The sequence below is a fragment of the Cervus elaphus genome, chromosome 3 (assembly GCF_910594005.1).
Source record: "Cervus elaphus chromosome 3, mCerEla1.1, whole genome shotgun sequence".
NCBI classification, from domain to species: Eukaryota; Metazoa; Chordata; class Mammalia; order Artiodactyla; family Cervidae; genus Cervus; species Cervus elaphus.
Window position 1 is genome coordinate 53,124,331 of NC_057817.1, and position 72,089 is coordinate 53,196,419.

The 72,089-nt window shown below is 41.6% G+C and overlaps 1 pseudogene; it reads left to right on the forward strand.

The window, feature by feature from the left end:
* Nucleotides 1-8,080: 8,080 nt before the first annotated feature.
* LOC122678990 lies at nucleotides 8,081-58,383 on the forward strand (annotated as a pseudogene).
* Nucleotides 58,384-72,089: the final 13,706 nt, after the last annotated feature.

Below are 72,089 nucleotides of genomic sequence, written 5' to 3' on the forward strand. Positions count from 1 at the left end.
GTCCTTCACATCTTTGCATGAAATATTCCCATGTTATCTCTAATTTTCTTGAAAAGGTCTGTCTTTCCCATTCTATTGTTTTCCTCTATTTCTTTGCATTGATCACTGAGGAAGGCTTTCTTATCTCTCCTTGCTATTCTTTGGAACTCTGCATTCAAATGGGTATATCTTTCCTTTTCTCCTTTGCATTTCACTTCTTTTCTATTCACACCTATTTGTAAGGCCTCCTCAGACAACCATTTGGGCTTTCTGCATTTCTTTTCCTTGGGGATGGCCTTGATCCCTGACTCCTGTACAATGTCACAAACCTCCATCCATAGTTCTTCAGGCACTCTATGTATCATATCTAATCCCTTGAATCTATGTCATTTCCACTGTATAATGACAAGGGGTTTGATTTAGGTCATACCTGAATGGTTTAGTGGTTTTCCCTACTTTCTTCAATTTAAGTTTGAATTTGGCAATAAGGAGTTCATGACAGTCAGCTCCTGGTCTTATTTTTGCTGACTATATAGAGCTTCTCCATCTTTGGCTGCAAAGAATATAATCAATCTGATTTCGGTAATGACCATCTGGTGATGTCCATGTGTAGAGTCTTCTCTTCTGTTGTTGGAAGAGGGTGTTTGCTGTGACCAGTGCATTCTCTTGGCAAAACTCTATTAGCTTTTGCCCTTACTCCAGATTTTTCTTGACTTCCTACTTTTGCATTCCAGTCCCCTATAATGAAAAAGACATCGTTTGGGGGTGTTAATTCTAGAAGGTCTTGCAAGATTTCTTTTGCCTGTGGCAGCTCTGCCCAGCGAGAGTTGAGCGTGAAGGTGGTACAGCTGCTTGGCTTGCAGGGAGCCTGGTGGTACCCAGTGTGCAGGGACATGGGCTGCCTCTGCCACAGAGTCATGGCCCTATCAGAGTCTTTTTCTGAGCCTCTTGCAGCTGGCGATCAGCAGTCCTCTTTGGCCAGTCTTTCTCCATAGCTCTGCCCATTCAGGCACTTAGAGGGCTCCCTTGCCTGGGATCTTTCTCTGTTGTTTGGCATGTCAGGCACGTAGAGAGGCCCCCCTGGCTGGGGTCCTACTCTGTAGATTGGTGTTTCAGGCACTTAAAGGGGAGCCCTGGGTGGGGTCCCACTCTGTACTTCAGTAGGTCAGGCGTTTGATGGGCCAGCCTCTCTATTGTTCAGCTGCCAATGCTACCATGGGGTGGGGGAGAGGCTATGGCGATGGCTCCACCCCCTACGCATGTCTCAGCAGTATTGCCTTGCTTCATGGCTGCCCGGCTCTCCTCCACAGGCATTTCCCACCATGATCTCCTCCCTCACTTCCCCTCAATCCGCCTCTCCACTCTGAACAGCATCCCTCACCCTGGGATTGCTCCACAATCCCTCAACTCCAGCTCCCAGATGCTGCCCCTTCCAGGGGACCTGTGTCCCTGTCCGGGGTGCGTATGGCTGCGGCAAGGACTGTCTGATTCTCATTCCATTTAGGCTGCCACAGGTCAGCTGTTTCATTCTCAGCCTTAAATGTTTCTCCTCTGGCTCAGACAATTGCCTTGATGTGGGGATCAGACCCCTGCTTCAGTTCCACCACCCGCCGAGGGCAGGTCCATTCCTACTAACACTCCTGTTTTTTCCCCTTAGTTCCTACGTCCTACCGAGTTTGTGTGGTTCTATATATTCTTTTTCACTGGTCAGGCACTCCTGTCCGCTCTCAGCTGGTGTTCTGCAAGCACTTCTGTATCTGAAGGTGTGTTCCTCATGGATCCATGGAGAGAGATGTACTCCCTGTCCACCTACTCCTCTGCCATCTTGTTCTCCCCCACTTTTCTTTTATAAAGAGTAAGCCTTTTCTTTTCTCCTTCATTGTTCCCATCTCCTACTATTCCCCCACAAAATGAAATGTTATTATGACCAAGATTCAGCAAACAAAACTAACACAATTCAAATCCTTAAAACCTAAGAATACCTCTCAATAGACATTCAAATCCACTGCTGTGCCCAGCAGCTTTTGATTCCCAAAAAAAGATAAAAACCTGTGCCTTAATATCGAATTCTTCTCCACTCCCGTCAATCACACTGGATCCTTTTATCATTATTATAATGTTTATTTGCATAAATGGCTGAAAGCATTCTATGCTCTTGAGAGCTCGTCTGAATCACACCCACACAGATCATATTGGGTGAACTTGCAATTATTTCCTGCGAATGCTCCGTGAATGTGCCGAAACCAAACATGAACACTGCCAGCCCAAGTGCACTTTTCTTTTTCCCCAAGACTTTACAGCATCTAATTTCTGAAAACAGGGGGTGTAAATAGTAGTTTCTAACACAAAACTGTGGGTGCTCAATTTGCAGAGGCAAAGAGTTTCCAGTTCCTACATCCATGATTTTAATGTTTAAATGGGGCTTCCCTCATAGCTCATTTCATAAGGAATCCGCCTGCGATGCAGGAGACCCCAGTTCGATTCCTAGATTGGGAAGATCCACGGGAGAAGGGATAGGTTACCTACTCCAGTATTCTTGGGCTTCCCTTGTGGCTCAGCTGGTAAAGAATCTGCCTGCAATGCAGGAGACCTGGTTTCAACTCCTGGGTTGGGAAGATCTCCTGGAGAAGGGAAAGGTTACCCACTCCAGTGTTCTGGCCTGGAGAACTCCATGGACTGTATAGTCCCTGGGGTCACAAAGAGTCGGACACAACTTAGCAGCTTTCACTTTCACCGGTCCACCTTCAGTAAAACCGTAAATAGTATTTGATCAGCTGCCACATCTCTTTCATTCCCAACAAATGTTATGACAGAAAACGTCCACAGTTTAAGGACGACAGGGGCTCCCACTGTCTTCTAATGTGCACATAACTGGGAAGACATTTGTGAAACTCTTACGGCTACATGGTTCATATTCCCTGATCGCTACTTCATACACCAGGGAGCATGAAGGTGCGATGGGAGGGGAGAGTCAACACCACATCAGGAAGAAGGAGAATGTGACATGGAGGAAGGCCCTTCCACACAGGAAGAAAAAATGGAAAGCCTCCCACTTCCAGATCCCAGTGCAATACAAGGAGGAGCGATCAAACGCCTGTGACTTCCCTGTCCCCTCTGAAGTGGGATGGGAGGAGTAGTAGCCATGATAGAAACATCCAGACAAGCAGACACAGAGACGCATAAGAACTTTGGGTAGGATCTGTGACTTGGCATGCTTTCCTGAGCAGAGCTTGGGGAGGAGCCTCTGAGGCTACAGGGAGGGTTTCACCCTGAGTAGCATGGGCAAGAACTTCAGTCCTGGAGGTGGGGGAGCCCGGACAGAGGAGCCCTGGCAGTGCTCCTGGCTTCCGAGGTTTGAGCAAGGTGTGCCCCCAGCAAGGACCACTGTACAGCACAGGAAACTGTACTAAGCATCTTGGAACAACCGCTACTGAAAAAGAAACTGAAAAAGAATATGTGTGTGCAGGGGAGGGATTCCCAGATGACTCGGTAGTAAAGAATCTCCCTGCCAATGCAGGTTCAATACCTGGATCAGGAAGATCCCCTGGAGATGAAATGGCAACCCAATCCAGTATTCTTAAATGGAAAATTCCATGGACAGAGAGTCAGACACAAAGAGCAACTGAGTACACACATATACATGGAACTGAATCACTTTATTGTGCACCTGATGTTAACACAACACTGTAAATCAACTACACTCAAATAAAAAATATTTAAAGGCACCCAAGAGATCTGGGACCTCCCACCTGCTCTGGAACAGGGGTCCAGAGACCAGAAGGGATTTGTGAAGGACTGTAATTAAGATGAAACAGTTGCAGCAAAAAGAACTTCATGATCAAAGGCAAAAGCAAGAACTCAGTATTGGAGATCTGACATCCAAATGACCAGAGGGGCCCATCTCCAACAGTAGCACAGGGAACAGATGGAGCAGCCACAGCACAGAGAAGATCAGTGAGGGGCCAAAGACCACTGCATGGCTCTGAAATTCCCACCCCTCCCCTGCGGACAGGAGGTCACACGTACCTCGCCCTTTGATCTACCTCAGTATCATCTTAGAGTAGGAGGGGCAGGAGGGACGGGCCTCTAAAAGACTGAATAGTTACCCAAAGGGGACTTAGTCATCCAAGGGAGGCTATTTAAACCCAAAGGTACACAGATAGTTTATATCTTTGTGACTGTGTAGATCACAAAAAACTGCGGAAAATTCTTAGAGAGATGGGAATATGAGACCACCTTACCTGCCTCCTGAGAAACCTGTATGCAGGTCAAGAAGCAACAGCTAGAACCGGACATGGAACAACGAACTGGCTCCAAATTGGGAAAGGAGTACATCAAGGCTGTATATTGGCACCCTGATTATTTAATTTATATGCAGAGTACATCATGAGAGATGCCGGGCTGGATGAGGCACAAGCTGGAATCAAGATTGCCGGGAGAAATATCAATAAACTCAGATATGCAGATGACACCACCTTTATGGCAGAAAGCAAAGAAGAACTAAAGAGCCTCTTGATGAAAGTGAAAGAGGAGAGTGAAAAACTTGGCTTAAAACTCAACATTCATAAAACTAAGATCATGGCATCTGGTACCATCACTTCATGGCAAATAGATGGGGAAAAAATGGAAACAGTGACAGACTTTATTTTGGGGGGCTCCAAAATCACTGCAGATGGTGATCACAGTGAAATTAAAAGACACTTGCTCCTTGGAAAAAAAGCTATGGCTTATTAAAAAGCAGATATGTTACTTTGCCAACAAGGGTCTGTCTAGTCAAAGCTATGGTTTTTCCAGTAGTCATGTACAGATGTGAGAGTTGGACCATAAAGAAAGCTGAGCGTCGAAGAATTGATGCTTTTGAACTGTGGTGTTGGAGAAGACTCTTGAGAGTCCCTTGGACTGCAAGGAGATCAAACCAGTCCATCCTAAAGGAAATCAGTCCCAAATATTCATTGGAAGGACTGATGCTGAAGCTGAAGCTCCAATACTTTGGCCCCCTGATGTGAAGAACTGACTCATTGGAAAAGACCCTTATGCTGGAAGGATTGAAGAGGGGAGGAGAAGGGGTCAACAGAGGAAGAGATGGATGGCATCACTGACTCAATGGACATGAGTTTGAGCAAACTCTGGGAGATGGTGAAGAACAGGGAAACCTGGCATGCTACAGCCCATGGGCTTGCAAAGAGTTGGGTACGACTAAGTGACTAAACAACAGGAATAGCATAAACTGACAAGTTAAAGTTAATTTCCACACCTCCCACTACCTACCCCCACCCAGCTGAGTATGGTCTGGTAAGGAAGATCACATCAGATTTAGGAAACAAAGAAATCCCATTTGCTTTGCACATCTGTGTGAGTCATGTGAATTTAACATACTAGTTACTATCCACAGTCCTAAGCTCTCCCTTGCTACCATCCAATTTTAAAATACTCAATTTATTTCAAATGTTGTGTGTGTGTGTTTTCAGTCCCAATAAGATTTCCTTTTTCTTCTAGGTCTTATCTCATCAAGATGTACCTGAGAAAATATTGAAACTTGGTAAAAGATGCGCCCCAAAAATCCCATCACTGCCCTAACAAAACCAATGAGGGGACATCCCCAGACCGCTAGCCACTGGGATCCAAGGGCTACGCTGACTTAATGAAATCAGGAAGGAAGAAGTGTGTGTGTTCCTGTTGCCAGGCCAACGAGCTCTGCCATTCACCCACTGAAACATTCAAAACAAGACTGGGGGGTTCCAGGGGCATCTAAATGTAAGGGAGACCTTTAAATTTCCCCAAATGGAACACACATCCCCTCCAAATCTGCAAAGCCTTAAAGGTGGCTGCAAACTGACCCAGTGGTAGGAGATTACAGTGAACCACCCCTACACACACAGAGCAATCTTGTGTTAGCTTCCCACCACCCCTAACATGCCATCACCATGGTAACAAGGCTAACCTGTCCCCTCTCTCATCCCAGGGGTAGTCTCCTGCTTGAGACTCTATGTTACCCATTTGTAAGTTATTTTCCTCCATTCAGGTTCACCTTTGATGTTCCATCAACATCTTTAAATCCTTTTTGGAAAGAGAAAGTGAGTGAGTAAATTCATTTTATTCTTATAAACATGAATACCATTCCAAGATTAACCTGGGACAGGAGTAGAAAGGATGGAACATGTGCCTTTCTCAAGGCAAGCCAGAGGTGCAGGACAGGATTCCAGGGTCTGACTGCTGTTCCTTCTATTGCTGTCAACAAGGTCCCTTCCCGCTGACAATTTGCTTTGCTTTCATCTGTCCAGGGCCTACCATGGTTTGAGTTGTTTAGGCCTGAGACCCCATTCTGTGTAGTGACGTCAGAGACCTTTGCCTTCTTCAAGTTAGCCTTGTTTCTACACTTTTCCTACGCAACTCTTCTCTAGGCAGCTGCTTTCAGTTACAGAAGACACACCGTTATTCTCTGGTTTACTATTTTAAAGTGCTAGCCGAGAGGGTTGGGATGGGGGGATGGGAGGAAGGCTGAGGAGGGAGGTGATATATATATATATAGTTGTGACTAATTCGTGTTGTTGTACCACACATTGTAAAGCAATTATCCTCCAATTAAAAAATAAATAAAAGGCTTCCCTGTTGGCTCAGTGATGAATCTACCTGCCAATGCCAAGGGACACAGATTTGATCCCTGATCCAGGAAGATCCCACATGCCTCGGAGCAACTAAACCTGAGCACCACAACTAAAGAGCCTGTGCTCCAGAGCCGGGGAGCCCCAGCTACTGCACCCGTGTGCCGCGATGACTGAAGCCTGAGAGCCCTAGAGCGTGTGAGGCGCAACAAGAAGAGCCACCGCAGTGAGAAATCCAGGTACCGCAGCTAGGGAGGAGCCTCCGCTTGCCAGGACTAGAGAAAAGCCTGAGCAGCAATGAAGGCCCAGGACAGCAAAAAATAAATAATTAATATTATTATTAAAAAAAAAGAAAGAAAGAAAGAAAGAAAGAAAAAACAGCCCCAAAAAGTGCTAGTTCTTTCTTTTTTTTTTTTTTCATTTATTTTTATTAGTTGGAGGCTACTTTACAATATTATAGTGGTTTTTGTCATACATTGACATGAATCAGCCATGGATTTACATGTATTTCCCATCCCAATCCCCACTCCCACTTCCCTCTCTACCCGATCCCTCTGGGTCTTCCCAGTGCACCAGGCCGAGCACTTGTCTTTCTTATATTCTGCCTTGTAAAATGCCTGCCTTCTCTCACTTCTCAGGCAATAATTAGCATCTGGGGGAGCTGGGGATGGGACGTGGGGAAGGGGGCTCTGCCATTAAAAACAAAAGAAGGCATCCTCCTTCCGAATAATTTTCTTCCTCCTTGAGGTCCAGGTATCCCTGGATGATGAAAAGTCCAGTTGTTGCTGCTGCTAAGTCGCTTCAGTCGTGTCCGACTGTGCGACCCCATAGACGGCAGCCCACCAGGCTCCCCCGTCCCTGGGATTCTCCAGGCAAGAACACTGGAGTGGGTTACCATTTCCTTCTCCAGTGCATGAAAGGAAAAGTGAAAGTGAAGTCGCTCAGTCCTGTCCGACTCTTAGCGACCCCATGGACTGCAGCCTACCAGGCTCCTCGGTCCATGGGATTGTCCAGGCAAGAGGACTGGAGTGGGGAGCCATCGCCTTCTCCGGAAAAGTCCAGTGCATGTGGATTGTATTTCCCAGAGTTGCTCTTTCCATTTTCACTAGTAGAAACTTTTTTTAAAATGCTCTATCAATATTTAATGATAGCAATTATCTTTGGCAAAAGTTCCTTCAATTACATAAGAAAGAAGGACAACATTTGTACAGCCCTGGTGTAAAGATTCTCATTCCATTACACTCGGGGGGCGGGGCGGGGGGGGATGTGATAAATTATTAACTACCTAAAATTGTTGCCGTGAATAATAAGGTGGTCAGCGAGGGCTTCCATAAATACACAAAATCAATCCTATGAAGATGCCGCCACCTACAACCGTATACACAGCCCTCCCTGCTCACTCCTGAGGCAACCCCGGGGCTGTCTCCACCCTGACTACACCTCCTCTTCCTGAACTGGTGTCAGTGCTGAGAAATGAAATCTGAAATCCTGAGAGAGGCATGGAGTTTTCTGAAGGGGACGTCTGGCTGGGAGCAGGGCCCTCAGCCCACGATGTCACCACTGACGCTGAAACGGGGAACCCCAGTGCAGTCCTGACGGCGCTGTGCCTCATCGCTCGATGTGTCCCACTCTTTGGGACCCCGTGGACTGTAGCCCACCAGGCTCCTCTGTCCATGGGATTCTCCAGGCAAGGATACTGGAGCAGATTACCATGCCCTCCTCCAGGGGATCTTCCCAACTCAGGGATTGAACCCGGGTCTCCCGAATTGCAGACGAATTCTTTACTGTCTGAGCTGCAGGGGAAGCCTCACAGGCTCTGTGAACTCTGGCCACTGGCCCGAACTCTCCCAGACTCTTCCCAAGGCTGACTGTGTGACTTCCACCAACGCTGTTTTGAAAAAGGTAAGAGAAAAGAAACTTGAGTTTTCATGTGTAAAACAACTGAGCATTTACATCTTCCCAAATATTTCTAGAACTCTAAGCCAGTAATGAACTCTAATCAGTAATAAAAAAATTACTGATAAACAAAAATTAGAAGCCACTTTCTTAGCGCCACAGCTAAATAGTTCTCCCTTGTGGACCCCAAGGGCCCTGAGGCTTCTCACTGCAGTGAAAGTGAAGGTGTTAGTCGCCCAGTCCTGTCAACTCTCTGTCCTGCATGGACTGTGATGCTGTAGGCTGACTGTCCGTGGGATTCTCAGACAAGAGTACTGGAGTGGGTTGCCATTCCCTCCCCCAGGAAGCTTCCCGACCCAGGGATCAAACCCAGGTCTCCTGCGTTGCAGGCAGTTTCTTTACCATCTCAGCCACCAGGGAAGCCCACTCACGGCAGCGATTCCCACTATTTTGTCCCAGGTGGCACTTTCTGCCATGGCTACTTGAACTCCTTTTCAAGAAGAATGCAGCTCTCCTGGGAGAGGAGTAGAGAAGACCAAGAGACTGTCACATCCCATCCTTCATCACGTCTTCCTGAACATGGAAGAAAAGTTCTTCAGGAGGGAACCCTGAGGATTTCTCCCAGCTTCACCCTAAACCTGGAATCCATACCTCTTTGCACTGGGTTCATGGTGTATTTTCTACCCAAATATATCTCTGTTGTTACTGCAACTACCTTCTCTACCACCACAACTCATCCCCGTAACCATTAGTAAAAGAATATAGATCATCTCTATGAGAATCAGCTGATAAATCCAGTGGGCAAAAATTCACCTAGCTAGATGACTGAAGCTAGCTTCGACCAAGCACATCCAAGATTTCATCGACGGGAAAGGAAACAGGCCTTGGTCCAGATGCCCCACTGTCTGTTTGATGTCCATGAGAAGAGCATTCCTCATGGTCTTGAAGGATTCTTACTCAAAATGGCAGCAGGATAAAGAATACAAGGAAGCAAATATCACATGGGCTCCCAGGACTTGGTGTAGAATATAACGTGTCAGAAGGAGCAGAATCGCACACGCGGTGGTGTGGAGCAGAAACTGCAGAGCATCTCTGCCTGGCAGGAAAGGAGATGAATGCCAAAAGCAACTCAGCTCTGAAGCTGCCAACAAAGAAGGCTCTGTAAGTGAACCCCAGTTTACAAGAGAGAGCAGGAAGCAGTTTGTAGTCTGAATGGAAACTAGTCTGCACGACAATGAACACGTTCTCTGTATAATGTTGGTCCTAAAACTAATCATTACTTCACATGAAAATGAAGGAATTTGGTAATACTTACTCAACATCTCCCCCAACTTTACTTTTTTTCATTTTTCTGTGACTACTAACAAATAAATGGTTTTTAATTAAATATGGTATATTACTAAAGATTATCAAGTTATGGCTTAAATTTATAACTTAATTTGCTACCTTGAAAAAAATTAACAGCTGAATTGAGGTTTACACAATTCAAGGAAAGCAGGGAGGGAGGGAAAGAGAGAGGGGAGAGACGGGAAACAATCCACTTGTCTGAAAATTGCAGAATGGTAATCTATACAATGGAATATTTCTAGAACCATTAAAATCATTTTCACAAAAAAATAATCTATGTCATGGGGAAATGTTCATGATACAGCAAGTAAAAAATCAGGAAATAATACATTGTAAGACAATTTTTCTAAAACAAAATAAAAATAAAACAACTTAACCCTGGTAAAAATACCCCAAAATACTCACTTTTTCCCCTTGATGATATGATAGAAGAATTTTTATTTCCTTTATATTTTTCTGTGTGTGCATGCATGCTAAATCGCTTCAGTCATGTCCAGCTTTTTGCAACCCCATGGACTGTAGCCCTCTGTCCATGGGATTTCCCAGGCAAAACACTGGAGTGGGTTGCCATGCCTTCTCCAGGGGAGCTTCTTGACCCAGGGATCGAACCTGCAGCTCCTGCACCGCAGGCAGATTCCTTACTGCTGAGCCCCCAGGGAAGCCCGTATTTTTCTGTATTTTCTACAGTACATGCATGTAACTTTTACGTTCAAAAAAATAATCGTATTTTTAAAAGACTATCTCAATCATAAGACTTAAATCATAAGGATTTAAGCATGTAAAAAGATAAGGTAAAGGATCAGAGAGGTAGATATTGGCCGTGACCTTCCAAGTTCCATCCAGGGTATGACCCTGGAGATGACCCCAGCTGATATTAGGGGTAAGAGCAGCAGGCTGTCCCTGACTGATGCTATTTAGGATTCAGATTAGAACCACCTCTTCATCTGGGGGGGTTCATTGTTGCTGAAAAGTTCTCCTGAAATTCAGTTGTATCTGAATTAAGTGGGTAAAATTTCTAACCTGTGATTATTCCCTAATCTTGCCATGTCTTATGATTTTATGCAAGGATTAAGATAGGCTTTACAAGCCTAGAGATAAATCCATCCACCTATGGACACCTTATCTTTGACAAACGAGGCAAGAATATACAATGGAGAAAAGACAATCTCTTTAACAAGTGGTGCTGGGAAAACTGGTCAACCACTTGTAAAAGAATGAAACCAGAACACTTTCTAACACCATACACAAAAATAAACTCAAAATGGATTAAAGATCTAAACGTAAGACCAGAAACTATAAAACTCCTAGAGGAGAACGTAGGCAAAACACTCTCTGACATAAACCACAGCAGGATCCTCTATGACCCACCTCCCAGAATATTGGAAATAAAGGCAAAAATAAACAAATGGGACCTAATTAAACTTAAAAGTTTTGCACAACAAAGGAAACTATAAGCAAGGTGAAAAGACTGCCTTCAGAATGGGAGAAAATAATAGAAAATGAAGCAACGGACAAAGAATTAATCTCAAAAATATACAAGCAACTCCTGCAGCTCAATTCCAGAAAAATAAATGACCCAGTCAAAAAGTGGGCCAAAGAACTAAACAGACATTTCTCCAAAGGAGACATACAGATGGCTAACAAACACATGAAAAGGTGCTCAACATCACTCATTATCAGAGAAATGCAAATCAAAACCACAATGAGGTACCATTACACGCCAGTCAGGATGGCTGCCATCCAAAAGTCTACAAGCAATAAATGCTGGAGAGGGTGTGGAGAAAAGGGAACCCTCTTACACTGTTGGTGGGAATGCAAACTAGTACAGCCACTATGGAAAACAGTGTGGAGATTCCTTAAAAAACTGGAACTAGAACTGCCATATGACCCAGCAATACCACTTCTGGGCATACACACCGAGGAAACCAGATCTGAAAGAGACACATGCACCCCAGTGTTCATCGAAGCACTGTTTATAATAGCCAGGACATGGAAGCAACCTAGATGCCCATCAGCAGATGAATGGATAAGGAAGCTGTGGTACATATACACCATGGAATATTACTCAGCCATTAAAAAGAATTCATTTGAACCAGTCCTAATGAGATGGATGAACCTGGAGCCCATTATACAGAGTGACGTAAGCCAGAAAGATAAAGACCATAACAGTATACTAACACATACATATGGAATTTAGAAAGATGGTAATGATAACCCTATATGTGAGACAGCAAAAGGGACACAGATGTAAAGAACAGACTTTTGAACTCTGTGGGAGAGGCGAGGGTGGGATGATTTGAGAGAATAGCATTGAAACATGTATATTATCACATGTGAAACAGATCGCCAGTCCAGGTTCGATGCATGAGACAAGTGCTCGGGGCTGATGCACTGGGATGACCCAGAGGGATGGGATGGGGAGGGAGGTGGGAGGGGGGTTCAGGATGGGGGACACATGTACAACAATGTCTGATTCGAGTCAATGTATGGCAAAAACCACTACAATATTGTAAAGAAATTAGCCTCCAATTAAATAATATATAAATTTTTAAAAAAAGAAAAAACAAACCAAAAAAATAAGATAGGCTTTACAATTGTAGAAGCTTTGTCTTATAACAAGACAGTCAGACAGGAAGACAGTGCCTATCTCTTTATATTGCATGGAAGAAAAATCCAATGAAGATATCTGTCCCTCAGGATGAAGAACAGAGAAATTAATCAATCTTAAATTTTCTCAAAATTTTTCATCTTCGTTGACTGTTCAACTATCCAAGGCCCTTTGTTTGCTCTATTAGATCATAAATCTAATTTAATAGCCAGCAAAACCTAAGCAATTTTAGGTCCAAGTGGACTGTTTACCAGTTTTCCTTTAATTAAAGATGATTTTCTTCTTAAAGGAGACTCCTGCTTCTGATTTTACATTTTCTTTCTCAAAGAGGGAGCTGATATTGTTTCTACATACAGCTTACATCCTGGCAGCAGCAGTACCCAGCTTTACCAGACAGTAGCCTTCAAGCCACAGTGTTCAAGGTGCTGGAGGCTCCATTTTCATAGGGAATGGGATCTGGGTTAATATAGCATGTCACTGAGGCTGCGGAGGGCTAAGGATGTTTCTAGAGGACTTCTCAGAACTATGTGGCGTTAGTATCTCTGCATAGAACTTGTCCCCCCAGCCTACCCTTCAGAGCACCAACATTTCTCCAAAATCTGGCATTTGTCGCCCTCAAGGTTTAGATTCCTATTCAACATTTATCTGTGTTTTCCCAATATCTAATAAAACTCATTCCCTAAACAGAAGCATATTGAGCATCTCCACTCTGCTCAACAGACACTGTGATAAGTGTTGGTTTGAAGGCATTGAACAAGACAGACCCAGCTGCCATTCTCAGAAGAGTTCATTCAATAGGGAGAAATAGATTGGAAGAATACTTAAGCCCAATTTCAGTCAGTGTGAGATCAGTGAGGAAAATCAAGCACAGTAATGAAATAGCAAGCTACGGGGGCAAGAGCTTAGGTTGGATGAACAGGGAGGGCTCCACTGAGGAGGAGGAATTGAAGCTTAAATCTCATACAGAGAAGGAGCTGCCATTAAGAGATCAAGGGAGGTGAGCACCAAGAAGAGAACTCCAAATTCAAAAGGACTGAGGCAGAGCAAGCTTCATTCATGAGAGGAACAAGCAGGGAGCTGGTCTGGCTAGCGTCTGGGGAAAGGAGGGCCAGACAACGTCAGAGGGGTGGACTGAGGCCAAGTCGTGCACGATCTTGTAAGAAGGAAGCTCGCATTTTATTTTAAACATGGATGGGAAGATGCCAAAGCTGTACTATCACTGTCTGAAGAAGCTATCATCTCATCTATAAAACTTAGGAAGGACGATTCTGGTCTGTACCATTTTACTTCACGGCACCCCCAGCCCTGGGATTTCCTAACGGACACAGCTCCAGGGCATCTGAAGGTCTTAAAGATGCCCAAAGCCCCTCAGTAGCTTCATGAATTAGAGGCAAGCCAATCAGTCCTTCTGTATTCATTTTTCATCTAAAGTAGTTGTGCTTTCCCTTTATTTTTAGAAGATATCACAAACTTTAATTGTGGTTAGAGAGAGTATTGGAGAAGGCAATGGCACCCCACTCCAGTACTCTTGCCTGGAAAATCCCATGAACAGAGGAGCCTGGTAGGCTGCAGTCCATGGGGTCGCTACGAGTCAGACATGACTGAGCAACTTCACTTTCACTTTTCACTTTCATGCATTGGAGAAGGAAATGGCAACCCACTCCAGTGTTCTTGCCTGGAGAATCCCAGGGACGGGGGAGCCTGGTGGGCTGCCATCTATGGGGTCGCACAGGGTTGGACACGACTGAAGTGACTTAGCAACAGCAGAGAGAGTATAGCCAAGTTCCACATTCCCGACTGCCTCCACAAGTACCCCCAAGCTCAATCTCAACCCATTCCCACCTGTCCTTCTCTGAAACCCACCTCTCCACAGCATCCTGCATCCAAGGACCAACAAATTCACTTCTCTAGTTTCAAAAGCCAGGTATTTCGGAATTATCTAACACCTTGCACACCCTCACCTCCTATTTAATCCTCACCAAGTCTTTATAAACCTCAATTCCATCTGCTTCTCTCCAGCTCAGCCACCATCATACAGCAAGTATCTCTGAACTGGCCTTCTCACAGTCACTTTTGTTCTCCTGTAATACACCACAGCCTGAAAGGTCTTAAAGACGCTCAAAGAGCTCTGCAAGAGCTTCTCGATGTGCTTAGGACAACTACTGAGCCAGCCTACGAGGCTCCGTGTGGTCAGGCCACGTTACTCACTCTAGACTCATTTGTATATCCGTGCTCCAGCCACCCTGGCCCCAATCCATTCCTTAAATCATCTCGAGGTCTCTGCCCTTATTTTCACAACCCCTATCTTTGCTTCACTTGGTTAATGCCTACTGATTTTTAAGATCTCACCACAAACATCACTTCCTTAGGAAAGCTTTCTTGGGTTTCCCTATTTGATTTTCTCACAGCTTGTGTATTCATTTAGCACTTATGAAAACAGAGGAAACACTGCACAAAACTAATTCAATTGTTTTTATTTCGAGTCCTGATACATGCGCATTTTAGCAAACTTAGGTTACCTGATGAGTAAGGAAGGACTGAAAGGAGTAGGAACTCCAGGTTGTCTAGTCTTTCCTTTAAGTCATCATTCTCAGTGTAAGCAGCTGGCTAATGAAGGGAAGTAACACAAGTGAAAATGGGCAAGATAGACTTCTCTGGTGTCTGACATTTCTTAGAATGCTATTGCTAACTCCCATCACTCAAAGCAAGTTCTGGTTCAAATGCAAAGTGTGGCTTCCTGGGTGGGGTTGCCAGAGTTTGCAAATAAAAAATGCAAGACATTTAAATCTGGATCACAGATAAATAACAAATCATTTTTCAGTATAAGTACATCCCAGATATTGCACGGGACAGACTGTATCTTAGGGCTGTTGTTGCTCCCTGCTTCCTCAGTCCTAAGTATAACCTTTTTTTTTAATTGTGACAAAATACATGTAACATAAAATTTACCATACCAACCATTTCCATGACTCAGTTGCATTAACTACATTCACATTGTGCAACCATCACCACCTAACATCCACTGAATTATTTTTATCTTGCAAAACTGAAACTCTAAACCCCTTAAACACGAACTTCACTTTCCCCTCCCCAAAGTCCCTAGCAACCACCATTCTGCTCTGTGTCTCTATGGCTTTAGCTACTCTAAGTGCTTCAGATGATTTAATCATAGAGGTTTGGGTTTGTTGGGTTTTTTTACAGTATTTTATAGACAGGCTATTTCAGTTAGCATAACGTCTTCAAGGTTCCCCTGTGTTCACCAAGTGTATGTCAAGATTTCTTTCCTTTTTTTGTAAAAAAAAAAAATTTAATCTTTTTTCAGCTTTATTGATGTATAATTGACAGAGATTGTATATTTCAAAGGTGTACAATGTGATGGTTGCATGTACGTATACACTGAAATGATCACCAAATCAAGCTAACTGGCGTTCATTACCTCACAGAATTACCTAGCCTCCTCCCGCTCTGGCGACCACCTGTTTGTTCTCTGTATCTATGATTCTGTTTCTGTTTTGTTATGTTTGTTCCTCTATTTTTTAGACTCCACATATTAGTGAAATCATACCATATTTGTCCTTCTCTGTCTGACTTACTATCTGTCTCACTTAGGATACTACCTTCTAGGTGCATCCATGTTGCCGGCAAGATTTCATTCTTCTTTATGATTAATATTCTGTTACATATACCTACCGTGTCTTCTTTCTCCATCTGTCTATCAGTGGACACTTAGGTTGCTTCTATGTCTTGGTCATTGCACACAATGCTGCAATGAACCCAGGGGTGCACACATCTCTTTGAAACAGTGCTTTTCTTTTCTTTGAAAAAGAGCCTGGAGTGGAATTGCTTTATCACATGGTAGTTCTATTTTTAATTTTTTGAGGAAACTACATATTGCTTTCCATAGTGGCTACACCAGTTTACTTTCCCACCAGCAGTACGCAAGCAGTCCCTTTTCTCCACATCCTCATCAAGACTTGTTTATTGTTGTCTTTGGGTGATAGATTCTGAGAAGTGTGAGGTGATATCTCATTGTGATTTTGACTTGCATTTCCCTGATGATGAGCGATGCTGAGCATCTTTTCATGTGTCTTGTGGCCATTAGTAAGACATTGGGGAAATGTCTATTCAGGACCTCAGCGCATTTTTCAATCAGATTGTTTGTTTTTTGATGTTGAGTTGTATGAATTCTTGGCATATTTTGGATATTAACTCTTATCAGATATATTGTTTGCAAATACCTTCTCCCATTAGTAGGCTACTTTTTCATTTTGTTGATAGTTTTCTTCATTATGCAAAAGCTATTCACTGTGATATAGTCCCATTTTGTTTCCCTGAGGAAATAGATCCAAAAAATATTCCTAAGATAAGGTCAAAGAGCATACTGCTTACATTTTCTTCTTAGAGTTTTATGGTTTCAGGTCTTACCTTTAAGTCTAATCCATTTAGAGTTTATTTTTGTACCTGGTGTGAGAAAGTAGTACAGGTTGATTCTTTTGCATATAGCTGTCCAGTTTGGGGGTTTCCCTACTGTATAGCTTCACTGTATTTTACCTTTCCTTTATATCATTCATCAAAGTTTGTGAGTATATTTTAAATTGAATTATTACATTATTCAATCAAGCTTTCCTACAAGTCTATGAGCTCCATGAGGATAAGGGTGTTGTCTTAGTTAACCATCACCATGATCATCTAATGCTGAGCTGAGCACCTGAGAGGTATTCAACAAATATTTGTTGACTGAATGAATGGATTGTAACATCCAAGACTGCAATTGCATTCACATTCTATGCATAGCACAAGCTAGGTGCTATGGTGATGTGAAGGAACTAAATGTGACCCTACCCTAAAGAAGATCTGGAGATGAAAACTGACAGTAACAGAGAAGGTGTGAGAAGCACATGAATAACAGAAGCAGCCAGAGAAGGGAGAGATTAATTCTCTAAAGGAGATGGAGGCAAAGTTAGGAAATACGGTCTGAATCCCCAACTTTCATCTAAGCTTTCTTCAACCTCCTAACAGATTTTACATCCTACTCAATCCTTTAGCTTTCCAAAATGAAGATCTAATTCTTTAATCTATTAATTTGTATATTGGACCAAAGTATATAAAGGTGAAATGGAAATGAAATTATCACTTTCATTTTCAAACCTGATTAGTCTTTCTTCTCCATCCAAAGCTGCTTGGAATGCTATCAGAAGATCTCAACACCAAGATCTCTGCTCCAACCTTGCTGTGTGTGTTAGTCAGCTCAGGCTGCTGTAACAAAATACTATAGACCAGGTGGTTTAGACAACAGACATTTATTTTCCCACAGTTCTGGAGTCTAGAAGTTCAAGATCAGGTTGCCAGCATGGTCAGGCTCTGGTAAGAACTCTCCTCCTGGGCTGTCGATGGCCACTGTAGGGGAAATTCACTGCTTTTACCTCTATCCTCACATTCTCAGCACTTCAGATACCAGATACTTGGGGCTTTTTCCCTGACCAGTTTTCTGACCCCACCTGAGTGTCCTACAGCTCAATTCTGACAATAACTGGGGGAGTTACCACTAACCCCAGAGGATAAAGATTCAGTCCTATAAGACTGCCTCCCTCCTTAGATGTCAATCGCGAGTAGTAGGTCCCCAGGTCACTACCCACACCTCTGTCTGACTTGGCTATAAATCATGTCTCCCCACCTCCATTTCAGGTTTGAGAATTTGCTAGGGTGACTCACAGAACTCCAAAAACAGTTTACTTACTACAGCCCATTCAGTATAAGTGGTATTTTAAAGGATAAAAATGACCTGTCAGATGAAGAAATACATAATCACTCTGGAAGCGTCCTTCCCTGTGAAGCTGGGGTGTGCGACGCTCCCAGCATGTGGGTTGTTCACCAGCCTGGAAGCTCTATCAACCCTGTACTTTGGGGACTTTTATGGAGGCTTCATCACATAGTAAAAAAGTAAAGTCACTCAGTCGTGTCCGACTCTTGTGACCGCATGGACTGTAGCCCACCAGGCTCCTCTGTCCATGGGATTTTCCAGGCAAGAATACTGGAGTGGGTTGCCATAGGCTTGACTTATTAACTCAACTTCTAGTCCTTCTGCCCTCTATGGAGAATGGGGGATGGAGCTGAAAGTTCCAAGCTTCTAGTCATGGCTTAGTCTTTCTGGTGACCAGCCCTTACCCAGGAACTCATCAAAATTGACCTTATTAGAGCAACAGATACTTCTATGGCCTGGTGAGATTCCAAGGCATTTTAGGAGCTCTATGCCAGGAACCAGGGGCAGATACAAGTAAATTTTCTATTATTTCACATCTGTTTTTTCCCCTGTGTCCTCACATGGTGGAGAGAGAGAGAAAGCGATCAGGCTCTCTGGTGTCTCTCCTTACAAGGACAGTAATCTTACTGTACCAGGGACCCAGCCTATGAGCTCATTTAACCTTAATTACGTCTCTGTAGTCCCTATCCAAATATAATCACTTTGGCAGTTAGGGCTTCCACATATGAATTGGAGGGTGGGGAACACAATTCAGTCCATATTTCTGTGATCTTGATCAAATGCCAAACTACTCTGGTCTTCGTCTTCAACCAGAGCCCACAAGCTTCCTGTTTTTGTGTATAAAGTTTGATTGGGTTGCAGCCATGCCCAATCATTTACATGTTGCCTATGGTTGTGTTTGCACTTCAGAGGTATAGTTGAATAGTTGCAACAGTGATCTATCTAACAGCCTGCAAAGGCTAAAACACTGACGACCTGGCCCTATGCAGAGAAAGTTTGCTGACCTTGCACTTTGGTGATCCCTCAGGACTCTTTCGGCTTTACCATTCTAGGATCCTATTCATGCCTTCGACCTGGAATAACTTTTAGTTCAAGCCTTCAGGTTCCGTAAAAAACATTAGTGACCTAATGGCTGTTTTAGTGAGTATTAAATGCTTATACCAATAGAGATGTTTTCTTTAATCTCACACTGTAGCTAACCTCTGCACTGTTATTAAGTGAGCTTAAGTAGACATGGAACGAAGTCCTTCCACATAGTAAATGCATTTTATATCTCCATAGCCAAAGACATTCCCGCTAAATCATTGTTTTAGGGGCTCTGTTGAGTGCCTAATGTAGCGAGAAAAGTCAGAAGTAGCAGTGTTCTGGCCTCACTGGTTTCCCCTCTCTGCTCTTGTATAGCCCCTCTAATCTGCACCACACAATCTGGCACTGTTTTGAACTGCTTTCTAGTTACATCATGTGTGTTAGCCTTGTATCCCACACTAGACAGCCAGCAGCTTGGGATCAGGGATCATGATTTCTGAATCAAAAAAGCACAGAATTATAGAATTAAAGAGCTGGAAGAGATATTAATCATCATAATCCAAACTTCTTGCTTCACACATGAATAAACTGAGGCTCAGACCAAACAAATAGCTTATCTTACTTCTCGTTAACTGCCATAGTATTTATCAAGTGCTTGATTCAGCATTTCTGTGTGGCAAGGACTTGCAAAATGATTAGAGAAGGAAATTTCCTGGGCCTTGACTTGAAAGACTTCTGGCGGTATGTTCTAAGAAGCAATCTAAACTCAACATTTTCATGTACCTCTAACACGGCATTTTCTAACATGTAGTCTGTGGAACACCAACCCCAAGAGATACTTCAAGAAACTATGGTCTGATAGTTAAGTAAGTCTGGAAAAGGCCTCATACTGCATACCTGCCTGAAGAGCCATATGCACGTCATTACAGCAAGGCTCTGAGCAGCTCTGAGGTGAGCGTACCTGATTTACACCAAGATGCACAAACTCCTGGCAACAGAGCAACTTTTTCTTCACAGAATATCCATCATCTTCTCAGAAACACGGGGAAATATACAGGACAGACAGAGGCGGACAAATGTGGAGTTTGGCTAAACCAGTGGATAACTGCCCACTCTCTAATAACAGGTGAACTCTCTCAAGTCAGGCCAGTACACTGAATAGATTTTCACTCCCACAACCTACATACAACTGAAACACTGATGTTCAGTTCAAAGAAGGCAATTATCTTCTTCTCAAAATGAGTGCAATAATATCTTTCCAATTAAAAGTAGAAGCCACTCTATTGGCACCCTGCTAAAGAGTAAGTTGAGTTGACGAAGACAGCTATCAGTAATAACCGTGGGTGTCAAATGGTGAAAGTAACAAATTAATGGAATATTTTTTGAGAGAAGCAAAGGTCTATTTAGGAACCACATGTAGCTTGCTCTTCAGGCTTGGTCACAGTACTAGTAAGTTGGTGTTTAAAACACTCCCAGAGACTCCCACTGCTGGCCAAGACCGGATAGCAGGGACCAGATTTACCTTCCCAACTAAATCAAAAAGTGGACAAGTGTATGAAATAATAATTTTCAAGGCATAGGACATAGGCAACAAATAACAATGATTCCTGAAACACAGAAAACAAATGAGGTGAGCCGTACAATGGATCTGGCTTAGTGCCTTGAAAAAGCTCCATGCCACAACACAGAGAGAGGGAATCCTAGCAGAGCCCGTAGACAGCCTGAGCCAGAGAGAGCCGGGGTATGGGGAGACCCAGACAGCCAGAATTCGTAAGACAGAGCGTCGGAGAGAAGAGGCATGAGACATAACTGCAGAAATCTGAAGACACCACCTGGAAAGATTAAAGGGAGCAATGCCCAGCTGTTCCCACCATCCAGATTGGAAAACCTCATGGCTCATGGGGCCCTGGGTAGAATGACTTGCAGAGAAGTGACTTGCACTGACAATAGGGAATAATTGTTTAGTTGCCAAGTCATGTCTGACTCTTTTGTAACCCCATGGACTGTAGCCAGAGGGAATAATTAACCCAAGACTAAATGCTGCCCTGCTCCTCAAAATAAACCTTAAAAGCAAGACCCTGAAAGAACAAATATTTTCAAGTAAGTTAATTGTTCCCATGAACAAGGCTCAAGAATATTAATAGTTATACAAAAATATCCAGTGTATAACACAGTAAAATTCAATGTCTTCTATTCAAACAGAAAATTACCAGATATGCAAAGAACCAGAAAAATACAACCAAAAATGAGGACAAAAAGCAAATTAGAATTGACACAGATGTTAGCATTAACAGATAAGACATTAAAACAGTTATTACAACTGTGTTTTGTATGTTTAAAATGTTAACTAGAGACATGGAAATATAAAAAGACCCAAATTGAATTTCTATAGATGCATATGACAATGTCCAAAATAAAAAAATCATTTGTGAAAACAATTGGAGTCATTTTTCTAAATCCAAATCTCTACAAAATCAACTGCTTAATTAAGATTAAGAAAGCAATTGCTGACAATTTTCAATTTACCAATGAGTTTACAGATTCCCAGAGTTTTACTTGGTCAGACCTACTGTGGAATTAAGAACTTATTGCCTATGAAAACAATGCTCTTATTTATTGATTCACTCAGCAAACTTCTAGAAGATTGCCAATAATATTGATTCCTTTGAGGATTCAGAGTATGCAGGACATTGTTCCTATATACAAAGAGTATTTTATTAGAGAAGATAAGCAAAAAACAAAATTAAATTAAAAATATATATATAATATATGTTGATGTATGTTAAGTACTAAGAATATCATTTAGATCAGTGTTCCTTAAAATTTGGTCTATAGCTAGTGAGCACCCCAATTCCCTAGGACTTGCTTAAAATGTAGACCCTTTAGTCTTTCTCCACTCTCCTGAACCCAGATCTCTGGAAGTTATTTGTAGAAACACCAAAGTTTCAAGGTAATGGCATAAGTGATACAAGCAATATACGCTAGAAAAAAATTTTTTTTAGCCTCTTTCAGCTGCTATGGTCAGGGAAAGGTTTAGAAATTCAGAAATTGATTAAAAGAATTTCATTACATGGAAACTGAAACTCAAAGCATTTTATGCAAGGATTTGACTTCTGAATAACAGAGTGCATGCGTGTGTGCTCAGTTACCAAGTCATATCTGACTCTTTACAACCCCACGGACTGTAGCCCACCAGGTTCCTCTGTTCATGAGATTTCGCAGCCAAGAATACTGGAGTGGGCTGCAAGGATCTTCCTGACCCAGGGGTCAAACCCACATCTCCTGTATTGGCGGGTGGATTCTTTACCACTGAGCCACCTGGGAGGCCTGACGGACAGAGTAAGGAATTCCAAAAATCCACTCCTCCCATAAAAAAGCAATGAGAATACTAGCAAAAATTGTCAAAATTATCTTTTTCAGGACTCTAGAAATTAGCCAAAAGTTTTTAACAATCCAAGGTGGGTTTATTCAAAACAGTAGCTGAATCCCCATAAAAAACAGGGAGTTTTGTTTAACTAGCCCTATTCCCATTCCTCTCTCCCTTGCTCTGCAATGATCTTGAAAACCAACAGCCTTGCAATCACAATAGTCGTGAACACCAGCAACCTAGAAACCGTTAGAAGGGAAAGATTGAATTTGGGGCTTGATTCAAAAGCCCATTCCACTATTTGACCTACCTGGAACATCCCTAAAAACCCCCCACTTTCAAGGTTCATATTTATTCCTCCTGATTCAGAGCTCATTCAGCAAAAACAGCCTTTTCCCCTTGAGTTACTTTTCAAAAACAATCAGCAGCAATTGCTTAATATTAGCTCGCTGAGGCAGCAATAACAGCTGGGACAAATGAGATGCTCACCAAAAACTTAAGGGGAAAAGCTGGAGAATGGGATGTCCAGAGGGAACTGTGAAGGGTTGTAGCTTATTTTTGTATATTTAGAAGGTCTTTTGCAGGACTGGGTATAATTCTCACCTCCGGCTGACCATGAAGCTCTGGACAAGCAGGAAATAAAGACTAAGGTAGTGTTGTAAACTGTCTGCCACAGCATTAAAAACATTTCCTGACACACACAAACACACACACACACGCACACACACACACCCTTGCCAAAGCTTTAAGATTTATTAGTGCAAAGCATTTAAGGGAATCTCTGTCTTATCATTAACTGACCACTAAGCTAACTGAGCAGAGACTGCAGTGACCACACACAACAAAGAATACAGGCTTTGCCGAATTAGTTCAGGAAAGTCACTAAACCAGAAAACAAACAACAGCAACAAAGCCACGGCAGCAGCAACAACCAAAACAAACAGCAAAAACAAATCCAGGTGAGGACGTGCAGGGAGTGGAATCTGACCTCCAGAATTCCTATATTACATTATTTTAAATGTCCCAAATTTAACAAAAAATTATGAGACATGCAAAGAAACAGGTGAATAAGGCCCATATAGGATGTGAGGGGCAATAAATATCAGCTGTTCCTAAAGTAGCTGTGTATCAGAATTACTAGACAAAGACTTTAACTTAGATTAAGATGTTAAAAGAACTAAAGAAACTTATGTCTATAAGAGTAGAAGAACAAAGTCTCACCAAAGAGAAAATATCAATAAAAAGACAGCAATTATTAAAAAGAAACAAAATTATTGAGTTGAAAAGTACAATAACTGAAATGAAAAATTCAGTAGAACACTTAGCATATTTGAGTATACAGAGGAAAGAATCCATGATCCTGACAACACAACAATTGAAATTATCCAGTCTGACAATACAACAAAGCTACAGTAATCAAAACAGCACATTGGCACAGAAACAGACACAGGGATCAACGGAAGATACTAGAGAGACCAGAAATAAACCCACACACCTACAGTCTATCAACTTTCAGCAAAAGACACAAAAATGAGAAAAAAGTCTCTTTAGCAAGTGGTGTTGGGCAAGTTGGACAATCTCTTGTAAAGCAGTAAATTTAAAACACACCCTCTTACCATACACAAAAATTAAATCAAAATGACTTAAAGATTTAAACAAAAGACATGACACCATAAAATTCCTAGAAAAGAACATACGAAAAACACTCTCTGATGTAAATCATACCAGTGTTTTCCTAGGTCAATCTCTCAGGGTGATAGAAATACAAACAAAAATATATAAAGGGGTCCTAATCAAACTTACAAGCTTTTGCACAGCAAAAGAAACCATAAGCAAAATGAAAAGACAACCTACAGAATGGGAGAAAGTATTGGCATACTATAAAACTAATAAGGGCTTAGTTTTCAAATATACAAACAGCTCATATAACTCAAAAGGCCAATCGCAAAGAAAGGCAAAACCATAGCCTTGACTAGACGGACCTTTGTTGACAAAGTAATGTCTCTGCTTTTTAATATGCTGTCTAGGTTGGTCATAACTTTCCTTTCAAGGAGTAATAGGCAACCTATCTGAAAAATGGGCAGAAGACCTAAATAGATATTTCTCCTAGTGGAGAAATACAGACAGCCAACAGGCACGTGAAAAAATGCTCAACATCGCTAATTATCAGAGAAACGCAAATCAGAACTATAACGAGGTACCACCTCACATGAATCAGAATGACCATCATTTAAAATTCAACAAATAATAAATGCTAGAGAGGGTATGGAGGCTACACAGTTGGTGGGAATGTAAGTTGATGCCATCACTGTGGAAAGCAGAATGGAGTTTCCTCAGAAAATTGAAAATAGAATTACCCTATGATCCAGCAATCCCACTCCTAGGCATATATCCAGACAAAACTCTAATTCAAAAAGATACAAGCATCTCTGTCTTCATAGCAGCACTCTTCACAATAGCCAGGACCTGGAAACAACCTAAATGTGTATTGACAATGAATGGATAAAAAAGATATGGAGAGAAAAGAGAAGGTAAGAATATTTGTAAAAATAACAGCCAATAGTAAAGGAAAAAATAAACATTAATCAGATCCAATAAACTCAACAAACTTCAAGTGGAATAAGCTCAAAGATATTCTCACCCACACACATCACCATCAAATTACTGAAAGCCAAAGTATTCTGTACAGGGCAGGAGACAGTAAGGATCTGGATTAGATATGCAGAGTTCCAGGATAAGCACGAGAAAGCACAGTTTAAAAAGTTCATTTGGGATTAGGCTCCCAAAATAGCACCAGCTTAAAGCGATAAAGGCCTGAACCAAACCAGCAGCATTGAAAAATGGAAAGGAAGGAATAAAATAGAACATTGTAAAAGCCACATCAGTAGACCTAGACACTGATGTCATTGGCAGTGTGTATGGGGAGCACTCAGAAATGACCCATGTGTTCAAGTCTCAGTCACTGCAAGATGGCAAAAGTAAAGAAATCAGGAATGGTTGGTTAGAAAAGGAAAGAAAATATATGAAGAGTGTGACTTAGGATATGTGGAATCTGAAGCCCTGAACAGAAACAGAAACCACTGTAGTAAGGGATTGAAAAGTTGCAACTGAGAGAGATGGGAAGGGCTGCAGTCCTGGTTTACGCCTACCGCCCTGATATCACATCCAGTTTAGCATTTGTGCCAGGCAACAGGGTCCCAATTTGGGTAATATATTGTGTGACCACATTATCTCTGAGGGAGAAAGTAAAAAGATGGGCTAAAAAGCTCACAGCATAGAACACTGGGAAATGCCCACAGATAGGTGAGAAGAGAAGGAATAAAAATGAGTCACGGAAACAGGAAAACAGAATCAGAGAAATAGGAAAGTATCTTCAGAGAAGAGAACAAGGTGCATGACTGGGGGAAGATGGTCATCTTTGATGTGATTTTTCAGAAACCCCAGGAGAGCAGATTCCATCAGGTGGATTATGAAACGTCCAAATTTTTTTACTTTTGTCATTCAGTTCAGCTCAGTTCAGTAACTCAGTCGTGTCTGACTCTTTGCAATCCCATGAATCGCAGCACGCCAGGCCTCCCTGTCCATCACCAATTCCCAGAGTTTACCCAAACCCATGTCCATTGAGTCAGTGATGCCATCCAACCATCTCATCCTCTGTCGTCCCCTTCTCCTCCTGCCCCCAATCCCTCCCAGCATCAGGGTCTTTTCCAATGAGTCAGCTCTTCGCATCAGGTGGCCAAAGTATTGGAGTTTCAGCGTCAACATCAGTCCTTCCAATGAACACCCAGGACTGATCTCCTTTAGGATGGTCTGGTTGGATCTCCTTGCAGTCCAAGGGACTCTCAAGAGTCTTCTCCAACACCACAGTTTAAAAGCATCAATTCTTTGGTGCTCAGCTGTCTTTATAGTCCAACTCTCACATCCATACATGACTACTGGAAAAACCATAGCCTTGACTAGACGGACCTTTGTTGGCAAAGTAGTGTCTATGCTTTTTAATATGCTGTCTAGGCTGGTCATAACTTTCCTTCCAAGGAGTAAGCGTCTTTTAATTTCATGGCTACAGTCACCATCTGCAGTGATTTTGGAGCCCAAAAAAATAAAGTCATCCACTGTTTCCACTGTCTCACCATCTATTTCCCATAAGGTGATGGGACCAGATGCCATGATCTTAGTTTTCTGAATGTTGAGCTTTACGCCAGCTTTTTCACTCTCCTCTTACACTTTCATCAAGAGGCTCTTTAGTTCCTCTTCACTTTCTGCCATAACAGTGATGTCATCTACATATCTGAGGTTATTAATATTTCTCCCAGCAATCTTGATTCCAGCTTATGCTTCATCCAGCCCAGCATTTCTCATAATGTACTCTGTATGTAAGTTAATTAAGCAGGGTGACAATATACAACCTTGATGTACTCCTTTTCCTATTTGGAACCAGTCTGTTGTTCCATGTCCTGTTCTAACTGTTGCTTCCTGACCTGCATACAGGTTTCTCAAGAGGCAGGTCAGGTGGTCTGGTATTCCCGTCTCTTTCAGAATTTTCCACAGCTTATTGTGATCCACACAGTCAAAGGCTTTGGCATAGTCAATAAAGAAGAAATAGATGTTTTTCTGAAACTCTCTTGCTTTTTCAATAATCCATTGGATGTTGGCAATTTGATCTCTTGTTCCTCTGCCTTTTCTAAATCTAGCTTGAACATCTGGAAGTTCACGGCTCACATATTGCTGAAGCCTAGTTTGGAGAATTTTGAGCATTACCTTACTAGCGTGTGAGATGAGTGCAATTGTGTGGTAGTTCGAACATTCTTTGGCATTGCCTTTCTTTGGGATTGGAATGAAAACTGACCTTTTCCAGTCCTGTGGCCACTGCTGAGTTATCCAAATTTGCTGACATATTGAGTGCAGCACTTTCACAGCATCATCTTTTAGGATTTGAAATAGCTCAAGTGGAATTCCATCACCTCCACTAGCTTTGTTCGTAGTGATGCTTCCTAAGGCCTACTTAACTTCACATTCCAGGATGTCTGGCTCTAGGTGAGTGTGAGTGATCACACCATCATGATTATCTGGGTCATGAAGATCTTTTTTGTACAGTTCTTCTATGTATTCTTGCCACCTCTTCTTAATATCTTCTGCTTCTGTTAGGTCCTTACCATTTCTGTCCTTTATTGAGCCATAACAGAAGAAAGGAACAGAAAATGAAGGCGTTATCATTCCTTGCAGTCTGGAATGGCCCTTATTTATTGAGTGTAAATACACCTGACCACGTGGATTCAAAGGCAGCTCTGCCACCAATTCTGTTACTTCAAGCAAGTTGTCCGACCTCTCTGTTCTTCCACTGCCTCATCTATAATAAGAATAATCATATCATTGTTGTAAGGTTGAGTGTACACAAGCAAAAGTGCTTAGAATAGTAAGTATACAAGTGACACTTACACAAGTAATAGTGCTTACTATGTGAGCACTCAATTATTATTTGCCTAGTATTATCTGAAGCTGCCTAAATATCCCACAAATAAATGAAATCAGAGTCAACATAATCTGCTGGAATGGTGTTGAAAAATAAAGATCAAGAAGATGAGAATGCTAGAATTCTACAGAAGGCAAAATTAAAATAACTAACATATCAAGATCATGGTTAAGGGAGAGACTCCTAAAACCAAAGAAAGTTGATGGTGACTGGTATGTGATAAGGATGAAGGGAAATCTGGGTAGGTGTCAGGGAACGTGAGGGGAAGAACCCAGCAAGCTAAATGATGAACTCTCCAATATTCCTATATAACGAAATGCCCTAGTTATCCCCACAGGTCTGGGAGATCATATTAAGACAATGTATTACAGAAAAGCACTTGCCAATTATGCACACACAAGGAAACCAGAGAAAGATGCAAAAATCTTCTTTGCTTTCTCATAAAGTCATCTTTCAGTTAATTTAGTCCACCTCAAATAAACCGCCTGAAGTTTCACATTGTCTTTCTGGATTTCTTCCCTCTTCCATCTCTCCCTGCACCACCTCAACTCACGGGTCCTTTTCTACCCCCTTCCAAGTCCCAGCTCCACCCAAAAGGGGCAATATTCCCATATAAAGAGACTCCAGGACCTTCTAATCTTTCTCAATTAACATTGACAATGTCTTAGAGTAAACCTGTCTGACTCTTTGTGACCCCACGGACTAAAGCCCACCAGGTTCCTCTGTCCATGGGATTCTCCAGGAAAGAACACTGGAGTGGGTTGCCATCTCCTCTTCCCGGGGATCTTCTCGACCCAGGGGTGGAACTCACGTCTCCTGCAGCTCCTGCATTGGCGGGCAGATTCTTTACCACTGCGCCACCTGGGAAGCCCAGAGCAAACTTACTACTATATTAGCAAAATCTCTATCTCTGCATTTGAATTTAGAAAACACATACCTAAGATGAGAAAAGGAACAGAAGGGGGCAGGGGCAAAGAAGGTCCTGTCCTGTTAGGTAATCATTTTAAACACAGAGTTGGTCCCAGCCTCCAGAACGGTGTCTAAACATGATCGTCCCCTAAGGAACTTCGGATGGATGAATAAATGAATAAATACTAACCTCAATGTAAAACATGACTGCCTTGAACAGTAATGAGTGCTGGCATCTATGATAGTCTTTCCTGAACTTTTCGTTTGCTAACTCACAGTTAGACCTAACTGCACTGAGTCCCAGCATTTCTCACTTCCCTGTATCCACACCCTTGGCCAGCTGTCTTCTCACCTTGACGCTGGGCATGGCCATTTGATCTGCTTTGGAGAATGAGAGAAAGCAGTCAACTGGACTGAGCAGAAGCTTAAAAAGGTGCTTGTATATGAACTATCATGAACATGAGAACAAGCCTGAGCTAACCTAGTGGAGGAATGTAACAAACACACAGGAAGGACGGATGACGTGTCCCTGTCAAGGTCATCCTAGGCCCACCAGCCACCAGCCTACCCACCAGCTGATCACATCATTGAGATCAGCAGAACCACCAAATTCATGAAATATAATAGTTTCTGTTTGAAACCACAAAGTTTGAGGTCATTAAGCAACAATGGCTAAATTGTAACAAATCCCTCCCCCCACCCCCGACTGCATTAGACCGACAGCCCCACTGCACCACTCTGAAGCGGGGAGGACCATTTACACCATCATCTATGTTGTGCAAGGCAGGGCCTTTCAGGCTGCACACAGCAGCACCGCTGGGGGAGCACCAGAGTAAATCAAACCCTCTCTCCCCTGCTTGCCCTTCACCTTTAATGACAAAGGGAGAAAGTGAAAAGAAAGTTAAAGGTAGCCTGAGCTACCAAAAATAACTGCATATTGCAAAAGGAACCATTTCGCTTGACTGAACAGTTCAAACAAATTTCAGCTCCTGAGCATTTTAAACACACAGAGAAAACAATATAAATAATGTATGTGTGTGTGTGTATGTGTGTGTACATACATACTCATATGTATATATCTATATGGCTGTTAATGAATCATTTGCAAGGGACATTTTGAATGTAAAACGGTGTGAATTTCTTTCTGGCTTTCCAGGCACAAGTGCCATCAATCTCTAAACCCTGACACCAGGCAGTTCATTGTTTTTCAAATTTATGACATTTTTCAGTCCATTGTTTTTAAACTGTCACCCTCAGTGGGTAGCTGGCACAACTCATTGCAACTCTCATCTCCCACTGAGCTCATCGCCCTAGGAGTGATGTGCTAGCAAAATTTTCAGTTGACTGATCTCCAGGATGGCAAACACTCTCTGTGTGCTTCCTCTGATGACATCATTAGTTTTGTCCTCCAACCTTATCCAGAACAGAAATAATTAAGATTGTGATTGTCCATCCCAAACACAGATAATGAAAATGAAGGTAATTGAAAATAGAACCAGTCATTCTACTCAACCTCTTGGTGGAATAGAAGACTAACTCTCTCCCAGACATCCCAATAGTTTTATGTGACCGTTGCAAAACGTCTGTAATATTGCAGGGTCTATCTGGTCTATTGAGAGACTATTCTGTATCTGGTTCTTTGCTGAAACAGGCTTATTTTGATCTGTTGGATTTTCTCATTTATTTTATGAAATGCATACCTTATGCACTCAATTCTCATCTCAGGAAACAGTCTGATTTCTCCCAGAGTTCTCAAACTAAGTACGTGGAATTCCGTGCATGTGGAAGTCAGATTCTCCCCTTTGTCCTTGGTTGGACATTAGGGTGGAGTATGTGCCTGAATGAGCTTGCCAGGTGACTCAGTGATAAAGAATTCACCTGCCAGGAAGGAGATGCAGGTTCAATCCCTGGGTTGGGAAGATCCCCTGGAGAATGGAAATGGCAACCCACCCCGGTATTCTTGCCTGGGAAATCCCATAGATAGAGGAACCTGGCAGGCTACAGTCCACGGGATCACAAAGAGTTGGACACGACTGAGCGACTGTTAGGTAGTTAGAATAGAAAAAAGGAGTTCAAAATGGTGGTGACTAAAAGACAAAGAAGGGAAAAGCCCATGACAATAGAACAAAGGAAGGTGCAAGGACCGGAGTGAGGACCTCAGGTAACAACATCCCTACTGGCTAGCCCAATTTACATAGGGCAGGCCCAGGAGGAGGAGGAAAAACATATAAAAAGAGGAGCCAAAATTGAGCCAGGGGCCTCTCTTCTCTTCTCGTCTTTTGGGTCAGCATGCCCTGATGCTTCAAGGATATATTTTCTCTTACTTTCTAAATAAAATGGAGCTATAACACTGGTCCATTTGAGGGCTGTAACGCTGGTCCATCCATCGCTTCAGATTTTTGTCACAAGACAGAACCGAGAATATTACACATTCCCCCAACACTAATAAAAAACAACATGTGCCTGAGTAGAGGAATCAGAAAACCAGGATCAGCTGCTTCCGCCCCAAGCAGGGGGGCAGCCTGCACAGGTCACAGTCATGTCTGATCCTCAGACTCCTTAGCAACGAAACAAGGGCTTGGATGATCTCCAAGGCGCTGAGAGCTTATGTATCGGGTTGGGCAAAAAGTTCATCCGAGTTTTCTCAACAGATCTTACGGAAAACCCAAATGAACTTTTTGGCCAGATCAATATTATCCACAGATTTTTGTGATATTTCCATTCACTTTTCTAGAGAGCATACACTTATTTCAACTTTTATGGCATTTCCAATCAATATACCTCCTTTTTTTAATTGTTTGCCTGGATAAAATTTTCATGAGTATATTTTTAATTCCCCCTTCAATCTTGGGGTTGAAAGTATCTGAAAAGTAATTGTGCAACTCACTCATTCAACAAACATTTAGTGAGCACTTATTTTGCACCAGGCCCTAGGCTAGGGAAAATAAAATGCAAGTGATTATAATACTGATGTTCCTAATTATTTATCTTCAAAAACACTGAGTGGGAGACTTGATCTCAGCCTCAACCCAAAGTATACATCTAGTCTAAGAAAATGTTTAATTCAAAAGATCACTATGTTATCCCAGACCCAAGAAGAGACTAAAACCTTTTGCTAACATGGTATTGGCAACACATACCCTCCAGCCCATTTTAAAGAGATAGTGTGAAAGTGATTTGAGCTCTAAAAGTGTGTTAGTTGCTCAGTCGTGTCTGACTCTTTGCAACACTGTGGACTGTAGCCTGCCAGGTTCCTCTTCCCATGGGATTCTCCAGGCAAGCATACTGCAGTGGGTTGCTGTCTCCTTGACTTGTCTAGCCAGGGCCTGGTACAGTAGGGAAGAACTATTGTAAGTTTTATCTTCCTACCCCTCCTTCCTTTCTTTCCATCTCTTTTTCCCTAAAATTAACCTGACTTCTCTCTCACTCTTCCTACCCCAGCTGAACTCAAAGGGTACATCACTGAAGGAGCAAGATCAGCAAGCATCCTCTTCATCCCCACTTTCAACACTAATGAACTAACAACTGCCTTCTTCGCTTCTAACCCAACTACATTCCCAACCTTTTGTTCAGTACATGCTTCAGTTCAGTTCAGTCGCTCAGTCATGTCCGACTCTTTGTGACCCCATGAACCGCAGCACGCCAGGCCTCCCTGTCCATCACCAACTCCCAGAGTACATACTTACACCAATATAAACTGGAAACCAAGTAGGTGAAAGGAAACCTGGTATTATCCATAGTTTGCTATGTTATTAAGAAAGCTGCAGAGTCTGATATTAATCAGGAAGTCAAATAATTCGCATTTGCAGGAAAATTCTGCATCTACTGTTCCCCACTCCCTGACAAGGCTTGGTGAGACTGAACCTGCTGTGTGACGACATATTTACATAACAGATTTTTCTCTGCTTTTTTGTTGATTTAGCTAATTGATTTACAATGTAACTCTAATCTCCGGTGCCCCTCCCGCCAGGAAGTCTATTAGAATTCAAGAATAATGAAGACTCATTAGTAGTGGTGTATAAGTCATTAGAAAAGATAATTTCCCACACAAAGAAAAGAAATAATTAAAAAGGTTTTCAAACACAGTGTTTGGTCACTTTTTTAATCAAATATATCCTAAGATGCAATCACATGGACCACAGCCTTGTCTAACTCAATGATTAACTATGAGCCATGCCGTGTGGGGCCACCCAAGATGGATGGGTCATGGTGGAGAGTTCTGAGAAAATGTGGCCCACTGGAGAAGGGAATGGCAAACCACTTCAGTATTCTTGCCTTGAGAACCCCATGACCAGTGTGAAAAGGCAAAAGGATAGGACACTGAAAGATGAACTCCCCAGCTTGGTAGGTGCCCAATATGCTACCGGAGATCAGTGGAGAAATAACTCCAGAAAGAATGAAGAGATGGAGCCAAAGCAAAAACAACACCCAGTTGTGGATGCAACTGGTGATAGAAGCAAGGTCAGATGCTGTAAAGAACAATATTGCATAGGAACATGGAAAGTTAGGTCCATGAACAAGGCAAATTCAAAGTGGTCAAACAGGAGATGGCAAGAGTGAACGTTGACATTTTAGGAATCAGCGAACTAAAATGGACTGGAATAGGTGAATTTAACTCAGATGACAATTATATCTACCACTGTGGGCAAAAATCCCTCAGAAGAAATGGAGTAGCCATCATCGTAAACAAAAGAGTCTGAAATGCAGTACTTGGATGCAATCTCAAAAAAGACAGAATGATCTCTGTCTCCAAGGTAAACCATTCAATATCATGGGAATCCAAGTCTATGTCCCAACCAGTAATGCTGAAGAAGCTGAAGTTGAATGGTTCTATGAAGACCTACAAGACCTTCTAGAATTAACACCCAAAAAAGATGTCCTTTTCATATAGGGAACTGGAATGCAAAAGTAGGAGGTTGAGAAATACCTGGAGTAATAGGTAATTTGGCCTTGGAGTACAGAATGAAGAAGGGCAAAGGCTAATAGTCTTGCCAAGAGAACACACCAGTCATAGCAAACATCTTCTTCCAACAACACAAGAGAAGATTCTACACATGGACATCACCAGATGGTCAACACCAAAATCAGATTGATTATATTATTTGCAGCCAAAGATGGAGAAGCTCTATACAGTCACCAAAAACAAGACCAGGAGCTGACTGTGGCTCAGATCATGAACTCCTTATTGCCAAATTCAGACTTAAATTGAAGAAAGTAGGGAAAACCACTAGACCATTCAGGCATGACCTAAATCAAATCCCTTATGATTATACAGTGGAAGTGACAAATAGATTTAAGGGGCTAGATCTGATAGATAGAGTGCCTGATGAACTATGGACAAAGGTTTGTGACATTGTACAGGAAACAGGAATCGAGACCATCCCCAAGGGGAAAAAAATGCAGAAAGGATTTGTCTGAGGAGGCTTTACAAATAGCTGTGAAAAGAAGAGAAGCAAAAAGCAAAGGAGGAAAAGGAAAGATGTACCTATTTGAATGCAGAGCTCCAAAGAACAGCAAGGAGAGACAAGAAAGCCTTCCTCAGGGATCAGTGCAAAGAAATAGAGGAAAACAATAGAATGGGAAAGACTAGAGATCTCTTCAAGAAAATTAGAGATACCAAGGGAACATTTCATACAAAGATGGGCTTGATAAAGGGCAGAAATAGTATGGACCTAACAGAAGCAGAAGATATTAAGAAGATGTGGCAAGAATACACAGAAGAACTATACAAAAAAGATCTCATGACCCAGATAATCACAATGGTGTGATCACTCACCTAGAACCAGACATCCTGGAATGTGAAATCAAGTGAGCCTTAGGAAGCATCACTATGAACAAAGCTAGTGGAAGTGATGGAATTCCACTTGAGCTGTTTCAAATCCTAAAAGATGATTCTGTGAAAGTGCTGCACTCAATATGTCAGCAAATTTGGAAAACTCAGCAGTGGCCACAGGAATGGAAAAGGTCAGTTTTCATTCTAATCCCAAAGAAAGACAATGCCAAAGAATGTTCAAACTACCACACAATTGCACTCATCTCACATACTAGTAAGGTAATGCTCAAAATTCTCCAAGCTAGGCTTCAACAGTCTGTGAACCGTGAACTTCCAGATGTTCAAGCTAGATTTAGAAAAGGCGGAGGAACCAGAGATCAAATTGTCAACATCTGTGGAATCATGGAAAAAGCAAGAGAATTCCAGAAAAACATCTATTTCTGCTTTATTGACTATGCCAAAGCCTTTGACTGTGTGGATCACAACAAACTGTGGAAAATTCTGAAAGAAATGGGACCACCAGACCACCACACATCCATCCTGAGAAATCTGTATGCAGGTCAAGAAGCAACAGTTAAACTGGTCATGGAACAACAGACTGATTCTAAATTGGGAAAGGAGTATGTCAAAGCTGTATATTGTCACCCTGCTTATTTAACTTACATGCAGAGTACACCATTCGAAATGCTGGGCTGGATGAAGCACAAGCTGGAATCAAGATTGCCGGGAGAAATATCAATAACCTCAGATATGCAGATGACACCACCCTCATGGCAGAAAGTGAAGAACTAAACAGTCTCTTGATGAAAATGAATGAGGAGAGTGAAAAAGTTGGCTTAAAATTCAACATTCAGAAAACTAAGATCATGGCATTTGGTCCCATCACTTCCTGGCAAATAGATAGGGAAACAAAGAAAACAGTGACTGACTTTATTTTGGGGGGCTCCAAAATCACTGCAGATGACTGCAGCCATGAAATTAAAAGACACTTGCTACTTGGAAGAAAAGCTATGATCAACCTAGACAGCATATTAAAAAGCAGAGACATTACTTTGCTGACAAGGTCCATTTGTCAAAGCTATAGTTTTTCCAGTAGTCATGTATGGATGTGAGAGTTGGACCATAAAGAAGGCTGAGCGCCAAAGGTTTGATGCTTTTGAACTGTGGTGTTGGAGAAGACTCTTGAGAGTCCCTTGGACTGGAAGGAGATCCAACCAGTCCATCCTAAAGGAGATCAGTCCTGAATATTCATTGGAAGGACTGATGCTGAAGCTGAAGCTCTGATACTTTGGCCACGATGCATCAGAAAAGACCCTGATGCTGGGAAAGATTGAAGGCAGGAGGAGAACGGGACGACAGAGAACGAGATGGTTGGTTGGCATCACTGACTCAATGGACATGAGTTTGAGCAAGCCCCAGGAGATGGGGAAGGACAGGGAAGCCTGGCGTGCTCAAGTCCATGGGGTCACAAAGAGTCGGACACGACTAACAACTGAACAAAAAAAACAGGCACATGAAATTTATGTCTGGAAATGAGAAAGGTGAAGGGAAGGAAATGAAGTTGGAGAATTAAGCAGGAGTTCACATACTGAATGCTTTCTCCCAGAGAGAATGTGAAACCATGGGAGGATTTTAAGTGTGATCCTATTTGCATTTAAGAGAGGAAACATCGACTGTTTTACGAAGAGTAGCCTGGAGGGGGCAAGAGAGTTTAGGGCAACAAGTTAAGAGATTGGTGCCTATCCCAGCCACTAGGCTCTCTCTACAACACCAGTATCAAGACACTTTGAGGCTCCTTCACAGCCTTTATCCCTCTATTTTATGCTTTGAAGCATTTATTCTCTCTCCTTCCAGAACACTCTTCTTAAGGGTGGGAACTAAGTCACATAGCCTCATAATAGCTAGCAATTAACACTTACATACTAGTGCCCTAGGTACAATACAGGAGACTCTGGTTCGATTCCTGGGTGGGGAAGATCCACTGGAGAAGGGATAGGCTACCCACTCCAGTATTCTTGGGCTTCCCTTGTGACTCAGCTACTAAAGAATCCACCTGCAATGCAGGAGACCTGGGTTCAGTCCCTGGGTTGGGAAGATCCCCTGGAGAAAGGAAAGGCTACCGACTCCAGTACTCTGGCCTGGAAAATCCCATGGACTGTCTTGTCCATGGGGTCACAAAGAGTCAAACATGACTGGAAGACTTTCACTTTCACCTTTAGGTACAAAACTTTTAATTCCACAGTAACCATGGTTATGGCTGGTTGAAGTCACTCAGTCGTGTCCTACTCTTTGCGACCCCATGGACTAATGTAGCCCACCAGGCTCCTCCGTCCATGGGATTCTCCAGGCAAGAATACTGGAGTGGATTGCCATTTCCTTCTCCAGGGGATCTTCCTGACCCAGGGTTATACAGTAACCATACGAGATAGCTATTATTCCCCATTTACCAATGAAGAAACTCTCATTCAGAAATATTTGCCCAAATAAGCTGGTAAACGGTGGCGCTTGGATTCCCACTCAAGTCTGCCCTGCTCCGGGTCTCTCTTCCCCCCTGCAGTGATCAATAAACACACATACCGCTGAGGTGCAGGATGTCTGAATCCAATCTCATCAAACTATAGATTTTCTTTTGATGTGTGCTTTCCGACAGATGGGTGGAAAACTGTTAACCATATTTCAGGCTTTTTTTTTCCTAGAGTATGCTATACCAGGGGGCTTTTTATTCTCACAGTAAATGTGAAGGTGCAATTTGGGGGTTTTCAAAACAATACCATAAGTACTGAACAGACTTCCCAGAAAGGCTGGATGAAAAGGAAAAGGATGCTGGAACCAAAGAGGAAAGCCAAGGCCAGCCAAGAGCACCAGCGGCAGGCTCTGTGCGGAACCAGGAAACATTAAAGGCTGGCATGACTCCCCTCTTCATCCATAATGTGACTGAGCCGCAACCCCAGTGGTTTTGAGAAAAAAGAATCAGCAGAATTTTGCAACTTTAATAGAATGTATAAGCAACTAAAAGTTTCAGGGACGCCTTCCCTTCATTACCTCAGCAGTCATACTCTGACCTTGTGGCCGCTCTTTGTGAAAAACCCTTTTATGTTTTCTCACTTAAGTAGAATTAACATTTTTCCTCTGTGGCATGAACTCGCGGTAGACGAAAGCTTGCATAGATAGCAAGCAGTTTTTCAATGTCACATTCCTATCACAGTGCTATGGAACAAAACTAATTGTCATCAGGATTGAAGGCAATTCTATTCACAGCAAGATAAATTGGATTTCTAAACTGTGATTTCCATTGTGTTACCTCTGTGTATCACGAAAGTTATCCTGATGTGCACAGCAGTCAGGCTACTTGCTTATACAGTGAGGTCCAGCTTTCTGCTGAATCTGTCATCTTTTGCTTCCCAAGGGAGGACAGAATCACAACAGAAGCATAATTGTAGACCACCATTCAGTGGGAGGGGTTAATGAGGGTACACTGCTTCAAACATCAGTGTGAACATTCAAAGACTACAGGAAAAGAGTCCATTCCCTTAGAAGAGTAGGCATCCTTGTGAATTATCCATTTCATCACTGTGGAGTTTTATGTGTATGTGAGGTTTTCTCTCTCTCGCTCTCTCTGCTTTTTTAATAATACTTTTTTAGATATATGCATACAGTATAACTGGGTTTCCCAGGTGGCTCAGTGGTAAAGAATCTGCCTGCCAATGCAGGAGACACAAGAGGCAAGGGTTCAATCCCTGGGTAGGGAAGATCCCCTGGAGGAGGAAATGGCAACCCACCCTAGCATTCCTGCCTGGGAAATCCCATGAACAGAGAAACCTGGAGGGCTACAGGTGGTCGCAAAGAGTCAGACACGACTGAGAACAGCATCAGTTCGGTTCAGTTCAGTTCAGTCGCTCAGTCGTGTCTGACTCTTTGCGACCCCATGAATCGCAGCAAGCCAGGCCTCCCTGTCCATCACCAACTCCCGGAGCTTAGTCAAACTCATGTGCATCAAGTCGGTGATGCCATCCAGCCATTTCACCCTCTGTCGTCCCCTTCTCCTCCTGTCCCCAATCCCTTGCAGCATCAGGGTCTTTTCCAATGAGTCAACTCTTCACATGAAGTGACCAAAGTATTGGAGTTTCAGCTTCAGCATCAGTCCTTCCAATGAACACCCAGGACTGATCTCCTTCAGGATGGACTGGTTGGATCTCCTTGCAGTCCAAGGGGCTCTCAAGAGTCTTCTCCAACACCACAGTTCGAAAGCATCAATTCTTGAGCACTCAGCTCTCATCACAGTCCAACTATCACATCCATACATGACTATTGGAAAAACCATAGCCTTGACTAGACGGACCTTTGTTGGCAAAGTAATGTCTATGCTTTTTAATATGCTATCTAGGTTGGTCATAACTTTCCTTCCAAGGCGTAAGCACCTTAATTTCATGACTGCAGTCACCATCTGCAGTGATTTTGGAGCCCCCCAAAATAAAGTCTGACACTGTTTCCACTGTGTCCCCATCTACTTCCCATGAAGTGATGGGACCAGATGCCATGATCTTAGTTTTCTGAATGTTGACCTTTAAGCCAACTTTTTCACTCTCCTCTTTCACTTTCATCAAGAGGCTTTTCAATTCCTCTTCACTTTCTGCCATAAGGGTGGTGTCATCTGCATATCTGAGGTCATTGATATTTCTCCCAGCAATCTTGATTCCAGCTTGTGCTTCTTCCAGCCCAGCGTTTCTCATGATGTACTCTGCATATAAGTTAAATAAGTAGGGTGACAATATGCAGCCTTGACGTACTCCTTTTCCTATTTTGAACCAAAGAACAGCATACAGTATAACTATTTCAAAATGTAAGCCACCATCAATAAAAATATCCCATCTTGCAATCTATAAATTTGGACTCCACTAATCTTAACTTTTAATATACTGAGCAATGTCTTGGGTGGCATTTTCAAAATCTTTTAGAAAGAAATAAGATTTTCTAAGTGAATTAATAGATTAAACATATTATGGAAAACAAGATGGACAGTGCAAATGTTCATGCTATTGTCATTAAAAGGCAAACTGGGACTTGCGTGGTGTCCAGGGGCTAAGACTCCGACCTCCCAACATTGGGAACCCAGATCTGATCCCTAGTCAGGAAACTAGATCCCACATGCCGCAACTAAGAGAATGAGTTCCGCAACAAAGATCAAAGATGCTGCATGCCGCAATTAAGACCCAGTGCAGCCAAAGTTTAAAAAAAAAAAAAAAACATTTTTTTTAAAGGCCTCCCACACACACAAAAAAAAAAAAATGGCAAACTGGGGATAATAAAACTTAGAACCATGGACTTCAGAGGCAGTCCTCTGGGTTCAAATCTTGTCTCACCACTGTTGTGATCTGGACAAATTACTGAACCTTACTGTGTCTCCATTCTCTTATCTATAAAACGTAGATCACAGTAATACACACTTCATAGTAGGTTGTCATGAAGATTAGAGCTAACAACACACTTAGAAAAATTCCTGGCACGCACTAAACACTAGGTGATACAGCTTATTATTACTACTATTATTGTTATTATCTGAAAGCAGCCTGTTTTTTAAACAAATTAGTGATAAACTACTCATAGTTCTATCTCAATCACTCCAGCAGGTTAACTTAAAATCTCTTGCAAGCAGTATTATGTTGCCTCACTCACATTTCTAAGCATCTTTGAAAATAAGAACACTGCAGTCCTAAAAAAAAGAAAAAAAAACTTTTTACAGTTTACTTTTCCCCACTTATTTTTTATTGACAGTAATTTTCTGTGTTGAAAGCAAATCCAGGTTATCCAGCCCATTGCTCTTGTTCAGCCACTAAGTCCTGTCTGACTCTCTGCAACCCCACGGACTGCAGCATGGCAGGCTTCCCTGTTCTTCACTATCTCCCAAAGTTTGCTCAAACTCATGTCTGTTGAGTAAGCGATGCCATCCAACCATTTCATCCCATGTTACCCTCTTCTCCTCCTGCCCTCAATCTTTCCCAGTATCAGGGTCTTTTCCACTGAGTCGGCTCTTCACATCAGGTGGCCAGCGTAGTGGAGCTTCAGCACTGGAGGCAAAAGAACAAAATCTGCCACTGTTTCCACTTTTCCCCTTCTGCTCACCACTGGATGTCATGATCTTCGTTTTTTGTTTTCTTTTTTTTTTTAATTGGAGACTAATTACTTTACAATATTGTGATGGTTTTGCCATACATTCACATGAATCAGCCATGGTTGTACATGTGTTCCCCATCCTGACCTCCTTCCCACCTCCCTCCCCATCCCATCTCTCAGGGTCATCCCGTTTTTTGAATGTTGAGTTTTAAGCCAACTTTTTCACTCTCCTCTTTCACCCTCATCAAGAGACTCTTTAGTTCCTCTTTGCTTTCTGCCATTAGAGTGGTGTCATCTGCACATCTGAGGTTGTTGATGTTTCTCCTGGCAATCTTGATCTAGTTTGTGAGTCATGACAACCTGGCATTTCTCATGATGTGCTCTGCATTTAAGTTAAATAAGCAAGGTGACAATATACAGCCTTGATATATTCCTTTCCCAATTTGGAACTAGTCCATTGTTCCATATCTGGCTCTGACTGTTGCTGCTTGAACTGCATATAGATTTCTCAGGAGGCAGATAAGGTGGTCTGGTAGTCCCATCTCTTTAAGGATTTTAAAAAAAAAAAAAAAAAAAGAATTTTCCAGTTTGTTGTGATCCACACAAAGGCTTTAGCATAGTCAATGAACCAGAAATAGATGTTTTTGTGGAATTTTCTTGCTTTTTCTATGATCCAGAGGACGTTGGCAATTTGACCTCTGGTTCCTCTGCCTTTTCTAAATCCAACTTGTACATCTAGAAGTTCTCGGTTCACTTACTACTGAAGCCTAGCTTGAAGAATTCTGAGCATTACCTTGCTAGCATGTGAAATGAGTGCAACTGTATAGTTTAAATATTTTTTGGCATTGCCTTTCTTTGGGATTAAAATGAAAACTGACCTTTTCCAGTCCTGTGGCCATTGCTGAGTTTTCCAAATTTGCTGGCATATTGAGTGCAGCACTTTCACACCATCCTCTTTTAGGATTTTAAATAACTCAGATGGAATACTGCCACTTCCACTAGCTTTGTTTCGTGTCCAATCAATAGCTGGGCCTTTTTCCTTTGTGTCCTGTCAAATCCTTACAGGATCTTGGAAAATATCACCACCTGCAACATTCCCCACTATAAGACACAAGGTAAAATTCTTTTGTTTTTGGCATGGGTCATTTATGTATACTAGAAATTATACAATCATACGTCTTATCTGCTAAATACTAAAGGGAAAGGAGACATTATACCACCTTAGAGTGTTTTAGAAAGAGGTAAAATAAAGAGAATTCAAACAGGTAATGGCTTCCTAGTTCACTTGGATTAAAGAGAATTCCTAGTTACACACGATGAGGTTTTCACAAGCAGCAAGTTAGAGAACCTATATTTTTGTGTCAATGCAAAACTGCCAAATGATTTTTCCTAAAATTTAAATTTTTCTGTCTAATAGAACTGATTTTCTTGAGTCCAAGGAGGGCATATTATTCATCAAGGCAGGATTTAGCAAATATAAAATGTACCTAAGTAAACCTGAATGGCAGAGCACTGGACTCGAGGGAGACACTCAAATATTTTTCAAATGAGATGAATGATTCAGAGGAAAACTGATGGAAACTGGTTCTGGGTGATCTGTCTTGCAGGTTGTAATCCAGATTAAGACAGAACTATAGGAGGGAAGAATGGATACCATCCCGAAGCAACACACACACATGCATATCTAATACAGAAAGTCCCCTCCATATGAGTGCCCTCCATTCTGACACCACGCTCCATTTGTTCAGCTGATTGTCAAGTCCAACAAAGGTAGCCCAGGTACCCAACTAACACAACTGGGTATATAGTACTGTACTGTGATAGGGTCATAATACTCTTCACACAAATAATGCATTAAAAAAACACAAAAAATGAAACATGCTTAATCTTTCAGTACAGCACCTTGAAAAGCACAGTAATACAGAACAAGAGTATCACAGGAGCTGGCATCAGGTGAACAGACAAGAGGAGTTACTGACCAGAGGAGGGGGAGGAGGGGGAGACGGTAGAGCCAAAGGATCGTCAGCAACAGGAGATGGAGGGCAGGCTTCAATTTCACTCATGCCTGCCACTGATGACACAGGTCCTGGTTCCTTGCTGAAACCAGATGCACATTTCCCACCTTTGAAAGTTTGCAACTTGAAGATTCATGGTAGCGGACTTGTTGTATATGGATTCACATGCACACCCTGAAGCAACCTCAATAATTAATATTCAAAATTAGTAGGAACCAGGACTTCTCTGCTGGTTTAATGGCTAAAGACTCCAAGTTCCCAATGCTGGGGCACTGAGTTCAATCTCTGGTCAGGAAACTAGATCCTGCTTTCTGCAACTAAAAGATTCCACATGTAGCAATGAAGATGGAAGATCTTGCAAGTCACAACTATTATATAAATAATAACAATATTAAACAAATTGCTTGGATATAATCCACCATTTACAATAGGCTTGATCTGTTCTTGAGGTAGAAAATTTCCCCAATTTATATAGCTTTGGCTTTTAAATCTGAAAAAAAGGAAAGAAACTTTCTGAAGTGTCTACTGAGATAGATCTAAACTCCTGCATCCCTGTTCATCACATTCAAGTCTAGAGTAACCATGTGTCATCATCATTCCCCAGCACAGGACCTGAGAACTGAGATCAGTCCTCCCACATGACATCATTATTCCTAAGATCTTTCAAGGCGTTTGAAAGCCCCTCAAACTCTCTTATTCTTCTCAGTCCCTGTCCAGTCAAACCAGGAAGGCAGACAGTTGCCAGAACGGTTAGGTCAAGGATTGAAACAAGTGGGGAATATCTCTTTCTACAATGATGAGTATATTCATTCTATGCAAAAAGATAAGTAGATAGAGGTAAATCTATATTATAATCAAGGGTACTGCTCTCCATAGTAGAAATACACAAGACATTTCCTCCAGATTTTATTTCATATGCCATCATTTCTCAACACTGATTTCTGTTCACAAACAAGTTTCACTGAGAAATTTCCATTTAAGATGGTATACTTAAAAAAAAATAAATAAATAAGATGGTATACTTAAAGTAGCCCAAAGAGAAGCCATTTACACATTCTGCTGTAGTTCTGAGTAAGGTCAATTCCACTGAGGCATATGGCAAAATTTTTAAAATACTTAAAAGTCATTGAAAAAAGTGCATAATCAGAGGAGATCATATGCATGTTCACAGAGGAAATGCAGATGTTACACTGAGATTTGTCAGGTTGTCAAGGGAAACAACTCAGGGCCAGGGCCAGAAGGAAGGAATTCTTGTCTCCTAAGGCTAACCAAAGTAAGGGGAAGCACCCCAGCTTGCCTATGCCAAGAATGCTATTCCAAAGCAATTAAAAACTCTGGATGGAATACTGAAAACATCTCTTTTTTAATGCAAGTATGGGCTTATCGAGAAAACAGAGTCCTCAAAACCCAAAAGTCAAGAGAAAGGGGAAACACAGAGAAGCAGAGCCCAAAACTGACATTTACTCTGACGGCGTTTGCCAAACCCCAAAGTCCTTAAACTTCATTTTCTGACCTTAAAGATCCTAAGAGTCAGTCTAAAGTGGGAGGCTCTATAAGAGACTCCCACCCTCCATAATGTGGAACCACAAAAGGCCACACTCACAATGTCAGAGTGAAATAGAAATCAGCCAGCCCCTGTTCAAGGAGGCAGCAAATAAAATTGCCTGCCTACCCTAAATGCTGTCTCTAGATTGGGGGTGGGGGTAGAGGGGGTGAATCTCCCTTGAGAATTCTTAACACAAGCTGATTCTTTCTGATGCCCGTAGCCCAAACAAATAATACCTTGGAGTGAGAAAACTTAAATAGACACTTCAGGATAAAATGATCTCACGTTGGTAATGCCCCGGACATCTAGCAGAAACAAATGAAAACCCTAGAAGAACCCACCTTCAATGTAGGCCTCAAAAATTCTCATGGATAAAAATATGAAATCAGAGTCAAAAATCCCAAACCAGGGAAGGATGTAACTCACTGTGAAAGGCAGCAGAAACAGCAGACGACATAAACTAACTTGTAAACTTCAAATATAGGAAGAAACCTACAAGTATGTTTACTTTTGTTTAAAAATTAAAAAGGGAGGATTGAAGCTGTGACTAAGAAGAAAAAGAATTTAGTAGTCACAGGAAGAAGCAGAGTCTCTGGAGCTATGGCAGGAAAAGAGGGACAGGTAGGGACAGGGCCACCTCGCCCGCAGTCAGCCACCCGCCAGGCTCCCAGCCTGCATGCCTGCTGCCCCCTGGGGAGCTTAAGCATCAGAGATAGACACCTGAATGGATGCCTGAATGGTCTAGTGGTTTTCCCTACTGTCTTCAATTTAAGTTTGAATTTCACAATAAGGAGTTCATGATCTGAGTCACAGTCAGCTCCCAGTCTTGTTTTTGCTGACTGTATAGAACTTCTCCATCTTTGGCTGCAAAGAACATAATCAACCTGATTTTGGTGTTGGCCATCTGGTGATGCCCATGTGTGGAGTCTTCTCTTGTGTTGTTGGAAGAGGGTGTTTGCTATGACCAGTGCGTTCTCCTGGCAAAACTCTATTAGCCTTTGCCCTGCTTCATTTTGTACTCCAAGGCCAAATTTGCCTGTTACTCCAGGTATTTTTTTACTTCCTACTTCTGCATTCCAGTCCCCTATAATGAAAAGGACATTTTTTAGGTGTTAGTTCTATAAGGTCTCGTAGGTTTTCATAGAACCGTTCAACTTCAGCTTCTTCAGCATTACTGGTTGGGGCATAGACTTGGATTACCATGATATTGAATGGTTTTCTTTGGAAATGAACAGAGATCATTCTGTCGTTTTTGAGACTGCATCCAAGTACTGCATTTCAGACTCTTTTGTTGATTATGATGGCCGCTCCATTTCTTCTGAGGGATTTTTGCCCACAGTAGTAGATATAATTGTTATCTGAGTTAAATTCACCTATTCCAGTCCATTTCAGTTCGCTGATTCCTAAAATTTTGACATTCACTCTTGCCATCTCCTGTTTGACCACTTCCAATTTGCCTTGATTCATGGATCTAACATTCCAGAGGTTCCCATGCAATATTGCTCTTTACACCATCAGACTTCACTTTCGTCACCAGTCACGTCCACAACTGGGTGTTGTTTTTGCTTTGGCAAATAGATAGGGAAACAATGGAAACAGTGAGAGACTTTATTTTTGAGGGCTCCAATGCAGATGGTGATTGCAGCCATGAAATTAAAAGACACTTGCTCCTTGGAAGAAAAGTTATCATCAACCTAGACAGCATGTTAAAAAGCAGAGACATTACTTTGCCAACAAATGTCCATCTAATCAAAACTTTAATTTTTCCAGTAGTCATGTATGGATGTGAATTGGACTATAAAGAAAACTGAGCACTGAAGTATTGATTCTTTTGAACTGTGTGTTGGAGAAAACTCTTGAGAGTCCCTAGGACTGCAAGGAGATCCAACCAGTCCATCCTAAAGGAAATCAGTCCTGAATATTCATTGGAAGGACTGATGCTAAAGCTGAAACTCCAATATTTTGGCCACCTGGTGTGAAGAACTGACTCATCAGAAAAAACCCTGATGATTGGAAAGATTGAAGGCAGGAGGAGAAGGGGCCGACAGAGGATGAGATGGTTGGATGGCATCACCGACTCAAAGGACATGAGTTTGAGTAAGCTCCGGTTGGTGCTGGACAGGGAGGCCTGTCATGCTGCAGTTCATGGGGTCTCAAAGAGTCAGACATGACTGAGTGACTGAACTGAACTGAACCGACAGATTTATCACGTCTTTCGCTGTGACTTCCAAAGAATGACCACACCCTCACCAGCTCATTGTCAGTATTCCTAACACAGGTGTGCAACCGACTGAGAGGTGAATTTCCTCTGCTGACACTCAAACGTGTTTTCTGAAAGGGTGTTTGCGAGGAGTTGCTGTGGTTTATCAATCAAGGGATCCACAAACATTAAGGAGATGCCTTCCAAACAGGGTGAAAATCTAGGATGCCCACGGGTCCCGAGATTTCTTGGACAGCCTGGAACTCTTCACCAGAAAAGAAGGGGGCGAAGGCCCAGTTTACAGGTTTCAGGGGAGGCTTTGGGGGTTCCATATACAAAGATGTGGATTCAGATTATTCAGATCAAGGAATAATCAACTTCAAAGGTGATTGATACAATCAAAACCAGCCCTGAAAACAGAAGAATCATCTTCTCTGCTTGGACTCCAAAAGACCTTCCTCTCATAAATCCCTCTGACCCCGCCTCTGTGCCATGCCCTCTGCCTCTTCTGTGTGGGGAACCGTGAGCTGACCTGCTGGCTGTACCAGAGGTCGGGAGACAGGGCCTCCGGGTGCCCTTCAACATCGCCACATGGTCAGTGAATTTCAAGAGAGGTATATAGCGATTCCCCCAAATTTGAGCAAGCTGAATACCATCAGTCATAATAATGGCTAGTGTGGTTATGAACACTTAATGTTGATTTGTTTTATATCTTGCTGTAATAAAGAAGTGTTCTGCATTCAGAGAAAGACTTTAGAAAAAATTTTAATAGAATCCTTAGAAATAAAAATCTCATAATTAAAATTTAAAACTCAGTGAATAAGTTTACTGTGTGGCTAGACCCACTGAAAGAGCATTTGTGAAATAGACAACAATGCTGAAGAAGTCAGCAAGAATGTGGAGCAGAGAGACAAAGAAGTTGAAAATAATGAAACAATCATTAAAAAGCAAAGAAGATAAAGTGAGATGCAATGGGAGATCTAAGTCAGTGAGATAAGGCAAGAAAAAGAAATAAATGAATTAAGTACTAGAAAGGAAGAAACAACTTTATTTGTGTATGATAAGTTATCTATACAGAAACCTCTGAAAAAAAAATCATCATAGTTCTTTAATAAACAGTAGAACTTAACATGAGGTCTGGATATAAAATCAATTGTCCTTCTAAACCACCAGCAAAGAGTTCAAATGCATAGTTTTTTAAAAAGATAAAATTTATGGAATTTTAAAAATGTGAAGAACCTAAAAATAAGCATACCAAAGATATTTATAAGAAAAAAATTATAAACTTTATTAATAGACATTAAAAAATATCTAAATAAATTGAGGCCATGTTCATGTATAAAGAGAATCATTATTAAAAAGATGTCAATTCTCCTCAACTTAATTTACAGATTCAAGGCAGTCGAAACTGTAGAGAGTCTTCTGAGTCTTGACAAGCTAATCCTAAAATACATATGGAATAGAAAACAACCCATAAAGCCTAAAGTGTGCCTGAGGAAGTAGGTGGGAGAAGTTGTTTTTTAAGTGATACGTGAAGCTATGTTAATTAATATATTGTGGCATTTGCATTTGAATAGGCAAATACACCACTAGGACAGGAGAGAAACCCAGAAACAGCCCCATGTGTTTGGAATGTGATTTATATTAATAGCAAAGATGTGGGAGCATGGGGCAGTGGGAGAACGCTGGATTCCCAATGGATTATGCTGCCCCGAGTAGTTATCCTTATTAGAAAGGGGTGAGAAATCTCACCAAACCCACAAAACTCAATTCTATCTCAAAACTCAATTCTATATGGATTAAAACTTAAATGTAGAAGGCAAAACCGTAAAATGTTTGGGTGAAAATCTCGAAGATTATGCTTATGATATTAGGGTAGGGAAGGATTTCTTTAGTAAAGTACACATATGTGTGTACACAAACACACACGCACACACTCCTAACCATAAGGATGGGTAAGTTTGAGTAGGTTAAAATTAAGAAATTCTGTTCACCAAAAGATACCATTAAGACAGTGAAAAGGCAAGGCACAGAGTAAGGACCTGACAAAATGACAGAATGTTCAGATCTAGACTATACGTGGACGAATACAAATAAATAAGGAAAAGACAAATAATCCGATAGAAAAATGAGCAAAGATGAACAGAAGTTTCGTGGAAGAGGAAGATAAAAAATGTTCAACAAGCACTGGAAAAGAAACCAATCTCGTTAGTAATTCGATTCAGTTCAGTTCAGCTGCTCAGTCGTGTCCAACTCTTTGCAACCCCATGGACTGCCGCACGCCAGGCCTCCCTGTCCATTACCAACTCCCAGAGCTTACTCAAACTCATGTCCATTGAGTCAGTGATGCCATCCAACCAACTCATCCTCTGTCGGCTGTCTCTCACTGTTTCCACTGATTCCCCATCTATTTGCCATGAAGTGATGGGACCAGATGACGTGATCTTAGTTTTCTGATGTTGAGTTGGAAGCCAACTTTTTCACTCTCCTCTTTCACTTTCATCAAGAGGCTCTTTAGTTCTTGGCTTTCTGCCGTAAGGGTGGTGTTATCTGCATATCTGAGGTTATTGATATCTCTCCCGGCAACCTTGATTCCAGCTTGTGCTTCATCCAGCCTGGCATTTGGCATGTTGTACTCTGCGTATAGGTTAAATAAGCAAGGTGACAATATACAGCCTTGCAGTACTCCTGTCCCGATTTGGAACCAGTCTGTTGTTCTTTAGTGATTAGTAAAATGCAGTAAGTTGTGACTTAGAGCCATAAGTTATGACTTTACTCCTGCCAGATTTGCAAAAATTTAGATAATGTTATCAAGTGTTGGCAAGGATGTGAGATAACAGAAACAGTGATATCCACTGGTAGGGAGGGTAAATTGGTAAAAATCACTTTGACATTTATATAGTTTGTCTGAACATGCACACAGTGTAGGATCTATCAACTTCATTCCTAGATAAACTTGAGAAGCTCTTGTACATGGGCACCAACTAACAATGTTCAGAGCAACACTGTTTGCTAGGGGAATGGATAAATTATGCTACCTCATGTAATGGAATTCTTTGCTGACATGAGCTACAGCTACATGCAAACAAAGTGGATGAACCTTAGAAACATGCTGAGTGTGAGCGGTTATCAAAGAAAACTTACAATATGATCACATTTATATGTCAGGAACATGTAAGCTAAGTACTATGTTATTTGTGGACACAGATTTATGTAGCAAAACCACAAAGAAAAATGAGGGAATGATAAACTCAAAATTCAGGGTTGTGATTGTTCTGAAAAGAGGGTGGAACCAAAGGGACACATTCAGGACTTCATGAGTGATGAGTAAGTACAAGTTTTTAAACTGGGTCATGAATTCCTGGCAATTTATTCTATTGCCATTCTTTGGAGATAAAACACATTTCATATATACTGTTTTGTATTTGCAATATTTAATTTTAAAATTTTTAAAGATGATGAGACAAATAAGTGACAGAAAATATCTATCATGCGTGCAAAAACAGACAAAATAAAAAGCACAAAATAAAATAATCTTCTACCAATTACTAAGAGAAAATGAAAACACAGTAGAAAAATGAGCAAAGGGTATTGTGCAAATCACACAATAAGAAATACAAATGGCCAACAAATACATGAAAAGACATTTAATTTCACTAATCAGTGCAAATGAAACAGAACTATATTTCACCCATCAAACTGGAAGCATTTTTTAATGTGATAATAGCAGGATTAGTAATGGTATGAAAAATGAACTGACAAAGTCTTGTGGAGGACAATCTGATGTTATCTATCAAATTTTAAATGTAAATACTCTTCTGCTCAGCAATTCTGTATCTAAGAACTCATCTGATAGAAATACACATACATTTTGGTCATGTTGTATATAAAATGCTCATTGTAGCATTGTAATAAAGGAAAATTGGAAATGACTTAAATGCCCATCAATAAAAAACAGTTTATTTAGAATACAACTATATTTTATCATTTTGAAATGTCTTCAACTACCAGCAGAAATTGTGCCTTAAATAAATAGGGACTCTTTTTTTTTTTTTTTATCACATAACAAGCTCTGAGTAAAACTCATACCGCTATTTGCTCAGCTGCTCCACTTTGTCATCAAGGACCCAACATCTTTTCACCCCTCAACTCCTCCGTCTTTGAGTGCTGACTGGATTATGTTCTCAGCTCTTCACTCTGTCTGCAGTGTAACCTTGCAGTGTGCTAGAACAGGCTGATGTTAGACTTGGCCTTGCAACCTTGATTGGCCAGTTGAATGTGAGTGGAAGTAACTGTGTATATGCCAGTTCTAAGCCAAGATCATAAGTATCTTGTGTTTCTACTCACCTCTTTGCACTCCTGGGTTCCTTCATCAAAGGAACTACATTATAGAGCTACTGATGCAAGGAAAATGAGGAAATACATAGAAGAGACCTGAACCTAACACCCAACTTGGAGCCACACCCAGCCAGTCTCAAATGAGCCCAGCAGAGCCCGAGATAGCTTGCATATCTCTGAGCATGGAAACAAAAGTTGACACTTGTAATCCTGTGATTTCAAGGTGGTATGTTAGACAGAAAAATGAAATAATAAGGTTGGCATGTTGACTTTGCAGCCTTATGCCTGTGGCCTTGTGGCCTCAAGATAGTTTCAAGCTCCAGAAATTGCAATCGACTTCAAAGCAGGAAGTGGAGGATGTGAGAAGAACAGCCACGGCAGAGATAAAACCTCCTTATGATGCTTTCGCTCTTTTTCAAGGAATAGAGATTCCCGGACACCTCTCTGCCGACTTCCCCTCACATTTCCTAGTCCGGATGGTGTCACTCGGTCTCTCTAGATATTACAAAGGGTGGGAAGTACATACTTGCAAAGGAGGCCGACTGGCTGGAGAAAGGGCCTACCTGCTCTGAGAACAAGAGATATTTGCCCTTTCAGTCAGTTCGGTTCAGTTGCTCAGTCCTGTCTGACTCTTTGCAATCCCATGACTGCAGCACGCCAGGCTTCCCTGTCGATCACCAACCCCCGGAGCTTGCTCCAACTCATGTCCACCGAGTTGGTGATGCCACCCTTTACCTGGACCAAATCAAGAGCTTACTGGCAAAGTATGCATAGCTGTGGTTTCTTCCACACACGTTCTGTAACACTGAGCAAAGCTCAGATGGAATACGGTAGATTTATATGTAGTGACATGAAAAAATTTTAAGATCATTCAAAAAGAATAGCAAATTGCAAAACAATACATGTAATATTTTCACTCATGTTAAAAAATAAGAGATTCAAGTTAGAGTGCATACATATGTATGTAAATACACAGGAAAGAGTCTGAAAAATACACATCAAACTGTCCTAGCAATCACTGCTGAGGAAGAGGTGGTTTGGGAAAAGGATGCATTTAAAAGAACCTTCCTGAGAACCTTCCGAAAGACAAATACAGTGTATTAACATATATATGGAATCTAGAAGAACCAACCTATTTGCAGGGCAGGAATAGAGATGCAGACATAGAGAATGGACTTGTGGACATAGCATGGGAAGGAGAGAGTGAGGCAAACTGAGAAAGCAGTGTGAGAGTCAATTCCTAGGTAGGTCGATAAGAAGTCCGGGGAGCCCGGATCCCCAGGAGAGAGGAGCCTGGGGTCCTTGAGGAGATAGGGGTCTGGAATTCTCAAGGAGGAGGAAAGGACAAACATCTTTTTTCTATACATTCCTTAGTCTTAGTCACATAAAACATTTTTTTCTTTAAGCCCCAAACTAATGATTACACAACAAAAAACTCACTTCAAACAACAGTGTATCCTGCTTGAGGACAATTTGTCCTTCCTGAAAACCTTCTGACTCATCCTGTTATCTTAAAATGTACATTATGGGAGTGGGTCTGGTAAAATCTTTACAACCTTGAGACATTCTTTTTATTGTAATAACCAATTTAAAAAGAATATAGTTCCCTTGCTAAAGTCTAGCGAGGGGGTCACTGTCCATCTCCCTTCTGATGTCTCTTTCAGAAGCTTTCTCTGTTCCTTTTCTCACTTTACTAAAACTCCGCTACACAAAAACTCTTGAGTGATCAAGCCTGGTCCCTGGTCCCGAAGCTAAATCTTCTTGGGAGACCACGAATCGGACACCATTCACTGTAAGCTCTTAGTAGCAATGACGTATATACACTACCATGGTAAACAGATGGTTCCTGGGAAGCTGCTGCATAACAAAGGGAGAGCAGCTGGGTGCTCTGTGATGACCAAGAGGGTTTGGATTCGGGGTGGAGTGAGAGTGAGGCTTAAGAGGGAATGGTAGGTGTCAGTCACTCAGTCCTGTCCAATTCTCTGCAACCCCAAGGTCTGTCCATAGAATCCTCCAGGCAAGAATACTGGAATGGATTGCTATTCTCTTCTTCAGGGGATCTTCCTGACCTAGGGATCAAATCCATGTCTCCTGCATTGCAGGCAGATTCTTTACCATCTGAGAAGATACGTATACTTATAGCTGTCTCACGTCGTTGTATGGCAGAAATCAACACACCATAGTAAAGCAATTAACAGTCAGTCGGTTCAGTCGCTCAGTCGTGTCCGACTCTGCGACCCCATGGACTGCAGCAAGACAGGCCTCCCTGTCCATCACCAACTCCCGGAGTTTACTCAAATTCATGTCCATTGAGTCAGTGATGCCACCCAACCATCTCATCCTCTGTCGGCCCCTTCTCCTCCTGCCGTCAATCTTTCCCAGCATCAGGGTCTTTTCAAATGAGTCAGTTCTTCACATCAGGTGGCCAAATTATTGAAGTTTTAGCTTCAGCATCAGTCCTTCCAATAAATATTCAGGACTGATTTCCTTTAGGATGAACTGTTGGATCTCCTTGCAGTCCAAGAGACTCTCAAGAGTCTTCTCAAACATCACAGTTCAAAAGCATCAATTCTTCCGTGCTTAGCTTTCTTTACAGTCCAACTCTCACGTCTTTACAAGACTACTGCATAAGCAATTATATTCCAATTTAAATTCCATATAAGCAATTATATTCAATTTAAAAAGTAAATTTTTTAAAAATTACATTATATTAAAAGTAAAAGGACTTTCTCTTGTTGCTCTATGCCCTTACTTCTGTATTGCTTGAATTCTTAAGAACATACAATAATTTACAGATTGCTTCTTTAAAAATTTACTTTTCATTAGAAACTAAAAGCTGCATTAGTGAGAAAACTGAACACTGAAAGAGAATAGGAAATAGAAGATCTGTAAATTTTTTTCTCATTCAAAGGGAGGGAAAAAAAACTTTTTTCTCTATAATCCAATCAATTTCTGGCTCCTAGGAAGAAAACAAAATCCCTCAGAGAGATGTTTTATTTGTGCATTGTGAAATCAAGTGGGCCTTAGGAAACATCACTATGAACAAAGCTAGTGGAAGTGATGGAATTCCACTTGAGCTATTTCAAATCCTAAAAGATGATGCTGTGAAAGTGCTGCACTCAATATGCCAGCCTATTTGGAAAACTCAGCAGTGGCCACAGGGCTGGAAAAGGTCAGTTTTCATTCCAATCCCAACAAAAGGCAATGCCAAAGAATGTTCAAACTACCACACAATTATACTCATCTCACACGCTAGTAAAGTAATGCTCAAAATTCTCCAAGCCAGGCTTTAGCAATATGTGAACCGTGAACTTCCAGATGTTCAAGCTGGATTTAGAAAAGGCAGAGGAACCAGAGATCAAATTGCCAACATCGGTTGGATCATTGAAAAAGCAAGAGAGTTCCAGAAAAACATCTACTTCTGCTTTATTGACTATGCCAAAGCCTTCGACTGGGTTGTGTGGATCACAATAAACTGGAAAATTCTTAAAGACATAGGAATACCAGACCACCTGACCTGCCTCCTAAGAAATCTGTATGCAGGTCAAGAAGCAACAGGGAGAACTGGACATGGAACAACAGACTGGTTCCAAATCGGGAAAGGAGTACATCAAGGCTGTATATTGTCACCCTGCTTATTTAACTTATATGCAGAGTAAATCATGAGAAATGCTGGGCTGGAAGAAGCACAAGCTGGAATCAAGATTGCCAGGAGAAATATCAATAACCTCAGATATGCAGATGACACCACCCCTATGGCAGAAAGTGAAGAAGAATTAAAGAGCCTCTTGATTAAAGTGAAAGAGGAGAATGAAAAAGTTGGCTTCAAATGCAACATTCAGGAAACAAAGATCATGGCATCTGATCCCATCACTTCATGGCAAATAGATGGGGAAACAATGGAAACAGTGACAGACTTTATTTTAGGGGGCTCCAAAATCACTACAGATGGTGATAGCAGCCATGAAATTAAAAGATGCTTGCTCCTTGGAAGGAAAGCTATGATCAACCTAGACAGCATATTAAATAGCAGAGACATTACTTTGCCAACAAATGTCCGTCTAGTCAAAGCCACGGTTTTTCCAGTAGTCATGTATGGATGTGAGTTGGACTATAAAAAAAGCTGAGCACCGAAGAATTGATGCTTTTGAACTGTGGAGTTGGAGAAGACTCTTGAGAGTCCCTTGGACTGCAAGGAGATCCAACCAGTCCATCCTAAAGGAAGTCAGTCCTGAATACTCATTGAAAGGACTGATGTTGAAGCTGAAACGCCAATACTTTGGCCACCTGATGTGAAGAGCTGACTCAACTGAAAAGACCCTGATGCTGGGAAAGATTGAAGGCAGGAGAAGGGGCTGACAGAGGATGAGATGGTTGGATGGCATCACTAACCTGATGGACATGAAATTGAGTAAGCTCCGGGAATTGGAGATGGACAAGGAAGCCTGGCACGCTGCAGTCCATGGGGTAGCAAAGAGTTGGACAAGCTGAGCAACTGAACTGAACTTGCCATGTCTTTAAAACTGAAATTCTTTGTTAAGTCCTATCTCACTTGTTAACAAGTTTCATTAAGAATGTTAGACTACCCAGCATTAATCTCCGCATACCCCAGCCTTCCTAACTGGGCAACTCAAAGACTAGCTTATTTATTGTGTGAAATGTTCATTGTAAGTGCATTCTCTTATACTCACATTGCCAGCACATATAAGCGCTTTCATGTAAGTTCAATCTGCCTCAGATGAAATCATCCTTTACTTTTAAAACTGTGAGTATATAATCAAAGACGTTACCAAATCCAAAGATCACTGAGGAAAAAAAAAAGACAGTATAGTTCAAAACATAGCTTTTATAGAAAATATTTCTATATTCTGAGCACTCTTTATAATGTAAGAAATTTTTCTGTTAAATAAGAGAGTAGGGAACTTGTTTCTTTTATGAAAGATTTTATAATTCTTATGGAAACTTCTTTATTTTACTATATATATAAACACTTGAAACTATAAAATAGTGTCATTTCAATTCCATTTATTAAGAGCTGAACTAGGAATGAAACTGGGGTCTGGGTTCCAAAAAGATGAGTTCGTTGTGCTTCCTCCCCACAAAAAGCTTGTCATACGGTCAGAAACACAGAAGTAAAAGTAGATGAATTTAATCAAATGGGTAACCAACTTTAAAAGGGTAGAAATGTAATGAGACAGAGAAAATCGTGTTTTTCCGGAACTCCTCTCAAGGTTAACATGTGAGGTTGGAAGACAGAGTTGGGAAGAAGAAAGGAGATCAGGGAAGGAAGGAGGTGAGAACCAGAGGGCGCAGCTTGATTGGAGAGAGCTGATGGATTACTCACCACCCCCAACCCACACTGCGGTCTCCTTCCGTGGTGTGTGTGGCTGGAGGTGTTAACTCCTAGGGGTCCTGCCTTTCCTTCTCCTCTCTGGACCCTCAGCCTCTCCTCCAAACCTGTGTGGACAACGTATTAGGAGAGAGAGATATTGTAGATGCAGGTGTTTTTTGTTTTTTTGGTTTTTTTGAAGTATAGTTGATTGACAATGTTGTGCTAATTTCTGCTATACAACAAAGTTATTCAGTTGTACATACATATGTTCTTTTTTTATACATCCTTTTCCATTATGGTTTATCACCAGATATTGAATGTAGTTCCCTATACTATATGGGCTATTGAATGGGCTTCCCTAGTGGCTCAGATGGTGAAGAATTTGCCTGCAATTTGGGAGAGCTGGGTTCGATCCCTGGTAAGGAAGATCTCCTGGGGAAGGGAATGGCAACCCACTCAAGTATTCTTGCCCAGAGAATTCCATGCACAGAGGAGCCTGGTGGACTATAGTTCATGGGGTACTACAGTTCACAAAGAGTTGGGCACGACTGAGCGACTCACACTTTCACTTTACTTTTCTTGCTATATAGTAAGACCTTGTTGTTTAGCCATCTTGTATATAATAGTTTGTATCTACTGACCCCAGACTCCCACTCCATCACCCCCAATCCCCTCCTCCTGGGCAACCACAAGCCTGTTCTCTATGTCTGTGAGTCTCTTTCGATTTCATAGGTAAGTTCATTTGTGACATATTTTACATCCCGCATATAAGTGATATTATAGGATATGTGTTTTTCTGACTTGCTTCACTTGGTTTAATAACCTCTAGTTTCATGTTGCTGCAGATAGCATCACTTCATCCTTTTCTATGGCTGAGGAGCATTCCATTGTATATATGTACAACATCTTCTCTATCAATCAATGAACATGTAGGTTGTTTCCATGACTTGGCTATTGTGAATAGTCCTGCTATGAACATAGGGGTGTATGTATCTTTTTGAATTACAGTTTTGTCTGGATATATACCCAGGAGTGGGATTGCTGGATCACATGACAACTCTATTTTTAGTTTTCTGAGGAATCTCCATACTGTTTTCCATAGTGGCTGCACCAATTTACATTCCCACCAACAATATAGGCGAGTTCTCTTTTCTTCACACCCTCTCCAGCATTTGTTATTTAGACTTTAATGATAGCCATTCTGACCAATGTAGCAAAGTGGTACACTTCATGTGAAGTGGTTCCTCATTGTAGTTTCAATTTGTATTTCTCTAATAACTAGCGATGTTGAGAATCTTTACATGTGCCCGTTGGCCATCTGTATGCCTTCTTTGGAGAAATGTTTACTTAGCTCTTTTTTTTGGGGGGGGGGGGATTTCTGTGTACATGTTATTTTTTATGCTCCTCTGCTCATTTTTCTATTGGGTCATTCATTTTTTGTTGTTGTTGAGTTGTATGAACTGTTTGTATATTTTAGAAATTAAGCCCTTGTTGGTTACACAGTTTGTAAATATTTTCTCCCATTCTGCAAGTTGTCTTTTCATTTTGATTATGGTCTCTTTTGCTGGGAAGCACTTTTATTTTAATCATTGCTGCAAAGGAACCGCAAACTGAGTGAGTTGCTTGTTAAGGCCAGGAACACACTGAAATCCATAATGTGTAGACAAAATACTTTAAAAAAAAAAAGCATTAAGTTAAATTCGTGGATTTCCACTATACTGTCTCTTCCCTGAGAGGCTGGCACTTCTCTACTGAGCTCCAGACCTACATCCCTCATCACCAGAGTCAATCTCCTCATCTTTGCCCAGCAAACCTGCCTTCCTTATCTTAGCAGATCAAACACCATCAACTACTTTGCCTTCACCAGAAACAGGGAAGTTAGTCTTCACTCCTCTACAGTGAGTCCCTGTCTGATCAGGGCTACCTGCCGAGCATCTTTCAACTCTGTGATCCCGGTGCCCCATCACTGCCTTAGTTCAGATCCTCAGCACAGCCCCCTTCCTTCCGCAGCAGCTCTCAGCGCTGTCTCTACTCCAGCCTCACCAGCCTCGAGCTGTGCATCTTTCTATTGCTGCCAACGACCTTTCTGAAATGATCGTTTGATTGTGTTATGTTACAATTCTTCAGCGCTATCATCCACCTACAGAAAGTCCAAACTTTTTAACATGGTGAATAAAGAGTGTGATGATCTTTTTCAGCCAGGCTTTTCAGTCTCATCTCCCATCACTCTCTACATGCAAATCCTATCCTTGACCTGTGTTCTGACTCTGAGAGCCTCGTCTACATTTGCTAGACATGAACCCTTTAGTGAACCCTAGAGACACAAGAGTGAGCCGAGAGAGCAGGGCCCAGTCCTCTGGAGCTTAGAGTGCCCTTGCAGGACCCCAAGGGAAGCACCCTCCCTGCCTTCTGTACCTCTGCACCTGCTTTTCACCTGCCCCACATCCTGCCTTGTCAGAGGCATAGCCGCGCTGACCCAGCCAATGGCTGACTGGGTGAGGGAATCACTTAACCCCTCCAGGCCTCAGTCTTTAATCTATAACATGACTAGATAGCTCACATGATCTTTAAAATTTCTCCCAATTTTTGCAAGTTATAAACCTAAAGAATACTTCTAAATTTCCAAATTAGAGAAGAAAGAATCCTCAGAAATGTCCCAACAAATAGTCATGTTTAAACTCTTGTAAGCAGCACTGTGAACATGTTGAAACTGCCAAGTTTTCTTTTGCCATAAAAGAAGGGATCCAGATTTCAAGCAAGATGTGTTCTCCACTGACTCTCAAGCTCTGACACCTAATTAAGGTGTAGCTTTATTTAACTAACGCCCTTTGTAAATTAGAAAGCAGTAAAGAAAATGTTTCTGTCATTCCTTTAACTGTGTGCTGTACTATTTTTCCATGAAGTCATTATATAAGTGCATTCCCTGAATTTCAAGGGAAAGGAAGATGACCTCACCTCTGAAAAGCTGTTTCTTCTGCGTCTAACAAAAGGAAAGTGGGCCTTTGGCATTTTTTTGCTAGACACCTCAAATCCAAATTTATACCATTGAATTACAAGTAAGTCTCCTGGAATAGGGTCAGACAGTGCCAAACTGTCTTCAACTCAAAATAAAGCTAGCTTTGATGTATTTTTAACCTAGGTTCATAAATTAACTTTTAGAGAAAAACCCATATTTCAAGCTGAAATAAAACTGTGAAACACATATAATTAACCAAATCATGAACAGTTTTCATTTTGATTCTTTCACTAGACTTTTAAAGGGAAAATGTTATCAGATACGTTTTTAAATGTACTATTATTATGCTGGTGTCAGTTTCCCAGTTTTGATATTGAACTAGGGTTATATAAGATGTTTACTTCAATAGCTAAGGGAAGTTGGGTGAAGGATACATGTGACTCTCTTTGCAATTTCTGCAACTTCCTATGAGTTTATAGGGGGCTTCCCTGGTGGCTTAGATGGTAAAGAATCTGCCTGCAATGCAGGAGACCCGGGTTTGATCCCTGGGTCAGGAAGATCCACTGGAGAAGGGAATGGCAGCCCATTCCAGTATTTTTGCCTGGTGAATTCTATGGACAGACCCTAGGGTCACAAAGAGTCAGACATGACTGAGCGACTATATAGGATGGGATGAGTTTATAAGTACTTCAAAATAAAAGCCAGGCTCCACCTAATGAATTAATGAATCTAATCAGGGGTCACCAATGGTTGTTACCATCACAAAAAGAGAGATAATTGGGTATCATACATCCCCTAGTAGAAGCGTAAGTCCATCCATGAATAGTGAGTGAAAGTCACTCAGTCATGTCCAGCTCTTTGTGACCCCATGGATATACAGTCCATGGAATTCTCCAGGCCAGAGTATTGGAGTGGGTAGCTGTTCCCTTCTCCAAGGGATCTTCCCAACCCAGGGATGGAACCCAGGTCTCCTGCATTGCAGGCAGATTCTTCAAGAGCTGAGCCACCAAGGAAGCCCAAGAATATTGGAGTGGGTAGCCTATCCCTTCTCCAGCGGATCTTCCCAACCCAGGAATCAAACGGGGGTCTCCTGCGTTGCAGATGGATTCTTTACCGTATTCTTTACTCATCCTTGAATGAGTCTTACCAAAAAGCAGCCATGAATGTAATCCAATCTCCATCCAATGACCAATTTGTAGGAAAATAAAGAGCAGAAAAATAGACTGAGAGATATCACAAGGGGGTACAATCAGCAAGATCCAGATAATGGGAAAATCTACAGAACAAATGATCTTGTTTCTTCAACAAGTAAGTTGCAAAAAGAGACAACAGAGAGAGAGATGAGGAAAATCTGGGGACAAGAGCCTTAAAGACACACCAACCAGCCTCAATGCATGGGCCTTATTTAGATTCTGCTTTGAACAAACTGTTAAGACTAAAAATCCTATTGGATTTAAGAAATGATTCAGCATTTTAACACTCATTGAATAATTTATAATTTTTTAATGTCAACTTTAAAAAAAGTCCACATTTTATACATATAATACTTTCATTGACGTGTATTAATGGCATCTTCCTACATGTTTAAGTGTTTTTGTATGGAGGGTACAGTGCCTGAGTTGTGGTAACTAGACCCAATTATGACCTAAAGCCCTGGTCTGCAGGGAGCATCTGGTCACCAGGAGGAAAAGAAAGCAGGAAGGTTGAGAATTAGACACTGACTTAGATTTGTCCTCCTCTTCCAGTGAGGTTCCATAACTCTCCAGTTGAAATATTAAACACTTGGCAAAGCTAAATACCGGATAGGTTTCTTTCATCAGCCTGGGTGGTTCCAGGTGTGCGGGAGTGAAGCCTATCCAAATAGAAATCACTCTGCCCCATTAGCCTGAGATATGGTTGAGAAGAAACTTCGATTACTACTCCTGTTCTTAAGTGTTTATTATCTGGACAAATTACCACTTCCACCTAAGTCTCCTACAGTTCTCAGCAAAAAACAAAACAAAACAGTGAGTGTTTTAGGGCAGTGCTAACTAAATTTTAATTTTCAAAGTCTCAATATGTTAAGTATGTTTTGTTCAGGAATTTTTCAGCAAGACTTTGATGACAACTACCTCCTTCAGAATTTTTCTCTGTGTGATTTACTCAATGTCCTTTGGGAATTTGAGAGGAGAGATTAAAGTTTACTAAACCTAGTTCTCAGGAAATAGCTGAGATTTTATAAACACACCAAGCCTTCCCAAGGGTGAACTGAATTGGGGTGATGTCCCTAATCCTTCCTTTTAATGGGGCTGCTCAGCTGTAATAAAGGATGGGAGATCCCTTGGGATGGCAGCAAGAGAGAGAAAAGGAGGTGGCTCTTACGGTTGGTTTTTTAAATCTCAGAGAGAGAGGTATATAGATTTATATGGAATTCACATATTTGCATATAAACCCAAATATCAGTCTCTGCCACCCACCCCACACACCCCCACATCCCCCCCTGCCCCGCTCAAAGGGAACCTCCCTCCGGTGTAATTTTCCTTTCATCAGCTCCTGCGTGGGATCTAAGCTGCAGCCTCTCTGTACCCCAGGAGCAACTACCATGCATTGCCAGCCACAGCCTGCTCCCTTGGACCTCAACCTGCTGCTCAACACAGGATCAGCAGGTTGGGGAGTGGGGCGGGCAGCCACATCTTCCTTTGCTGCCCACCCCCTTTATTCCCTCGAATCATCCCTAAACCTGGTTCTACGAGCCTGTCACATCTTGCTAAAAGGATTGCTTGCAACAACACAAACAGTTGGCAATTAAATATTAAATATCCTGACCATCCGCCACTCCACTTAAATTCATTCATAAAGAAATATGTATTGATCATCTACAATATGCCAGATACTCTGATAAGCTTAAGGGTTGTATTGATCAGAGCTAAACTACAGATAACAGATATTATACCAGCTAGTTTAAACAGAGAATAGTTTTCAAAAGAATTTAGATGCTCCCCCAAAAGTCACTGGAAAGACAAGAGAAGCCTCTAGGCTAAGCAAAGCAGCCAAGAGAATGTGCGCTCAGATCTTTTTTTGAGAAGAAACTTGCTTTGAGGAGCATGGTTAGCTGACCGCTGCCACCTGCAGGGACCACTGCAGGGCACAGACAAGGCCACACGCTCTCCAGGCTGCCCCCAGCCCCTGGCTGAGCCCAGGGGGTGGTGCTGGATCAGGCTCCTCCTGCACTAGCTGAATTATTGAGCAGTCTTTCCTCAGGGACTTCCAATCATCCTGGCTGAGATTTTCTCAGAACTATGCTACAATCTGAGGGTCCCCCTTCCTTCCCTCCAGATGTCAGAACTTCATCATGGTCTGAAACTCTCCTCACCCACTCCCGCCGCCTCCCCCTTCCTTCTTCACAAGCGCTTCCCCCAGTACATTTCTTGCACATTTAACTCCATCTTGATACCTGCTTCCCAGCCCACCTGAACTGACTCTCTGGGCCTCCAGGAACAACTCCCAAAACAATGCAACAAAAGTGGACCACCGAAAGGGCCACACGTGATCCGGAAGCCAGGGAACCGGACCACTCGGCTGGGTTCAAATCGGACCACACAGCTAGGTTCAAAGAACCACCTGTCTGAGTCACCACATCCTGCTACTCAACATGCACGATGCTGGGGAAGAGTCTCCACTACAGTTACCATGAGGGAAACAAATTCCACCCACAGGATCATGCCTGCCAGAAAAAAAAAAAAATAACAGGAATGGCAAAAATGTGGCCTCTTCCTCACAGTGTTCATGCTGGCAACGCAGGTCATCTTAAGTGTTCAATCTCTAATAAGGTTGGATCACAGGCCAGAAAGTATTTCTCAAAAGGAATACTGATCCAGAGAGGATGGAAGAGCTTTGCTCAAAAACCTAAAGACTGCTCAAGTATCTATGATGGAGTTTGTCAAAGACACTTCCAGAAACATTGAATATGTTGGGTCAAAAGTTTGTCTTTTTCTTATCGATTTTAGGAAGTGTGTGTGTGTGTGTGTGTGTGTATTTATATATCAGTTCAGTTCAGTCGCTCAGTCATGTTTGACTCTTTGCGATGCCATGGACTGCAGCGTGTCAGATCTCCCTGTCCATAACCAACTCCCGGAGCCTACTCAAACTCATGTCCATTGACTCAGTGATGCCATCCAACCATCTCATCCTCTGTCATTCCCTTCTCCTCCTGCCCTCAATCTTTCCCAGCATCAGGGTATTTTCTAATGAGTCAGCTCTTCCTATCAGGTGGACAAAGTTTTGGAGTTTCAGCTTCAGCATCAGTCCTTCCAATGACCATTCAGGACTGATCTCCTTTAGGATGGACTGGTTGGATCTCCTCGCAGTCCAAGGGTCCCCAACACCACAGTTCAAAAGCATCAATTCTTTGGTGCTCAGCTTTCTTTATAGTCCAAATCTCACATCCATACATGACTACTAGAAAAACCATAGCCTTGATTAGACGGACCTTTGCTGACAAAGTAATGTCTCTGCTTTTTAATGTGCTGTCTAGGTTGGTCATAACTTTCCTTCCAAGGAATAAGCATCTTTTAATTTCATGGTTGCAGTCACCAACTGCAGTGATTTTGGAGCCCAAGAAAATAAATTCTGACACTGTTTCTACTGTTTCCCCATTTGCCATGAGGTGATGGGACCAGATGCCATGATCTTAGTTTTTTGAATGTTGAGCTTTAAGCCAACTTTTTCACTCTCCTCTTTCACTTTCATCAAGTGGCTCTTTAGTTCTTAACTTTCTGCCATAAGGCTGCTGTCATCTGCATATCTAAGGTTATTGATATCTCTCCCAGCAATCTTGATTCCATCTTATGCTTCATCCAGCCCAGCATTTCTCATGATGTACTCTGCATATAAGTTAAATAAGCAGGGTGACAATATACAGCCTTGATGTTCTCCTTTCCCAATTTGGAACAAGTCTTTCGTTCCATGTCCAGTTCTCACTGTTGCTTCTTGACCTGCATACAGATTTCTCAAGAGGCAGGTCAGGTGGTCTGGTATTCCCATCTCCCTAAGAATTTTCCACAGTTTTTTGTGATCCACACAGTTAAAGGCTTTGGCATAGTCAATAAAGAAGAAATAGATGTTTTTCTGGAACTCTTGCTTGTTTGATGATACAACGGATGTTGGCAATTTGATCTCTGGTTCCTCTGCCTTTTCTAAATCCAGCTTGAACATCTGGAAGTTCACAGTTCACCTACTGCTGAAGCCTGGCTTGGAGAATTTTGAGCATTACCTTACTAGTGTGTGAGATGAGTGCAATTGTGCGGTAGTTTGAGCATTCTTTGGCATTGCCTTTCTTTGGGATTGGAATGAAAACTGACCTTTTCCAGTCCAGTGGCCACTGCTGAGTTTTCCAAATTTGCTGACATATTGAGTGCAGCACTTTCACAGCAACATCTTTTAGGATTTGAAATAGCTCAAGTGGAATTCCATCACCTCCACTAGCTTTGTTCATAGTGATGTTTCCTAAGGCCCACTTGACTTCACATTCCAGGATGTCTGGTTCTAGGTGAGTGATCACACCATTGTGATTATCTGGGTCATGAGATCTTTCTTGTACAGTTTTTCTGTGTATTCTTGCCACCTCTTCTTAATATCTTCCGCTTATGTTAGGTCCATACCATTTCTGTCCTTTATTGAGCTCATCTTTGTATGAAATGTTCCCTTGGGATCTCTAATTTTCTTCAAGAGATCTCTAGTCTTTCCCATTCTATTGTTTTCCTCTATTTCTTTGCACTGATCCCTGAGGAAGGCTTTCTTATCTCTCCTTGCTGTTCTTTGGAACTGTGTATTCAAACGGGTATATCTTTCCTTTTCTCCTTGGCTTTTTGCTTCTCTTCTTTTCACAGCTATTTTAAGGCCTCCTCAAACAGCCATGTTGCTTTTTTGCATTTCTTTTTCTTGGGGATGTTCTTGCTACCTGTCTCCTGTACAATGTCACAAACCTCCGTCCATAGTTCATCAGGCTCTCTGTCTATCAGATCTAGCCCCTTAAATCTATTTGTCACTTCCATTGTATAATCGTTAGGGATTTGATTTAGGTCATGCCTGAATGATCTAGTGGTTTTCCCTACTGTCTTCAATTTAAGTCTGAATTTCACAATAAGGAGTTCATGATTTGAGCCTAGTCAGCTCCTGGTCTTGTTTTTGCTGACTGTATAGAGCTTCTCCATCTTTGGCTGCAAAGAATATAATCAATCTGATTTCAGTGTTGACCATCTGGTGATGTCCATGTGTAGAGTCTTCTCTTGTGTTGTTGGAAGAGGGTGTTTGTTATGACCAGTGCATTCTCTTGGTAGAACTCTATCAGCCTTTGCCCTGCTTCATTCCATACTCCAAGGCCAAATTTGCCTGTTACTCCAGGTGTTTCCTGACTTCCTACTTTTGCATTCCAGTCCCCTATAATGAAAAGGACATCTTTTTTGGGTGTTAATTCCAGAAGGTCTTGTAGGTCTTCATAGACTACTTGTCTTCATAGACTACTTCATAGACTCTTGTAGGTCTTCAACTTCAGCTTCTTCAGCATTACTGGTTGGGGCATAGACTTGGATTACCATGATATTGAATGGTTTGCCTTGGAAACAGAGATCATTCTGTCATTTTTGAGAATGCATCCAAGTACTCCATTTTGGACTCTTTTGTTGACTATGATGGCTATTCCATTTTTTTCTAAGGGGTTCTTGCCCACAGTAGTAGATATAATGATCATCTGAGTTAAATTCACATATTCCAGTCCATTTTAGTTCACTGATTCCTAAAATGTCAACGTTCACTCTTGCCATCTCCTGTTTGATCACTTCCAATTTGCTTGACTAATGGACCTAAGATTCCAGGTTGCTATGCAATATTGCTCTTTACACCATTGGACCTTGCTTCTATCACCAGTCATATCCACAACTGGGCATTGTTTTTGCTTTTGCTCCATCTCTTCATTCTTTCTGGAGTTATTTCTCCACTGATCTCCAGTAGCGTATAGGGCACCTACTGACCTGGGGAGTTCATCTTTCAATGTCCTATCTTTTTGCCTTTTCATACTGTTCATGGGGTTCTCAAGGCAGGAATACTGAAATGGTTTGCCATTCCCTTCTCCAGTGGACCACATTTTGCCAGAACTCTCCACCATGACCCGTCCGTCTTGGGTGGCCCTACACGGCATGGCTCATAGTTTCATTGAGTTAGACAAGGCTGTGGTCCATGTGATCAGATCGGTTAGTTTTCTGTGATGGTGGTTTCAGTCTGTCTGCCCTCTGATGGAGAAGGATAAGAGGCTTATGAAAGCTTCCTGATGGGATAGACTGACTGATGGGGATACTGGGTCTTGTTCTGATGGGCGGGGCCATGCTCAGTAAATCTTTAATCCAATTTTCTGTTGATGGGTGGAGCTGTGTTCCCTCCCTGCTATTTACCTGGGGCCAAACTATGGTGGAGGTGATGAAGATAGTTGTGGCCTCCCTCAAAAGATCCCAGGCATGTACTGCTACAGTCCGTGCCCCCAACGCTGCCGCAGGCCACCACCCACCCACGCCTCCACTGGAGACTCCTGGACACCCACAGGCAAGTCTCCTGTGGGGTCACTGCTCCTTTCTCCTGGGTCCTGGTGCAAAAGGTTCTGTTGTGCCCTCCAAGAGTCTACTTCTACATTAAGCCATTGTCAGTTACATAGGATTGAAATTATCTTCTCCTAGGTTGTGGCTTATCTTTTCGTGTTATTTATATGCTTTTCTGATGGGAAGAAGTTATTTTTAATGTAGTTTTTTAAAGTAGTTAAATTTATCAGTCTTTTCATTTGTAGGACTTGCTCTTTGTGTCTTGTTTTAAAATCCTTCCCAAACCTGAGGGCATAAAGATATTCTCTAACATTTTCTCCTAAAATTTTAAATGTTTACCTTTAACATTTTAAGTCTTTAATCCTTCTAGAATTGGTTTCTGTCTATGATACAAGTAGTAACCCATTTTTTTCCAATAGAGACAGCCAATTTCCTAACACTTTCTATTGAATACTCCATTTTTCACTACAGCCTGAAATATGCCATATATCCTTCCATGTACAAATGGGTCTATTTCTGGACTCTCTTTTCTGTTTCATTAACCTGTTTATCTCTCCATGAACCAATTCCACATTATCAAAATATTTGCACAAGATTTATAGTAGAATCTGTTTCCCATCTCATTATTCTTCAGCAATATATTAGCCATTTTTAATTCTTTGCTTCTCAATTTAAATTTTAGAGTAAGTTTTTCAAGGTCACCATAAACTCCTTTTAGGTTTTTTACTGGAATTTTATTGAACCTAATTGATTGGAGGATAAATTGCTTTTTAATATTATTCCATCTATTCTTGAAAATAATATGACTCATCTTTAAATATCTTCTAGTAAATTTTTATTATTTTCTCCATAAAATTCCCACATATCTTTGGTGAGGTTCATATCTAGGGACCTTTTATTTTGTTAGCTAATATAAATGTTAGACATTAAAACTTTGTTTTTTAAACTATTTGCTGTTGATATATAGAAACACATATGATTTTTGTATAATAGTTTTGTAACCAGCAATCTTATAAAATTCTCTTATTAACTCTAATAATTTTCTATAGATTCTTAGAAGCTAAACAATCCTATCATTTGAAAATAATTACAATTTCCCTACACCCTTTCAAATTCTGTATTTTCTTTTCTTGGCCTGTTATTTGGATAAGATATCTAGTACAAAGTTGAACAGAAGTGTAACAGCATAACTCTTCCCTTTTAAACAGAATGTTTTTAACCGATCATCATTAAATATTGTGTCAGTTCTTCACCAGATCCACCCCTTCATAGTCTGCTCTGCGATGCCAAGGCTGGGAGCCTATTAATACATACTACATTTCCCAGACACCAACTTTTTGTTAGACTCTGCCAATGAGAGATTGGAAGGCAAGAGAGAGGAAGACATGACTTCCTGTTTTCTAGTTCCTGTTGACATTCCTCCTGTAGATGACAGCTTCAGCTACTAAGTAAGACTCCTGACAACTCAAGCACTAACCCCCAGGATGCCCCCTCAGTGAGCGAAGCATTAGTTCTGCAGCACCACCTCTCAATCACTGACTGTATGGGCCCCTTATGAGCCGGAAGGTGGCCTTACTTAGAGATATTAAGATATGCAAGTGTGTTAAACGAGTTGAGAATATTCCCTCTTTTTCTATTTCTAAAATAGTCCAAATGTGATTAATAATGTTTTCCTTGAATGTTCAGTAGAACTTGCCAGTGAAGCCATCTGGCGTAGTGTTTTCTTTCAGGGACAATGTTGAACTACTGATTTAACTTCCTAAATTGTTATAAGACCATTCAGGTTTTCTATCTTTTCACAGAAAGAAAGACTCTTTTGAGAATTTGTATTTTTCAAGAAATGTGTTCATTTCAGCTAAAAAATTTATAGGCAAAATGTTTTTCATCATAGTCTTAAATTTTCTTTTTAACCTGTACATCATCTGTGGTGATAGTCTCTTTTTTTCTGCCAAATATTTTCTTTTTGTGCCTTCTCTCCTTTTTTAGTATTCTTCTCAGAGGTTTGTCATTTTATTAATCCTTCAAAAATACAGTTTTGTCTCTTTTGATACTTTCTATGATATCTTTGTTTTCCATCTACTGTATTTTTACAGCAGATATCTACATGCTATCTGCTATATTTTTACAGCATGCGTGCATTCATGACTAAATTTTTTTTCACAGTACTGTTTTGGCTTCATCTTACAAATTATTTGCTTTATGTTATGGTTTAGCATTTTGTTTTTATCATAAGTTCTTCTTTAACCCACAAACCTTTTTTAGATTTGTGTTTTTTAAATTTTACAAGATTGTGGGTACGATATTCTACCTATGTCCTTTAGACCAAGATTGTCAATTACATTGCTAACATCTGCAATTTTGATTTTTTTATCTGCTTAATTTATTAATTACTGGGAGAGAGAGGTTAAAATCTCCAACTCAGTTACCAGATGTGCCTGGCAGCTCGACCTCTTTGTCTCTTTGCCTTTCTGTCAATTCTGCTTTATATATTTTAAAGTATGTTGTTAGTGTATATCAGCTGAGAATTTTCATATCTCCATGGTGAACTGAACCTTTGTCATTATGTGGCAACACTCCATCCTAATAATAAATACTCTTTATCTTAAAGTCTCTTTTGTCTTACTTGATATAGTATATCCTCTTTTCCTGATTCTGTGAACTTTATTATATTTATCAGTCTACGTAAGGAATTGAAATGGTAGCCATATCCCAGTCTCTTTGATCAAGAGGCCCAAATGACTCTGCACCTTTTTCTCTCCTTGCTAAAGCATGATAGCGTCCAAATGAGTATGGGTGGTTTCTCCTTGCAAGTACTTTCTAATAATCACCTTTGCCCCCGTGGCAACAGGCAGACTTCCCTCCTCCACGCTTCCATTCAGTGGCCCTATAGCAATCTAGATGCCTATATCCACTGTGTTACAAACATAGGCATTGCTCCATTATCGCTGGTGACCAAATTATCACTGTCTGAAAGCTGCATTGGATGAGGTTCCATCTGCTCTGAGTAACAAGGCCCCTAAAAGGGTCCTATAGTTGTCTTTTTTATCAATTAAAGCATACAAATAACCTCTTCAAAATATCTTAAGTTGAAATAGTATCCTTTTACTAACTCATCTATCAAGATTATTATCAACATGAATCTACTAATCTTACCGAGTAAGATGGCTACCATACCTAATTAAATGAATGTGTTAGAAGATAGTTGACTGAAATCTAAATCGCCTTGGATATCAAAAAGCTATCTTCTAATCGTGTGTCTTCATGGTGACATGCAGTGAGTGTAAGGCATAGCAGAGATGACATAATAGAGTGGAGGGGAAAGTATGCTTCAGAACAAAGTCTCAGTTCTCTGATTTGGCAGCTGTGTGACCTTGGGCATGTTACGTAATCTCCCTTTCCTAGAGTTCTTCATCTGTAGGATGAGGATAAAAAGATATACCTCCAGGGACTTCCCTGGTGGTCCAGCGGTTAAGACTGCACTTCCACTGTAGGGGCACAGGTTTGATCCCTGATTGGGGAACTAAGACCCCACATCCACACAGCCAAAAAAAAAAAAAAAGGATATATCTCAAAAGGCTGGTAATGGACCAGCTCCACCCCTTGCCTGTCTTTACTGAAACAAGTCCAAATTATGCCTAAGCAGAACAGCGAAGACTTAAAAATCCAATGAAGTCTTGCCAGGCCCACAGGACTGAACTATTAGCTGACACTTGATTCATCAAATTTTAAGTTAAAAAACAAAAAGACTCTGCTGGTATTCCTCAATGCTAAATAAACTCCACACTCACGTTTTTTGAATTGATAAAGCTAAAAAAACTAATAGCTATGACCTGGCCTGAAACCGTGGCAGCTTTAAGTTAGGATTCAGAAGACGTTAGAGAGCGACACCTGCTGGCAACCTGAGATACTGCAGCCCACTGGGTCTTTCAGGGAAACAGTGAGGCCCCTGAAAACCCTTCCTCCCAAAAGTGGTCCTACATTCATACGGGGGGCAATCCTCCCGCCCATCTCTCGATCACCCCTCCATAACCGAGACCTGCCTGTCTGCCTCCCAAACAGCTCTCAGAGTCTCCCACCTTCCACCCTTGGTCCCCATGCTCACCACCCATCCCAGTCCAAGCCGCCACCATTAATTACCTCCTGGATTCCAGGAACGACCTCCTCAGTGATTCCCCAGATTCCAGGAAGGACCCCCTCAGTGATTCCCCAGATTTCAGTCTGTTTTCCACTGGAAATTGTCCTTTCTGTGTGGCCTTTTTTACACTGCACCGTTATGATCCTGTCCCTCCCTACACAGCAGTTTCTTATGAAGAGGTTAATCTTTTACTGAGTTACCAGATTTTTCTCTTCACCACGGCTGTCCTTCCTCCCCCCAGCATCATCTCTCCACACGACTTCCCTCCGCTCTCTGCCCCAGCCACAGTGAACATCACTCAGGTCTGGTCACCTTACACACACCCCCTGAATCCTGCTCTTCCCCCCACGTCCTATTATCCCCTTCACCTTACATCTCTTCATCCCCATCCCACTCACCTAGCTCTTACTCACCCTTCGCCTTAACTCTCCTTCCCCTGGGAGGACTTTTTTGACCTCTCTAGAATGGATCAGGTTCACTTGCTCTAAATTTGAAACTGTTGTTCCCCTGATAAGCCTGCTGTGTAGTTGTCAGCCACGCCCTCTGGAATGCAAGCTTCGTGAGGACAAACAACGTTACTATTTTGTTCACCGTGACAACTTCAATACATGGTACAGTGCCTTAGCAGAAACTTAATAAATATTCGTTAAGGTGTCGAACTGAATTGAAATCTAATATATATTCAGTTGAACTACATAAAATCGCCTTTCTAAGGTCAAAATGGTCAAGTATTGACAAGAATATCTGTTCACCTAATAAATGCACCTAATAAATGCTGTCTCTTTGGGAGAAGAAAGAGGCCTTAAACAATGGATAGAGTTACTGAAAAAAAATCAATAAATGTCTTTCTAAAAAGGTACTTCTAGATTTTCACTGAAATCCATATCCTGGGCCATATGTGTGTGCATGTTCTGTCTCTTCCGTCGTGTCCCACTCTTTGCGACCTTATGGACTGTAGTTCACCAGGCTCCTCTGTCCATGGGATTCTCCAGGCAAGGATACTGGAGTGGGCTGCCATGTTCTCCCCCAGGGGATCTCCCTGATCCAGGAGTTGAACCAGCGTCTCCTGCATTGTAAGCAGACTCTTTACCACTGAGGCACGGGGTAGCCCATCCTGGGCCATATACATGACTAGAAATCCATGAATTCGGAA